Raw genomic sequence first — 67,886 nt, forward strand, 5'->3', positions numbered from 1 at the left:
CCGAGCGAGCGCGGGCTTCCTAACCCGTGGATTTTAGTAGGGGCAGAGAGCTGCTAGTGCGAGTGCGCCCCCCGCCCATGTTGCGCCCGGTGCGGCCGGCACCCCTGGCACCCCCCACGCTACGCCACTGATTCCACCTTTCCTCCAAGGAGCTCAAGGTGGTATACATAGTTCTCCTTATCCTCACAACAACCCTGTGAGGTATGTTAGGCTGAGAGAGAGGGGGGGGGACTGGCCCACTACTAAACTTCATAGCTGAGTTGGGGGTTGAAGTCTGGTCTCCAAGGAATCTCACAGGCAACTAGCCACACACTTTCCTGGTGGCTCTGAAGTTCCTGCCCTGCTCACCATCTCCTCTACTTCTATGGTCCTGCAATAATTGGAGGGGTGGGGTCTGGAGGCACCTGCACCACCCAGGAAGCAGGTATGGGGACCTTCCGTCCTGGGACAGAGATGTCCAGATCCGCAGGCTCATTGGCAGTGTGGATCTGCTGGAAGGTCCAGCTTCCTTTGCTCCTCGTCCAAGGAGACCTCAAGCTCTAGGTCTGAATCCAGACAATGGCTTTTTATTCATGTAAAGGTAAAGGGACCCCTGACCATTAGGTCCAGTCATGACAGACTCTGGGGTTGCGGCGCTCATCTCGCTTTATGGGCCGAGGGAGCCGGCGTACAGCTTCTGGGTCATGTGGCCAGCATGACTGAGCCGCTTCTGGCGAACCAGAGCAGCACACAGAAATGCTGTTTACCTTCCCGCTGGAGCGGTACCTATTTATCTACTTGCACTTTGACATGCTTTCAAACTGCTAGGTTGGCAGGAGCAGGGACCGAGCCATGGGAGCTCACCCCGTTGTGGGGATTTGAACCGCCGACCTTCTGATCAGCAAGTCCTAGGCTCTGTGGTTTAACCCACAGCGCCACCTGCGTCCCCTTTTATTCATGTACCAAAAGCAAATCCTGCAGGACCACAGTCCATTACACTTCTTTAGATCCACTGTTCTGTTGTCAGTGATAACAACAGGACAAGCCAAGTAAAAAATAAACCATCTTCAAGGAGGGGACTCCCAGCAAGCAGTCTTGGAGGCCCAAGCCAAAGAAGTGACAAAGCATATGTCAAAAACAGAACAACTGCTATTGGTTTTAATAAATTCATTTGTATTCTAGTACCAAAATCCTATCATCGGGACACAGGATTTATTGTCGGGGTTGCCACCTCTTGCATCATACTGACAGGCTTATGCAGCATATTTTTAACCATCTTTTATCAAACGCGGCTTGCAAAAGGTAAATTTTAAAGAATCCTAAAACATTTCAGGGTGGAAGTCATTCATTTTAGCCCAGTTCACGATCTGCATGAAATGACCCATGAAAGATTGTACATGTATTTGTCACTATTCCTTGCCTCTTCCAAAAATGGAAACTTTCTGTTCCCAACACATGTTTTTACTTATTTATCTGCTGTATTTATTTACTGCCCAATAAAAATATTCTAGTTACTACTATGTTACTAATGATATGTCTAGGGGGCATAGCTTGGCTGTTCATGGGCCACTCTGTTCTCTCCACTTTGTGCTAAGATAACAAGAAGAGCTCTGCTGGATTGGACCAAGGCCCAGCTAGTCCAGCATCCTGTTTGCACAGTGGCCAAGCTAGCCCCTATAGGAACTCTGAAAGCAATAGCTCTCTTCCCACCTGGGATTCCCATCAGCTGTTATTCAAAGGCACACTGTCTCTAGATCTGGATAGTTCAGTTGGTAGAGCAGGAGACTCTTAATTCCAGGGTCATGGGTTCGAGCCCCATGTTGGGTGAAAGATTCCTGCATTGCAGAGGGTTGGACTAGATGAGACCCCCATGGCCTCTTCCAACTCTACAATTCACTGATTCTACCAGTGGAGGTACAAAAAGGCCATTGTAGGTAGTAGTAATTGATAACCTTGGCCTCCAAGATGCTCTGCAGAGCAATTTCTCAATTAACATTGAAATGTGTTTTATGTTTCCTGCAGAGATGGGGAACGTGTGGCTTTCTAGGTATTCATGGGCTCTAGCTAGCATGGCCAATGGCTGGGAATGATGGGAGTTGTAGTCCTGCAACATCTGGAGGGACAACAGTTTCCTATCTCTGGTTTTTTGGGAAGATGGCCACACTATGTTCAAGGGACCTTTCGCTAAGTGCATTGTACCCTAACTGCCTTGGCTTTTTTTATATATAGCAGAGCCCCAGGTCTCCTCAATCATCCAGCCTGACCTGATCCCAATTAATGAAAAGATCAGGCTGATGTGCAATATAAATGGATTTAGACCCAAAAGAATCCAGGTGAAATGGTACCGGAGAAACCCACACAGGATGGTGTCGGCAGCAGACCATTCAAAGGAAGATGCAGCCCTTTGTGAAGCTGGAGAAGATGTTACCGGTATGGCCAAGCAGCCGTTGGAAGCCAATGGCAGATTTTACAGCATCTCCTCCTGCCTGAGCTACATGCCGACGATAAAGGACGATAGGGCGGAATTTGAATGCAACATCCAGCACAGCACACTCAAAAATCCAATACGGAGGACCACAATTATTCATGTTACTGGTAAGATTAATAGCGGTTATCAAAGGAAGCAGCAGACAGGTTATGTATTCCAATAGTGCAGGGGTGGCAAGCCTCTCCTGCCAGGCTGGCCACATCCTTATCTCCAAAAATTGACAGGTGGGTGGGGACGTCTGCCTGTCAATCAACTGACCTCGTGCTTTGAATTCCCTATTGATTAGTGACTTGAAATTCAGCAAGGTCATTCCCTCCTGCTGGGTTTCAAGACACATCCTTTCAGACCAGAGAGGGAGCAGGGATGTCTTAATCCAATGCCCATTACCTGATTTGTTTCTCGCCCCCCACCAAACTTCAGTTCTCTGAAGCTGTCATCTGCCCAGACACAACCACAACTTCCATTTCCAAGCTGGGTGGAGGCTAGTTTGAGGGCGAGTACATCAAACAGAAGTGTTTCTCAGAAAGGCACTGTATACCTACAGATTTCAGGTAACATCATGTGTAAATGTAAAGGTAAGGGTAAAGGGACCCCTGACCATTAGGTCCAGTTGTGGCTGACTTTGGGGTTGCAGCGCTCATCTCACTTTATTGGCTGAGGGAGCTGGCGTACAGCTTCTGGGTCATGTGGCCAGCATGACTAAGCCACTTCTGGCGAACCAGAGCAGTGCACGGAAACGCCGTATACCTTCCCGCCGGAGCGGTACCTATTTATCTACTTGCACTTTGATGTGCTTTTGAACTGCTAGGTTGGCAGGAGCAGGGACCGAGCAACAGGAGCTCACCCCGTCGCAGGGATTTGAACTGCCGACCTTCTGATTGGCAAGTCCTAGGCTCTGTGGTTTAACCCACAGCGCCACTTGGCTTCAAATGCTAGCAGTGGGATTGAGCTGGAGGTGGAGCAAGTGGTAAAATTTTCACAGCCTCCGATTGTGTTACCTGTGGGTGACTTGGAATAATAGAGACAAGGTACATCATTTACCACAAAAACAAGAGAAGCCCACAGTAGCCAAATAGATACCTATAATACAGGTTCTTTTGTTCTGTCACTTTTCCTGTAGAGCTAGTGTAATGTCTCAAAGCTGTGTATGGAATATCTTTCCCTTCCACACAAACACACACATAGAATCATAGAATAGAATCATAGAATCATAGAGTTGGAAGAGACCACAAGGGCCATCGAGTCCAACCCCCTGCCAAGCAGGAAACACCATCAGAACACTCCTGACATATGGTTGTCAAGCCTCTGCTTAAAGACCTCCAAAGAAGGAGACTCCACCACACTCCTTGGCAGCAAATTCCACTGTCAAACAGCTCTTACTGTCAGGAAGTTCTTCCTAATGTTTAGGTGAAATCTTCTTTCTTGTAGTTTGGAACCATTGCTCCGTGTCCGCTTCTCTGGAGCAGCAGAAAAGAACCTTTCTCCCTCCTCTATGTGACATCCTTTTATATATTTGAACACGGCTATCATATCACCCCTTAACCTCCTCTTCTCCAGGCTAAACATGCCCAGCTCCCTTAGCCGTTCCTCATAAGGCATCGTTTCCAGGCCTTTGACCATTTTGGTTGCCCTCCTCTGGACACGTTCCAGTTTGTCAGTGTCCTTCTTGAACACACAGACTTTTGATCTCTATTTGGCAGCTCGACCAGCAAGTCATTACATCTTCAGCTCGCCCCAGGTTCCCATACAGGGGGATAAGCTTATTCTGATCTGTGTTGTGGAGAAATTTTACCCAAAGGACATCACTCTGGATTGGTTTCGAAATGGACAGCCTGTTGAAGAAGTGACACAGTTTGGGCCTTTCCCTTGTGAAAGTGATTTCTATAGTATATGGAGCCAGACTGAGTTTATCCTGACCAGAGATGATGAAGGAGCAATTTATACCTGTCGGATCAGGCACAGCAGCTTTGGAAATGTCGAAGAACTCTCCTATGAAATAAATTTGCAAGGTACAATGCCTCTGTGGTTGGAGCAGATTTGATTTCTCATTTATTATTGCCTTGAATGCATATTGTCAGGGAACTGCCATCGGCTCAGGCGCAAGGGGGGCAAAGGCGGATGGATTACAGAGAGCCCCCAAAGATGGTGGGAAGCAGCACTTCCTCAGCGGAGGAAGGAAGCCACGCCTCTAGTGGGGAGGAGATGCAGGGCTCGGAGGAGGCAAGGCGGTGCCAGGACACCTTGCCTGAGCAAAGTGGGGAGGAGGGAGGTCCCCCTTTACCCAAGCCTTCCCTGAGCAGTAGGCTTTTGCGCAGAGAGGGGGGGGGGTCAAGAGACTACTCTGCTGGGGAAGATTTAATGACTGCCCACTCTCAGATTCTGCTAGTGAATGAGCAAGACTAAAGGCTCTCTGCATTGTAAAGGTTTTTAGCACCAATAATAAAGCTTTAGAACACACCAGTGAGGCATCTTGCCTGATTGCTCTCGAGCAACCACCTGATAGCCATAACACATATATTCTAGGGACATACGCTTTCAACATTTTTTTCTACAGCAACGAGGACTAGAAAATTACATTTAATTAAAACCAACCAACCAGCAATTTCAACCAAGATGCATTACATCTTTCTCCCAAATGGCCTTGGCAAAACAGGGTGCATCGCTTGCCACTATATCTTAAGGGGAACAACTCACTTTGTTATTTCATGTCCCTGCAGGAACGCCCCCAGAAGTCCTCTGGATCACTCCAGACCCTCCGGTTCCTGTTGCAGGAGAGGAGCTGAGGCTAAGCTGCCGAATCAATAACTTCTCCCCTAGCGTGATCAGGGTGAATTGGTTCCAAGATGGGAAGCCACTGCATGTGGGAATCTGCCACTCAGTCTCCGTAGTTGGCGCCAATGGCTTGCACTCCATGTGGAGCCTTCTGAGAGTGACACCTGCACAGGGGGCGGGGAATACTGTGTTTACGTGCAAGGTGGAACACGACGCGCTGAGCGGATGTGTGGAAAGAGCGTACACTTTGCAGATGCCTGGTGAGTCCTGAGTTGATAAGATCCTTGAACAAACATCAAGGAAGCCGGAATAATGCACAGAGGGAGTCTGGAAGAGAGCTTTGGGGCAGTGATGTGAATAGAAAGTCGCGAGGTAGGAGCTGAAATGAGACCCGGCCTGCATTCCAACATCCTTTCCCCGCAAGATGAAAGGCAGCTTGCTTTGGCTCTTGGCCTGAGGTCGTCATCTGTAAAAATACCCCATAGGGTGGCAGAGGGATTAAATTTTGCTTACAGAGGGCTTTGAAGATGTTCGCTTCTAATTATTAATATTATTGCGAAGCTATTACAATGTAGCCTTTGGCTGCTCCCTGCAAGTAGCCAGGTGCAGTTTTTGAGGGATGAGACCCCACCACAAAACCCCCACTTAGATGCTTACTAGATTTGTTCCTGTGGTGGACTTGTAGTTGCTAGCAGGAGAAGTATTATGCAATTGTTTTCACCCACCCTCTATTTTTGCATTGCTAATGCTAACTACTGCAATACAGTGGTACCTCGGGTTAAGTACTTAATTCATTCTGGAGGTCCGTTCTTAACCTGAAACTGTTCTTAACCTGAAGCACCACTTTAGCTAATGGGGCCTCCTGCTGCTGCCGAGTCGCTGGAGCACGATTTCTGTTCTCATCCTGAAGCAAAGTTCTTAACCTGAAGCACTATTTCTGGGTTAGCGGAGTCTGTAACTGAAGTGTATGTAACCTGAAGTGTATGTAACCCGAGGTATCACTGTATCTAGCAGCCCCATGCAGGCAATCAATACTTTTTACATCCTTGGCAAAGAAACATTTGAGGAGAAGACTCCCATATGTTTCCCTTTTAAAAGTTTATGGGTGAAGGAAAATGCCCGCTAGTTTTCCATACGTACTCACAGGTTCAGTCCTAATAGGGAAATGATGCAGTTTTATTTTAGATCTTGGTTGACAAAGCAAACTAAGTGCCAGTGAGTAGTGAAAGATCGGTTTAGTGCCAATTTCTGTTATCAGGAAAACCAAATGTTAAGTATTTCCCACGCTGCAAGCATGTTGTAACCATCATCAAAGTAACTCTGCATGCAGAAAAACAACAAAGTTGGGAAGAAGGTTAAAGTGGAAGCTGCTCCCTGAAATATTAGTTTTCTGTGTGCAGGGAGGGGCAGGGTTTGGGCTGGGTTTTTTTGGTCAGGGCAGCTCTATTTGTAGCCTAATGTTGGAAAATCCAGTAAAAGTTTTATTACATGGTTCTGTTTCTTAACCCTTTCACATACTAACTAGCATTGTTAGATTTGACTGCAAATCTCCCACATTTTGTTCAATGTTGTGATGTGAATATTGGCAATGTCCTTTGAATATAATTTGGGTCAACAGACGCAAGGTTTAGGAGGGAAACAATGTTTTGAGAGATGGTGGCTCAAGAGCCCTTGATGCTAATTTATTGGATACAGAATTGCCAAGTGGCTTGCTCTTGTGCTATTAACAGAAAGCATGATATGGAGAGAAAAAAGAGCAAAGCCAGAAAGTGATGTTTTTCAAGCATGGAGAAAATCATTCATTACTATTGGGTGGGCTAATCAATCTGCTGATAAACAATCTACACTAGTTGGTTCAGAATCTGGCAGCCTTAATTGTATGTTAGAATAGTAATTCCATTTGTTTTCTTTATTGGATGAAGGTTGAACCGTTTTCATGAAAAAGAAGCGAAAACTGCATTGAAGCAAACCAAAGGGAGATTAGCAAAGAAACTATGAGTGGACTGGATTTCAAGGCATGAACAGAAGGATAAAAGCAGAAAAAGGAAATAATATGCCGTCTGCAAGCACTAGATGTCGCTTTTCACCATCAACTGTTTGGACAGATAATTCCAGATATTTGTGGTTTAGTTTATTACATGTGAAATCTCACACTCTGGTGACTCTCCTTCTCCAAGAATTCAGGAGTGACTAAGCTTTCTAGTTTAGATCACCATTGCCTTTAATTTTTTTAGTTATGTGCCACATTTCTCTTTGCAAGAGGAAAAAACCCAATCCCACAAGATAGTTCATGACCAAGATAACTAGCAAACAGTCATTTAGAAATTATCAAAAAATATTCCCCAGAGAACATAGGAGAGTGTCCTGTTAGCTCAGTGGTAGTGCCTGTCCATTAGGGTGTGTTGAGTTTTTCCAAAAACGAGGGTTGCTAAAAAGTTGTAACACGACTTGGGAATTAAAAAGATATTTTGGTTAAATTAATATCATTTAGTTTTGAATGTAGGTCATTTTTTGTGTAAAATTGCATAAAAATTATTAAAGATGATTGCCAAGTACTTCCAGTTATATTATACATTTTCGTTGTTGGCATTTGTCTGGAAGAGTGTTCCATTGGGGGTGAAACCGTTGAAGTTATACAGTGCCTATTGTAGCTGTAGAGACCAATATGGGAGAGACAATTTAGTATATTACCTGACATTTTCAGAAGGCAAAATCAAAATTCTTCATCAAACATAGACTTACGAAGCTAGATGTTGTCCAATCAGAAAAACAATGGCAGATTTGAATTCCACATGCCCCAAAATGTTTTTTTAAGATGCCTCACTGAAGAAATTTGCAAAAATTAAGTTTCAGCCCCTAAAATGACATGCCTTGCTGCCCATTCTCACAGCCCCAGGAAGCAATATAATTCTGAATGCCATTTGCTGGGAAGCAGCTTCTACTTGTGGGCTTCTTGTAGACATTGGATGTCCACAGTGAGAACAGGAGGCTGGACCAGATGGGACATGGGCCTGATCCAGCAGAGCTTTTCTTATGTCCTTAATCTTTGCCTGCTGATGATCCCAAGTTCAGTGCCTAGTTATCCTCTCTTAAAAGGACCCAAGACTTGCAACCCTAACCACATTGGCCTGGGAGTAAGCCCCCTTGAATTGATAGGATTTACTTCTAAGCAGACATGGTTAGGGATGGGGGTGGCGCTGTGGGTTAAACCACAGAGCCTAGGACTTGCCGATCAGAAGGTCAGCGGTTCGAATCCCCATGACGGGGTGAGCTCCCGTTGCTCGGTCCCTGCTCCTGCCAACCTAGCAGTTCGAAAGCACGTCAAAGTGCAAGTAGATAAATAGGTACCGCTCTGGCGGGAAGGTAAACGGCGTTTCCGTGTGCTGCTCTGGTTCGCCAGAAGCGGCTTAGTCATGCCGGCCACATGACCCAGAAGCTGTACGTCAGCTCCCTCGGCCAATCAAGTGAGATGAGCGCCACAACCCCAGAGTCAGCCATAACTGGACCTAATGGTCAGGGGTCCCTTTACCTTTACCTTTAGACATGGTTAGGAATGTGTTGTTCAGTAGTAAGTCATGGCAAAGATCTCCTGACTGAGATAAGACAACTCATCTAATTGTTAAGTTCCTTCAATACTGTTACTTTCCTTTTCCATTTGTGGTTCCATAAAGAATGGGGTTTTAGCAGGTGACATTTCTTAAACACTTGCAGCCGTGAGTAATATGTCAAGGTGCAAATGCTAAAATTCTCACCTTGATGCAGTTATTGAAGATATAGAGCCCTACGTCTAAAAGGATATTTGTCCATTCGGCATTGAAGGTCCCAGCCGTGCTGAGAGATAGGTCGGCTTTTATAATGGGCCTATTAAAGATTCCAGTGACTTCAGTTGTCAATCAGCTGATTACAAATCAGCCTTGTGAGGAATGACAATAAAGCTGTTGCAGGAAGGAATATATTTATGAGCAAGATTGGAATGGCGAAAGCAGTAGGGAGTGAGGCATGCGTGTTGAGGTTGCTGGTTTGAAGTGTGTGTATTTTGGAAGCAGGAACTGCTGTTTCAACTGAGCTGATCTTGTCATAATAATATTAATAAAAACATAGTGGTGAAGGGTTTTTCTTTTGTTTTTAAAACTGGCATTCCAAATGGAAATTTCCATGCAGAAATATGTTTGTTGTGAAAGGGATTATTTACATGCCCTAAAAGAGGAAGAGAAAGAGTTAGATACTAGTTTTATGATGTGAAAATCCCTATCAATATTAGTATCATAATTTAAATACCTCTGATGTGCCTCCATCCCCCCCCCCCGGAAAAATAATTCACATTTCCTTTTTTTAAAAATTGAATTGACTTCTTTTATGTTAGTACAAGTGGCTGTTTTAGTCAGCTAGCCTTCATCTGCCCCAGCTGCAACAAAACATGTCTCTCTCTTATCAGTCTTTACAGCCACAGCAGATGCTGTAATCTTCCAACAGTTTGACTCCACCCTCAAAGGTGTACTCCTCCATTGTCTCCCAAGACAGATGGATGCCAACCAGCTGGAAGAGAAAACAAGGACTGGAGTTGGGGTTGCTTTGCATCTCCCCTCCACCAAATGTCTGAGCCTCCTTCTGTGCCTTTAACAGCAGCTTTATCTGAAAAAAATGAGCAGGCAAAGCTTTTCATGGCCAGGAGACGAGAATGACCAACCAACTTCTGAAGATCTGAACCATTTCGAAAGAATGGCAAAGACTGGCCTGGATAGCAAAATGCTACCTGAGCACAGCTGAAGACTCTTATTTATAAAAGTATTTCTGATTCATAAAGCTTTTCTTTTTGGATGAACAATAAGAGCACCTTTGAGAGCTGCATGACAGGCAGATTTTTAATAGGTTCAGTTGTTCTGTGCAGAGAAAGATACATATGTTGATTTTTTTCCTTGTTATGGGCTGAATAAGAGCCAAACATACAACATTCCTGATTTCTGTCCACCCTTGTAGCCACCCTTTGAGTCATTTCTGATTTGCCAACATCCTTCTTAGAGTCTGGTGAATACAGTTCACAGGATATGGTCTTGCACCTGGGCTGACCAAATTAGCCCCTTGTCTCCCAGGTTCCGTCAAAATCTCAGTAATTCACTGGGCACACCTGCTAGATCACAGCCTCACCCAGTGCACATCCAGTATAATAAGCAATTATGCTTAGGAAGATGCTCTCCAATTTTGGGTCCTCCCCCCACCCAGAATTGCTTTTACTTCTGATTGCTTTATACTTGAATCTATTAGCTATTCTGCCTGTCCAGTATCTCCAATTCTCTTTATTGGCAATTATCTATGAAGGAGATAGCTTGTTTTCTGTCTAATACAGCTCCCCTGTCTTCCAGGCATGATGTAGGGTTTATTTCATCAGTGTCTGGAAAGATGTTCTATGATGTGTTGAGGACACTGTGAGATTGAAAGGTGAGATCAGGTTATTTTGTTTTTCTCATTTCCCCCCTCACAAACACATAAGCAAAGGCAGAAGGGGAGACTCGGCTGATAATTATCCTCTTGTCTCTCATCTTTCAGCGCTTTGATCTCTTTTTTCAAGTTGATTATGAAGAATGGGATGGAAATGCTGCCTTCTGCCCTTTGCCCAACGTCCCTGCAGTGAGGGATTCTCTTGCTTAGACTCTTAAAAGGAATCGTCTCATCTCCCTTCATGTCGACAGTTTTCTCCCTATTCAGTGAGAGGGGAAGCAGTGCTGCCTGGAAGTTGCAGGAACCCACTTTGTGAGACTTGCTGATACCAGGAGGTTGCTGAAAGCCGCAACTTCTTTGGCACTCTAATTGCATTTTGGAGTTTGCGACCAGCTTTTTAAGGAGAAGGATATTTGCTCAGTGGTAGAGCATCTGTCTTGCAAATAGGAGGTCCCAGCATCTACAAATAGGATGGGGAGAATCTCATCTGAAATCTTAGGCAGACACCGTCACACAGTGTGGGCAATACAGAGCTAGTTGGATAGTCCTACCTGGGCAGTTATCTTTCCACAAGGGTAGACATTGATGCTGAAATCGCCTGAGCTCTGCAAGTGCAGCTTTCTTCCGATTGAAGTGCAGAGTGTTTGAGGACCGGGACATTCACAGGTAAACCAAAATGCTTGTTTACAAAACTATTGTACTACCAACCTTACTGTATGCTTGGGATATGTGGGCCACTTATAAAGGCCATCTCCAACTCCTTGAAAGATTCCATCAATGGTGTCTCCGAAATTTTTTACACATCACTTGGGAAGACAGGAGAACTAATGCTAGTGTACTGGAAGAAGCAAATATGACCAGTGTCAAAGTAATGATTCTTCAACATCAACTTTGTTGGACAGGTCATGTTGTGCAGATGCCTGATTATCATCTTCCAAAGCTGCTACTCTATTCCAAACTTAAAAATGGAAAGCGTAATGCTGGTGGTTAACCAAAGAGGTTCAAAGACTCTGTCAAGGCAAATCTAAAGAAATGTAGTATAAACACTGACAACTGGGAAACACTGGCCTGTGAGTGTTCCAATTGGAGAACAGCATTTACCAAAGGTGTCATGAGTTTTGAAGACACTTGAACTCAGGGCGAAAGGAAGAAATGCGCTAAGAGGAAGGCACGCTTGGCAAACCCTCACCATGATCAGCTCCCACCCGGAAACCTACGTCCCCACTGTGGAAGGATGTGTGGATCCAGAACTGGCCTCCACAGTCACTTACGGACTCATTGTTAAAACTGTGTTTATGGAAGACACTCTTATTCAGCTACTAGTGATTGCCAAAGAAGAAGAAGATGGATAGTCTGACTGCATTTAAGGCAGCTCCTTATGTTCCTAAAATATCCCTTCAAAACTTTGAACCCTCGTCTAAAACATACTCTACCTAGCAACCCAAGTTTCATTTCCACGACCTCACAGCTACATTCTCCCCATGTCATTGGTGCCAGTGGCCCTGAATCCTCTTTAGCACTATACGCTGGGCTATTTAGGAGACATCGACAACCTTGCATGGGGCAGGCAATTCACTCTATTCCTTGCCTGCCCATCACACATTCAGCTGCCTCAATTCCTAATGGTCAAATCGCCCACGACCAGGATCCTTCCACTTGCCTCTTGATTCCACACTGACAAAGGAACAGCAACTTCAACTTTAGCTGAGGGCATCATGCTGGTTTAGGGGTTCCTGACTGATCTCCAACAGAGGAGAATGCCCACAGCTTCAGGGGCAATGCCTGGTGGGAGGTTGGTGCTGCAATTGCCTCCTTCTGCCTGATTCTGGACTCAGGCATGATGCCCTCCCTGTCTCTGGTAACATGTGAGAAATGGGAGAGGCAGCTCAGGATAAAGCAGCACCTTATGTCAAGCCAGACTATTGGCATTTTCTAATTCAACTAGTAAGAGCTTCCCAAGATATCAGAAATACATGTTTCTGAACTCTGCTTCCTGATAATTATTTTTATGTATTTATTTGCTTTTCTTACATTCATACCACACCTTTCTTTCATGATTCACACGTGTAGCTTCCAAGTGGTCTCCCATCTAGGGATTGACCAGTCATGGTCCTGCTTAGCTTTGGCAAAGTGGTGGCCTCATGTGCCTTCAGACCATAACCTAGAATCTTTAGTTGGAGATGCAAGAGATTGAACCTGGAATATTATGCATGCAGAGCACATGCTCCACCAATCAACTGTGCCCTTAATACAAGATTCCAGAGTTTGGAGGTGGGGGAACTTTGGCTATAGTCAAGTTTGTGCATCTCAGGAGGAAAACATAGCTGCTGTCCCTGCCCTCGGAACTAGAGGCTAGGTTTTGTCCATGGGTCCTGCATTCATTTCCCTCCACACCCTTTGCACACTCCCAAGCCTCTTGCAAGGCACTTTCCCCAGCGCAAGCATCGTAGTGCCAATGGCTGCTATATTGCCGTGGGGCAGAAAAAGGATTGACACAGAGCTTCGTCAACTCAAGAAGGTGAAGCATCCACCCCCCTCGAGTTTGCACCTGGAACAGTCCTATATTCTGCTGCCGCTGCTCGGAAGGGCATAAGTTAATCAATAGACAAAACCCAAATACCCATTTACCAAAGAAATTCTAACCCGGATATTATGTTCAACAGTTCATCCAACCCTTTACCACAGGAAGCCTGTTTGTAGGTCACCTCTATCAGCGGTTTATGTGTAACTTTGCTTTCAGATGACTCCCCCTCACCCCTTAAGCCTCTGTTTCTTTCAAAAGCGACCTCCCTTTGTTCTCTGTAATCTCATTGGCCTTCTGGCACAGGAGCCTTAATTCTAAACTTTTCCATTCCTTACTTCATGCTGGGTGTGATGCAAAACCATTCTCAAAGAAAGGAATGTTTTAAATAGCTAGTGTCTTCATAGGGTACTCATGTTGGGAGCAATAATCTTCATATCTGTTTTGTGGCAGTAAAGACCATCTGTGATACGCTTTGCAAGCCATGAATTTTTGATGCTCCAGTACATCCAGGAAGGATGTTCAGCATTTCAAGGCAGGGCTAAATATCTCAAGAAGAGGAACCAACAGCTAATGTCACACAGTGGCTAAGAGACTGAGCTATGAATCTGAAAGCCTTTGGTTTGACTCTTAACTCTGCCAGAAACTGACTACGTGATCTTGATCAAATCATCCTCTCTCAGTCTCCCATCTTTCATATGGGGAATAAGGATACTGACTTACCTGCTTATCTACATACAGCTTAGGTCCAAGCTATTTGGAAGACCATATTCCCTCATACGAACCTGCCTGGATTCTGAGATCTTCAGAAGAGGCCCTTCTCTCAGTTCTCTCACCTCCCTCACAGGCACACTTGGTGGGGACATGGGAAAGGGCCTTCTCGGTGGCTACTCCCAGACTTTGGAACTCTCTCCCTTGAGAAGCTAGACAGGCTCCCTCCTTGCTATCTTTCTGCTGGCAGGTGAAGACCTTCTTGTTCCAACAGACGTTTGGGAAATGACAGTTTTTAAGAAAGCTGTGCTGTTTTTGTTACGATTGCTTGTATCTTTTAAATAGATCATAGACAGATGACAGGTAGATAGAGTTTTAATTCTATTTTAATTCTATTAATGTTTAATTGCTTTTCACTGATTCCACCCCCCTTTGAGCCTGTCAGGGAAAAAGGCAGGGTATAAATAAAGATATAATAAAAATAATATGATATTTGTGGGATGTAAACACAGGAGCAGTCAATGACAACATTCCTAGAGTGTACATGTTAGAACATGGGGAGGGATGTCTGTCTAGCAAGCAGATAAACTTCCTGGGGACGGACTTCCTCTGCATGTGACCAGAGGTGGGTGTGGCCTCACCTGTGCAGGTAAATGATAAAAGCACAGGGCAGGCAACCATATCTCTCTCTCTCATCTTCATCTTCTGAAGGAGCAACATGCCCTCTTGGCTCTCAGCCAAGAGAGGACAGTACTATCTTCCTATAAGATAGATTCTAAGTGTATGTAAACTTATTAAGCTGTCTGCCTTCTGGGATCACATTGTGAACAGAACGTGAGTAAACTCTTTTATACTTTTATAAAGACTGTGTCGTGTCTTGTATTTTAAGAGGGAACAAAGGGGAAATTACCAGAGTAATTATTATAGAGGTTCTAGCGAACCTGTGCAAGCGTTACCGTTGCGAACTTAAAGGGGAATGTCTATAAACTCTGCTGATATTTTGGGAACTTGTTAGCACAAGTTGGATAAGGATATAATTAGTCAATATATCCTCTCCTGCACCTCAGAACATTCCCACAATATTGATATCTGTCTGTCTCGGGAGACAATGGAGGGGTGTGCCTTTGGGTGTGAAGTCAAACTGTTGGAAGGTTACAGCACCTGCTGTGGCTGTAGAGACTGATGCAAGAGAGACATGTTTTGTTGCAGCTGGGGCAGATGAAGGTGGTCTTGTTGTGTTACAGCCAATGCACCATGGCTTTTCTTCTCTCTGTGCTCCTCCCATCTGTCATTCCTCCTCTGGTCACTGCTATGGATTTAATAATAATAATAATAATAATAATAATAATAATAGGATTCCTTTGAGCACTTGAAAGCACTATACAAGTGCTAAGAAAGCGAAAGTATTATCCTGATTTGAGGCAACTTTGAAATGTATATTTCTACTTCTGAGCTTTTGAATGGTGAGAGGGCTAAATATTGAGTAGGCAAAGGGCTGTAGCTTAGTGGTAGAGCAAATGCTTTGCTTGCAAAAAGGTTCCAAGTGCAGTCCCTGGCCAGTGGTGGACTTAGGGCTCTCAAATTCCAGTGATGCCCTATGCAATGCTAAAATTCAGCAACCCCACCTCTTGTGCTCCATTCTAAAGCATTGTTTTGGCACCCTCTGCAGTGTGGCGTCCAGTGAGAACGCACCAGTTGTGCCACCCTAAAACTTCCTCTGCCCTGGCATTGTCAGGCTGGGCTAGGGGAGACTAATGCCTGAAAGAAACAAAAAATAAAATAAATAAAATAAATACTATGTTACTTATCTACTTATTTTGTTATTACTTTGTTTGCACCGGACTTCCTTCCACCTCTTACGTGGGTCCATGGAATTCTATGGTATATGCCTTTCGAATTGTATCTAATATTTTATTCACCATCTTTTCTACTGTTTCTACTACTAGTTGTCTTTACAAGAGTCATGCCTGCCTGAAACTTCGGACGACCCTGGCAAGTCAGCTTGGTGGGCCAATGTTCTTACTGAGTACAAGTCAGCTTCCTATATTTTTGTGTGTTTCAAAAGGAAGGTTCTGTATTTTCCAGGGACACTTCCTCTGTTATTGGTCTAGGTCAGGCACCCCCAAACTCGGCCCTCCAGATGTTTTGGGACTACAATTCCAATCATCCCTAGTTAACAATGGTCAAGGATGATGGGAATTGTAGTCCCAAAACATCTGGAGGGCCAAGTTGGGGGACCAGCTGTACGCCAGCTCCCTCGGCCAATAAAGCGAGATGAGCACCACAACCCCAGATTTGGTCACGACTGGACCTAATGGTCAGGGGTCCCTTTACCTTTACCTTTAAGCTACTGAAGGTAAGGGGACCCTTTATATGTCCAGCTGTCCTTTGTCAACAACTAATTGTCGCTGTTTTTTGTGTACCTCTGTATATAGAAATGAGCAAACCAGTGATATTTTAGGGAGCAGGCTAGCAGGCGGGGCCCATTACTTACATCATAGGAGCCTACACAACACAAAACACTGTTGCTGTATATAGGTTTTATTTTATTTGTTTTTTATATTATATTTGGGAAATGTACATCCAGCATTTTTTCCTTAATTTTTTTGGGGGGGCCTCAAGAGAGTGGGTGGGGCCGTAAGCTATAGCTTATTTAGCTTATATGTAAATCCGGCACTGGGCGGGGGGGCAAAGCCAGGGGAAAGGGGAGGGGACCAGATAGTGGTGCCATTAGCTAATTTTAGACTCTGCGCTCAGTTGTCTTGTGAGGATGTCTCAATAGATGGTAATGTGTATGACTTCACTTGCTTTAAGATGTGATAAGCCAGGCCTTCTGCACATTTGTTGTGGAGCCTGAAACTTCTGCCCCAAAGTCCTGCCCGGACAGCACTACACTCTGACAGTGGGTCAGAGAATGGGCCCTGAACAGCCGGAGCAAAATGAAACCGGGGGCGGGGGCGGGGGGGGGAGAGAGAGAGAGAAAGTGCTTTCAAAAGTGCAGGAATACATGTTTCAGAATTGCCATGCACAGAATTTGAGTGATCAATTATCTCCACTTGTTTGTTTTTTAAAAAGGACCAAGCATACAGCCTCCTGCTGGCACATGGGTCTAGGGGCACAGAGTCAAGCCACATACTAGGAGATCTGCAGGACAAGCCTGTAAAAGCAACCTGAGTTGTTGATTTTTTTTCAAGCAGCTGCAATGTGGAGGCATTTGAGGGCAGCCCCATCATCACAAGGATTGGCCCCTGAGCCGTTTAAGGCTTTATAGGTCAAAGCAGCACTTTGAAACGCATTGGCAGCCAATGCAGTTGGACCAAGATTGTCAGTATATATTAGTTCATTCACATCATCAGGCAGAAGGTGACTTCTTTCAGAATATAAGAATTTTTTTATTTTATTTTTAAATTACCAAGAACTAACCTTGTACTGTTAGGAAGTAGCCTGCAGTGTTTGTTCCAGGAAACACAACACCAAGCTGGTCAGTGTAAGAACTACTACTTAACTTTTAAGGGTTGGCAGTGGAGTTTGCTTTTTTCCTCTCCCACCCCTGTCCCTTTTTCCTTTTGTGCTGTGTCTTTTAGATTGTAAGGCTACGGACAGGCACTGTCTTATTGTAAGCCACCCTGGGAGTCTTTCTTTCTTTCTTTGGCTGAAGAACAGGGCACATACGCTCTAAATGAATAAATAAAGGTTGGGTCAAAAGGTAAGGTTTCCAATTAGAAAACGACATTCCATGGACGCGGAAGGAACCGCACCTCTCCCCAAGGGGGTGACTGCTCACAGGACATATTCGCCTTCAGAGACTAGAAAATGGCAGGGTCAGATGCAACAACGAAAGCCTCTGACAGGTTAAACTCTGTTCAGAGAACTGGAGAGGAGAAATAACAAATCCGTGCATAGGAGCCAACTTCTTGGAGTCGAGGTCCCTTCGCTGCCGCCCCTAAAATATTTGAGGGGGCTTACCTACCCCCCCACTTTATTCAACTTGACACCCCTGAATCCGCGGGTCTGGCTGTTCACTTTCCTCCTTTCCTGCCTCCCCACTACTACAACTTTTGTCCTGGCGCCACAGCAGCCAAGGGGAAGTTCCGTGGTCCACCACGTGCAGCGAAACTTTGGAGCTGGCGCTCCTTGCGCGAAGGACGCGCAGCGCGCTCGGCGGATGCCGGCTCCAAAGCTGCGCTCCTTTGCGCTCCACGTGGCGATGAGCCGCTTGCTCGCTTCTCCTCGGTCTCCGGCTGGAGCGGAGTGGCCGAGGGGGCAGCCCCGAGGAGGCGGTCCCTTGAAGGAGGAGGAGCAGGCGGTCACGGCCGCGGCTCCCTCTCCTGGCTCTCTGGAGGCGCCGATGGAGCGGGAGGTGGGAGTCGGTCGGGCTGGCGGACGGCGAGCCCCGTGCTCCCTGCCGCCGCCCCTAGGTAAGAGCCCTGCCTCCTTCGCCCTCCTCCCTCCCCCGGGATAAAGCGGCAGCCCGGGCGCCGCGGCCGGTCTCTCCCAAGCCGGTCCGGTCGGGTTATTATGGCAGCGCTTGGAGCCCTAGTGAAGAAAGTGTGGAGTATCCGCCGCTACCTGGTGCTGCTCTGCACCCCGCTGGTGCTGCTGCCTGTCCTCTTCAGCCTGCCCCCCAAGGTAACCCTTTGCCCCCACCCCGCCCCCCGTAAAAGCCACCCTGCAAGGGGGCTTCCTCCTCCTCTCCACCCCCCCACTTCCTTCTTTGCCCTAGTCAAATGTGGCTGTACCCCCACTCCTGCTTCTAGAGTAGCCACCAGACCATTTCATCTTGCGCTGTCCCCCTTTTTTGCAAGGAGCCTTTCCTTCCTTTCAACAGCTGTGCAGCAGACAGAGCTTCAACAGGCGGTGAGTTCCCTGTTGCTTCACCTGTTGACTTTCTGTCTGTTGACATTGTCACAAAGTCGGCGGAGGTGTCTTATCATGAAGAGGGGGGACAGCATTGTGTCACCCACGATCCTTAGCGCCACCTGAGTCTCCAACTCAATTAACACCCCTCCCTTTCTTAGTCCCTTCTCTCATCAAGAACCCTCCCCATCTTCTGTTTTTGGAAAGGCTGCACTCCCCTTTAGAAAACCAGTTTCCTGCAGAAAGTACTCAAATAATTCCTTCATTCAGCCACAGTCATCAGACTATTGGGAATAGCTCCTTGCCCTCTGCCCTAACTCCTCTTACCTCCCTGATCCCTGTCATGATAATACTACAATTTCTGCTCTCGCTATTCTCTGCTTCCCTAATATCTATCCTGCCAGCCCAAATAACTTCCAGCAGCAGCTCTTTGCACTCCCCAATATTCCCATCATATATTTCACAAGAGCAATTCCTTGGCTTCTGCTCCCTGCACTTTGACTACTTGTAGGGAACTGTGGCTCCTAATGAAACTCAAGTTAAGGAAGAGCATAAGAAGCTGCCTTAGACCAAGTCAAACCCACTGGTCCATCTAGTTCAATATGAATGGTAGTGCTCTCCAAGGTTTCAGATAGGGAACCTCTCCCAGCCCTACCTGGTGATGCTGGGGATTGAACCCAGCACCTTCTGCATTCAAGGCAGATGCTCTACTGCTGACCTATAGTCAGTCCTCCAAAGGTTGCCACACTGATGGTTGTTCTGGTCCATCATCTCTTTGTCATCTCCTACTTAATGTTGCTTCCAACCAAGGAACCACATGTTCATTGTCCTTAAGGGAACTCAGGTTACCTCCAGACTGTTAATATTTTGGGGGTGGGTGGGATTGAAGCTCCTATCAGAAATGTATGTGTGTGCAAGTAAAGTGGATTAAACTGCTCTGCTGACTGCATGCAACAAACCCACCTTTTTTATAAAAAAAAAAAATGGACTTTTTGCTATTGAGAAAGTGGTGGGGGAAAGTGTGGGATGGCCGAATGATTAATGGGAAGACGCATAAACATTGCACAAGCAAGCCTGAATGAATGCTTACTGTGTAACTTCCCCTCAAATTGGGATGAATGCTTGAGAATGACCAGAGACAGTCTAACCTCTGCTTAAGCTTTGTGCAAGTAAATTGGGAGGTATGATCAATAAATATAAAACTCAGTACATAACAGGTTGTCTGCAGGAGACAATGAACTAAACCCAAACCCCTTTCTCAGTTTTGGAGAGTATTTCTCCAAGAAATCGGCTGGTCTGCTGTCCGTAGAAAAATCCATCCCTGTCCCACCCAACTCTCTACCCCTTCCCTTTACCTTATCAATTACCTTTTCCTACTTGCCCCCTTTAAGGAATATCCCCTCCTCCAAATGAAATGATCATCCTCTTAAAAAATTCCCTTTCGCCTTTACTCTGTTGCCACTTTGTAACCCTAGGACCAACTCCCCAGATTAACATCATGTCACTTTTAAATGTCACCTTGACCATATACAGCTCAAGTGATCCAGTGCTTCCCCCAAAGCCAATCTTTCTCCCCTGCCCCAACTAAATAGTTGCCTCATCTTATACTTTTTCAGAAGTCTTTTATTATCACAGACTGTTGAGTCTACAATACAGGATCAGCACCCAATTTAAGGAAGTGCAGGCAGTTCCCCAGCACAGGGCGCCCAGCCGATGGGGTGCAAAATTGAGAAAATCCAGCATGGAGAAGATCCATTGAGGGTTGTCAGGGCACCGTACTACCAAAGATTACCAAAGTCCACCCTTGTAATTACTGTCATTACAAAGTCCCCGCAATTACTGTTGCAGTGCATTTTTTGATGGTAACATGATCCATCTGTCATTCTCCGGGGCAGACAACAGGATTCGCCCCCAGATGTTGCTGGCCTAGAACTCCCACCGTTCCTAACCACTGGGCATGTTGAATGAGAATTGGAGCCCAACAACATGGGGTCCCCATCTCTGCCACAGAAAAGTAACACCTAGCCCAGGTTACTGGAGAATACTCCATTCTGTAACAGAAAATCCTCACAAAGCATATTTAGCTTACTTTGCTTCAAGAGCTGCCCTTTGTTCATTGTCACCAACATCACAGGGAAATAATTCCCTGAAGAAACTCCTAGACCTTGTCCACTGCTGCCCCGTTGAATGCCCTTTCCAAGCAGTTTTTCTTTTTTTCAGTTCTCCAAGCTACACAGATCAATAAAAGGCATCACATCACTCATTCTTTGCTTCTGTTTCTCAGTCCTGCTTCCAAAATGCTTCCTCTCACAGCTTATACAGAAGGTGCTCTTTCACAGATGCTCCAGGGGGCCTGATCAACAAAGGATGAACAGTGCAATGTTATGCATGTTTACTTGGAAGGAGGATGCACTGTGGGGTTTACACCCAGGCAAGTGTGCAGCCTGAGAATCATGTGTCTTCTTTGGAGTGGAGATACATAAGGCAAGGCTGATGGGCAACTTTCTAAGCAATTCCCTGTGGCTTTTCCTGCCGCAGGGGGACTTTAATTACAGACTTACGATTTAAGCTGTCTGTGTAACACCTGTAAATGGTTCGAATTAATGTAGTAGTATGGAAACCATAACTTTAATAAAGAATAAATTGAGGTGGGTGTGGGGAATGGTGCAGATTTTTCCTCATATGCTTAGAATGGTCCACCTCCCCTTTTTCTCCTTGCCAAGCTTGGACTGGGCTTTCAGAGCTGCATTCATTGGAATGGAAGGGATCTGCAACTGGGACACACAGTTCTCATTCTCCAGCGGTACATGCCTTTTCTTTCTGGTCTCGTCCACAGCTTCTGCCCCTAAGGCTTAAATCTCTGCCAGATTATTGTCTGTTTTGCTCTTGGACAGTCTATGCTGCTGAGCATGGATTTCGCCACCTCTGTTTTCCAAGCTCTTATGCGTCTCCCACAGTGCCTTTATTTGCATCTTTGCCATTCCTGAAGACATACAGGACTGTTATTCCACGGCATATTGATACCGCTCTCAGCTGCATCCCCACCCATCAAATAGGGCAAGCTATCATAGAAAATTCCCCCCTCCGCATCAAGAATTGAGTAGGTTCTCTCAGCTCACAGCTTAAACCAGGAGCAATCTGCTTCATCCCTCCCCACCAACCTCCAGACGTTGCTCTGGTTTGTTTGGCAGAGCCCTACAGATTCACTGGAAATGATTACAATATCATCCAGGTCACATGGGGAATGGGAAGGTGGCATTTCTGAGACAACTGTTAAGTGAAGCTTTCGGCAGCCTTGTTTTCCTGACAGACTTTCTCTAACTTGACACAAATCTGTCAAACCAAAATGGGTTGAAAACAAGCAAAGGGGCATGTACGTATATGATTTGGCCCACCATATTGCACTGTCTTTCGAGCTCCTTCCACCACTTCCCAAAGCTAGGAAAAGTTGGGCAGGTCAGACTTAGCTGGGATTTGAACCTGGCCCATCTGCCTCCAAGCCCCATGTTGGATCCAGTGCATGGCATCTTTGCCAGTCTATGAAACCTGTTTACCACATGTGGGAGGTGTGGTTCCAGACAAGAGTTTTAATGTTGCAAACAAGCCTTTCAAATATTGCAAACAGGTCATTGGTAACAGGTGTCCCCCGCCCCCTTAAAATTCATTGGTTTTTCAGCAGGAAGAGTAAATGCAGATTAAATGGAGGTGGAAAATGCATATTGGTGTTGATGCTGCCATGTGCAGGCTGTAAAAACCTTGCATGCATGAGTAACGCTGATCCCACAATAAACACCTGTATGGAAATACCCATAGTTGCTCAAAGTATATTCTGTTCTTAAGGACTAAGCTACACATGATGTTGAATGCATATTTGCTTCTCAAATGTGTGTGTGTGTGTTTTAAGGCAATTAGCTTGAGGGTGGAGGACAGGAAAAACTGTTAATTTATGGGATCAGAGCAGGCATGGAGAGCAATTGCAACTCTTTTCTACCTTAGTAGATTGGCACTAATGGGGGATTTCCCCCAAAGGAAATACCTGCTTCAGAAGAGTGATTTTCGCAAGGGAGGAAATGATAAAATCCCCCCTGCAACCCACTCCCCCATCCCAACTGATGCAATATGCATGTTCCCAAAAGTACATATTAGATGCAAACACATCTGTTTAACAGCGCTTGCCATTAGCTTAACTAGAAAGGGGCTGTTGGAAGGGGAATGTTCTAGGAGGGCTGTTCTCACCTCTGGACTTTGTTCAACCTCTTTGGTTGTGGATTTGTTAACTTTCTAGCTTCGTTGTAAAGAATATGGGCATTCGAAAATAAATAAATAAATAAATTAGTATGTGTTTGTTTCTTGAGTATGTTGCTTGGACACGTTTCCCTATCAAAGCCCTTTTTTCCAAAAAGAGATGTTAGGTCCAATGCATTTCTCCGCAACCACATTCCCAGGATGCTATGATTCCTATGAGTGTTTCATTGGTCTACATGGCTCTTTACAAAGCAACGTTGACAAAAGTCCCTGCCCCAAGGAGCTTACAGTCTGTGTCAGGACTGGCCCAACTGCAGAGGCAAGCAGGGTGCTGGAGTTAAAAAGATGCTTGCCCCAGTACTGTGAATGGCTCAGAAAGAAAGCTGTGGTCTGGTTTTAGGGTATGTTCACATTACAACATACTCTGCATCCAGTAGGCTCCCACTGTTAGTTTTGAAACTGAATTCAGATACCGTTAGCCAATCCATACTGATCCTGTAGTTTCTTGACAAAAATGGCTACTTGATGCACTTATTATTATTATTATTATTATTATTATTATTATTATTATTATTAAAAGGTGAAAGATTTATACGATCTGAGGTGAAACCAGAGTATTATTATTATTATTTTGCAAACCAGCTTCAATCCAACTAGAAAACTAGAAGCAGAGCAAAGGGTAGGTTCACATTACCACAACAGGTACTGAGCATGATCAGATGAGTGCACATGCGCACATGACAGCTTAATGAATTAGGACTTCACGGGGAATGTCACAGGGGCAGGGAAACCAAAAATGTCTTGCAGGTTGGGTGAAGACACCCCCACCAACCCCCTTTAACGTGAACAGCACAGTGAAAATGTGGCTTGAAACGCAGCGGGTGGTGGTGATGAACGACCTTGCTGTGTTTTAACCTGCTGAGATGAATGTACTCTTAGACAACAAGATGCACAGTGGCAGCTTAGCAGCTTGATAGATGGGCAATATTCCATGCATTCCAGAAGAGGTAAGAGAGAACCTTCCACTGTCTGCCAGCTGTCCAGAGCGTGGGCAGATTTGCAAATGGGAGAAAGCAATCCATCAGTCAATCAATTTGAATAATAATAATAATAATAATAATAATAATAATTTATTTGTACCCCAACCATCTGGCTGGGTTTCCCCAGCTACACTGGGCAGCTTCCAACAAAGATTAAAAATACATTAAAAATGTCACACATTAAAAACTTATCTGAACAGGGCTGCCTTCAGATGTCCTCTGAATGTCAGATCGTTGTTGATCTCTTTGACATCTGATGGGAGGGCATTCCACAGGGCAGGCACCACCACCGAGAAGGCCCTCTGCCTGGTTCCCTGTAGCTTTGCTTCTCGCAATGAGGGAACCGCCAGATGCTCCTTCAGGTATACTGGGCCGATGCAGAATGGGGGGCAGAAAACGGAAACCAAAACAATCAGACTTGTGGAACACGCTGTCTATGAGGAAGGGCTACAAAGACTTGAGGCTTTTTAGTGTGGAGAATGGGGGAGATGTGATAGAAGATGTGAATGTGGAGAATGGGGGAGATGTGATAGAAGCATGGGGAGATGTGATAGAAGCTTACACAAGTATGCGTGATGTGGGGAAAAAATGAATGGAGATAAGCAGTTCTCCATCTCTTGCAATGCTAGAATTTGGGGACTTCCAGTAAAAGGGGCAGGTAAAAGGAAGTGCTTTACACAATGTGTGATTAATTTAAGGCATTTGCTGCCATCCGCAAGATGTGATGACTATCTTAGATGTCTTTAAAATGGGACCCTTTTATTCATGGAGGATAAGTTTCATCAATGTCTGCCACAACATTTAAACCACTCTCAAGACAAATGGCTTCTCTAAAAGAATCCTGGGAATTGTCGCTCTGTGAGGGGATTCTTTGAGGGGAAAGTCATTGTGCTGAATGTGTTTTAAAGCCACCCAGAATGGCTGAGGCTGAGGCAACCCAGGCAGATGGGTTGTGCTGTGGTCTGAATCACTGAGCCTCTTGGGCTTGCCGATCAGAAGGTCAGCAGTTCGAATCCGCTCTGTCCCACCTTCTGCCAACCTAGCAATTCCAAAGCATACCAGTGCAAGTAGATAAATAGGTATCGGTGTGGCGCGAAGCTAAACAGCGTTTTCAGTTGCGCCAGAAGCGGTTTAGTCATGCTGGCCACATGTCCCGGAAAAGCTGTCTGCAGACAAACGCCAGCTCCCTTGGCCTGAAGCAAGATGAGAGCTGCACCCCATAGTTGCCTTTGACTGGACTTAACCATCCAGGGGTCCTTTACCTATATAAAATGATGCTGCTGATGATGATGCTGTATGCCCCTAAATGCAGCATCCAGGTTTCAGAGGCATTTGGTCTCTAAATTACCAGAAGGGCTACTGTTGCATTCCCCATTGCAAATGGGCTTCCCAGAGGCGTTTCCCCTGGGAAAGAGGGTGTTCAGCTAGACATACCTTTAGTTCTCAAGCTTTATTTATAAAGGGCAGGTATTTTTAGCACCTCAATCTACTTGTGATCATTTTATGCGCTGTTGAATGTTCTGTTGCTCAGCATGCAGTAAGTCAAAAGGGAAGGATTTAATTCACCCAAGGTGCAAAAAAAATATCTTTAGTTCTGACAGGAGAGATGGGAAGGAGGCACAGAGGAGAGAACGGGGGTGTACTTGAAACAAACAGGCCTGTGGTCATTTCCCATGTAGCATATCTACTCAGGACAGCTACTTCGGTGCTGTCCTTCTGTAGACACAGAACTTTATTCTTCATCTCACTGAATCCTCAACACTGGAATAAGATGGCTTTGTGAAATTTCATTTGCTACCGCAGCATGTAGGATGGAAGGGCTCCTTTAGGGTTTTATTGTTCGTAATTTCCTTTTGTTGCTGCTCTTGAGGTAATTTAGGTAATTCAAAGTGCTTATGTACAGTTTCATTTATCTCAAAGAGTAGAAATAGGATTACATAATGGATATTTTAATTCCTTTTGGGGGCTTGTAAATATCTCATTGTATTAGTTTGCTACACGTACATTAGCTGAATAAACAGCTTTATTAGATTCTAATGCTTTTTGAACTTGTAAGCCCAAATGTTGAGGTGTGAGCTGTCTTATAACTGCAGAATATTCTCATCAAACAGAGCTCAGCTTTCAGATGAATAATAGGTATTGTATTCCTCATGCTGTACTTGGATTTTGGCACATTTTATGCTGAATCTCAGAGGTGTTTTGTTCTGTTCTGGTTTTCTGCACTGCAGTAGACCCATGCAATTGTGACTGCCAAGCTGAGCGCAACCCATAGGACATCTATGGGGGCACTAGGACAGGAGATGGGAGCTTGTGGCCCTCTCAGTGTTGTTGAGCTACATCTCCCACCATCGCTGGTTGTCCGACACCATCCCACATCATCACTCATGCTAGCTGGGGGCTGATGAGAGTTGGAGTCCAACAAAGCTGGGAGGGCTACAGGTTCCAAACCCTGCCCTAGAAGCTTACCAATCCTCCTGTTTCACTTCCTACTCGAGCCTGCAAAACATTCAGGCTACCATAGATAGTTGGTTGGTTGCGTTTGGCTTGGTGGATCAAAGGTTGTGCAGGCTGGGTTACAACAGGGTCCTTTATGTTGCATATTTGTGTACGGGGGGTTGGATGGGGGTAGTATCTCTGGTGGGGGACACATTGTGCTCCTTCTGGGGCAGTTTGTCCACCTTTGGTCCCCACCCTGCACTCATCTCTCACCTGTGGCTCCTAGAAGCTCCTTGATTTTGGAGCAGAAGGCGTCAGCAAGCCCTTCTGCTCCAAGGCACAAATGATTGCGGGAGGAGCAGGCAGGGCAGCAGCAGCAGAAGAAGAAGGTTGGAAAAGCAATGTTTTTGGTAAGGGAGCACAGGGGATGTTCTTAATGAGGTGTGCAAAAGGAGTTTGCCGCTCCACCATCAAATGGGACTCTGTGTCAGTGATACCCAGTTCTGAAGCAAGCAGCAGTGATGTAGGTCTTTCTGCTCAAGAGGAGGCTCTTAGCAATAATTGAGTTCAGGGAATCCTTTGAGGCCAAGAAAGAAAATGATATATGAGCTGTGACCTCGATTATCATATGGCTGTTTCTTTAGATGAGCAGGCCCTACTGTTCTATATATCTATCATTATTTGGAAAGGCAGGGGATTCATTCATTTTATTTAGAGTATTTGTAGAGTCAAAAAGGCTCTCAGAGTGGCTTACATAGGTAAAGGTAAAGGGACCCCTGACCCTTAGGTCCAGTCGTGGCTGACTATGGGGTTGTGGTGCTCATCTTCCTTTATTGGCTGAGGGAGCCAGCGTACAGCTTCCGGGTCATGTGGCCAGCATGACTAAGCCACTTCTGGAGAACCAGAGTAGCGCACAGAAACGCGTTTACCTTCCTGCCGGAGCGGTACCTATTTATCTACTTGCACTTTAATGTGCTCTCGAACTGCTAGGTTGGCAGGAGCAGGGACTGAGCAATGGGAGCTCACCCCGTCGCGGGGATTCGAACCACCGACCTTCTGATCGGCAAGTCCTAGGCTCTGTGGTTTAACCCACAGCGCCACCCGCGTCCCTTTTAGTAGCTATTAGAAATAAAAGGAGTCATGCTTCACAGCTAGCTTCCGCGTTATTTATACTCTGCATGAGTCTGGTGCTCACAATGCACAGTTGTGAGTCCAGTGCACTGGGACCTGTTTTCCAGGATTGGATGGTCTCTGAAAGTGCTCCAGTCACCTAGTCCAGTCAGGGCAGAACCAGTTATTGAGCCCAGTCGCTGCACATTGGTTGAAAGGTGTACTGACAAAACTGGCTCCTTAGCCTCCCCAGTCAGTGGAGCACATGGCTGTGCCTTACATGTTGCAGCTTTTATTTCAACCATGATTGACTGGCTCTTTAACACTTTGATTAAAAAGTACTAAGGTGTGCATCCTTTTTGTTCCTATGACAGTTTGGCCACAGAGGGAATTTTACCATAGCAAAATATGAGAAGGGGAGAGGGGAAATACTATGGGTATTAATCATTTGTGGAATATTAAAACAAGGCATTGCACAGCAGCTGATAATATTTTATTAATATTAATAAAGGAAGTAGTGAATTTAATCATTATGTTAAGCCTGTAAATTCTTTATAAATCCAATATATATAAGGGGAAAATTCAGAATACCTATTCTTGTCTATGTGATAGAAAGGAAGGATGTGCATTACTGAAGAAAAAATAGACAGAATAACACAGTCTTTTTACTCTTCTGTTCCCATTAATCACCCATTCTTAACCAATTTAATGTCTAGAAATTAGTTGGCTTGTTTTCCTGTTAAGTGATTATTGTTATTATTAAACTTAAAAATTATGATCGTAGTGAACTACATTTGAATGACACTTTGACAACTAGATTTATAAATGTAAAAAGAATGTTCAGTTCCTGCAATGATGGAGAACAGAATTTAAAGATTGCAAGGATATTCATCTACAAATAAAAATGTGCACATTTTCACCTTCAAACTAAGAGAGGATTTCGTAGAAAATGGAGACAGAAGCCATTAGGCAGGAATTCTGTGCTTAATTGTGTGGGTTAGGTGAGTTCATATGTCTCCTGGCAACCATTCTTCTGATTGCATGAATTGCCTGGGAGATACAATATTGATGGCACCCATCTGTCTTGAGAGACAATGAAGGAGTGTGCCTTTGGGGGTGAAATCAAACTACTGGAAGGCAGCAGTGCCTGCAGTGGCTGTAGAGACTGATATGGGAGAGACATGTTTTGTTGCTGCTGGGGCAGATGAAAGCGTCCGGTTGTGCTGATGTAGATGCACCATGGCATTATATTATATATATATATATATATATATATATATATATATTGGGGGTGTATATTTCTCAAAAGGGACGCGGGTGGCGCTGTGGTCTAAACCACAGAGCCTAGGGCTTGCCGATCAGAAGGTCGGCGGTTCGAATCCCCACAACGGGGTGAGCCCCTGTTGTTCGGTCCCTGCTCCTGCCAACCTAGCAGTTCAAAAGCACATCAAAGTGCAAGTAGATAAATAGGTACTGCTCCAGGGGGAAGGTAAACGGCATTTCCGTGTGCTGCTCTGGTTCGTCAGAAGCGGCTTAGTCATGCTGGCCACAGGACCTGGAAGCTGTCTGCGGACAAACACCGGCTCCCTCGGCCTATAGAGCGAGATGAGAGCGCTACCCCAGAGTCATCCGCGACTGCACCTAACGGTCAGGGGTACCTTTACCTTTATATCCCTCAAAACTTTGCTTAAATCAAATAAATTATTTGGAGAGCACTAACAATTTGATTTATGGATGTTTATTTTTTGTATTCTTCTGTGGACAGGATAATTTTTTATTATGAGGGATGATTCCCCCCCCCCCACACACATTGTTTGTTTTAATGGATCAATATTGCATACTGTATTTTGTATATCAAGGCTCCTATAAATTGTTTTGTCAGGGAGAAGCAATACATGAATCAAATAAAGAATAGAACTGAAATTATCTGGCCTTTAAAGCTGATGGCTTTTCATGGATGTAACTTTGAATGAAGACAGATTTCTTCATTTTGTCTCAGTTGCTAGTGAGGACCAACTGAATCCCATTTGTTTCAGTGGCATTTATACAGGAAACCACCAGGTGGATTGTGTGATTTGGACCTCTCTTCCTCCTCCTCCTCCTCCTCCTGCTCCTCTAGACAGTCTTCCAGATAAGCAGGCATCACCCAATAACCAACATCGACTCTATAGGCCTTGCTTTCACTAGAGGTTCAAATATGTAGGAGGAAATCTCTGGTATTGCTCTATAGAAGGAAAATATGGGTTGTATCTAATGTAAGTCATACTCAGAGTAGACCATCGAAATTAATGGGCATGACTAACTTAATTGGATGCCACCTTATAATAATCTGGTCTTCTTCCTTCTCTGTCATAAAAAAGGTTATTGTGCAACTGAGGAAAAATCCTCTGTTTCTGGCAATCATTACATAGTTGGAAAATTAACCAAATCACAAGTCTCATAAGAAAGTGTGTATTAGGGACAAACAAAAATTGATACGAACTTTAATCGAGTGGGATAATTATTTTCCAGAAATCATGTGGTCTAATTCAGAGGCCTTGGTTGAAGGTGACTGCTGGCTGCCATGAGGTTGCAGAGCAGGGGTGGGGAATCTGCAGCTATGCAGATGTTGTTGGACTACAATTTCCATCATCCTTGACCATTGGCCATGCTGGCTGGGGGCTGATGGGATTTGTAGTCCAACAGTGCCTGGAGGTCCACTGGTTAGCTTCTCCCCCTGCTTTAGAGAAGCAGATGGGAAACTTGTTGGGAGAGAAATCCTATATTGCAGTTCAGTTTCCCAATACTGAGCAGCAGATTCACATGATTGGGTCTACATTTACTGGTCCATTGATCTGGAAGTGGTCAGAAGGGTGCTGCAACACTCATCTGGCCAAAGGTGGTCAAGAAAAGATGCTGTCTACATCTCTCCTTCATTTCCTTAGGGACGGGTGCACTTTGACCAAGACCACCACATGGACACAGAGACAGTGTGGACTTTGCTTTTCCAGTGCTTTACCTTGGAAATGAAAGGCTGGAAATTTGATTGCTCCATTAGATTTGTTTCTAGGAATCCAAAGTTGGACTAGGAAAGGTGAATGAATGACTAAGCCATTGGTCAGATATTTGGCTCGGCACAAATCTATTGTTTGAATTGCCTGGGTTGATGTATATCTGCAGCCAGGCCTTAAAAATGTATAAAGGTGAGGGTTTCATCATACCCTCCAACATTTCTCCAATGAAAATTATCCATAATGATAATTTTACTATTTATACCCCACACATCTTACTGGGTTGTCCCAACCACTCTGGGCAGATTCCAACACATATAAAAACATAATAAAACATTAAACATTAAAACACTATACAGGATTGCCTTCAGATAGCTTGGGGGTCGAATAACACCACACCCTCCAGCATTTTTCCAGTGAAAATAGGGACATCCTAAAGAAAAGCAGGGCATTCCAGGATCAAATCAGAAACCAGGACTGCTTCTCTAAATCAGGGACATCCCTGGAAAATAGGGACACTTGGAGGGTCTGTTTCATGGAGGTTGCTTCTGCATTTGAATGCAGAAATAATTTCAGTTGACTTTGTTGCAGTATACGTGGCTTGATTTGAAACTGATTTCTTGAATTTGAAAAGTGGGACCATGTGTGGTTTTCATAACGTTTTCCATTAGGGTTTTTTCCCCCTTTTCTTTTCCCCAAAGCATCATGTGTCTTCATGGACAGCTTCCTTCTCTGTGACCTTTTCAGATTGCTCACATCAGAATGAGGGCATCTTCCTGGTAATGCTGTCTGAGCACGGTGTTTTTGATGGCGTGAATGAACATGGAGAGGCAGTTTCAGTGGCTGCCCTACAATGGTGGTACTCTCTTGTCATTTATATGCAGACCTCTCACTAGAAACTGTTTATAACATTGTCTCTTACTTCTTATCATTTGATTTCTTTGCAGGAAGGAAAATGCCTCTACGTAATTCTGTTGATGGCCGTATACTGGTGCACCGAAGCTCTGCCCTTGTCTGTGACCGCTCTACTACCCATAATTCTCTTCCCCTTCCTCAGTGTCCTCCCAGCCAGCAAAGTTTGCCCGCAGTATTTTTTAGAAACCAACTTCCTCTTCTTGAGTGGCTTGATCATGGCGGCTGCCATTGAAGAGTGGAATCTGCATCGTAGGATTGCACTGAGAATCCTTATGTTGGTGGGAGTCCAGCCAGCCAGGTAACCAATGAAATAAATGAGCTTGTGCTCAACTTTGGGGCCATCCAGATGCCCTTTTCATTGTCCATTCATGTTCATTTGTCCTCATGGTGCTGTTGGAGTGGTCGCATGGCACCCCACAAAATACTGTCTGCGTCTGCAAAGGTGTTGGGGCAGTCACACTACTTTATTTCCATTCAGTGCACATCCTGTAACTTCCTGCTGAAACTGCATATTTTTTATACCACGAATTCTGGTTTATTTTTATTTACTTCTGCTGCACTATAGCTTCTCTGAACAGCAATAACGCGGTAGCACTGGGGAAACACCGTAGACCAAATTAAAGCAGAATAAATCCACCACGAATCACTAGGATTGGGCCTGCCCAAATTGGTGTTTTATTGTGGGTGTCCTGCAGCATGTTCTTGACACAATAATCAAGGCTTTTCCTGAAATGGAGTTTTAATGAGAGAGTTAGCTGGAGTGACAATTTAATGGTTAGCAATCGAAGGCTGTCCTGAAGAACTGCAGCTGCCAAGAGGCTGTGTGTTGGATTGCTTCTGCCCTTGGGGAATGCGAAAGAGACTGGCATTCCAATGGAAACTGAAAGGCCTTTTGCACAGGTTTGAGAGTTATACCTTGCCTTTCTTGTGCTGTGTCCAAGCATAGGGGAAGGAACTGTTAGAATTCCTGTTCCATGATTGCAGTCATGGGATTTTTGTCTTTCACATGACGGTATATGTTTTGTTTGTTTTTAAAATATTTTTTATTAGGAATTTCAACAAAACATTTTATCAGAAAACATATCATCCTTAATCCCCCCCTATTTTCCCCCCTCCCTCCTCCCCATAAAGTAACCCCCCTCCCCCCCGACTTCCCTCAGCTCCTCTCTCTGGTTTATCAACAAATGTTATTCTCTGCATGTTACAAAATTGTATAGATCCTTAATTTATCTGACTAGCTATTGTCAATAAAAAGTTTGTGATTGTTTATTCAAAACCTACCAAGGAGTCCAGTTCACTCACATGACGGTATATGTTTTGACTCCTCAGAGTGGGAAGTGACAGAGACAGGTTGTTTGTGTTACTGTGTTCTGTGAAGTGGGACTATTTGTCCTTTGTTCCTTTTCTCTTTGCTGTCTGATGTTAGAGAGAGAGGGAGCCATGTTGCAGTGCTCTGTGTGTGTTTATATGTAAATAAAGTAGATTAGCCAAAATGCTGAGTTGCTGAGGTCTGTCACGCAAGGTGCGCAAATTCTGCGGATCCCTAAGTGTGCTGGTGTCGGTTGGCATCAGTCGCTGTGATGTTTGGGCTGAAGAAAGCTTTTGAAGCTCCTGAACGACTGACCAGGAGGGAGAGAACATGCCAGTTGGGCATGTGGCTCTGCCAGGATCCTACTTGAGTGTAGGCTGAACTCCTGACAGGAACATGGATTTTAGCATTAGGGTAAATTCCAAATGAAGTGACTTCCCTTGGCCTCCATGAGGTTTTTCTAGGTGGGGTCCACTGGACAGGAGTAGGTCAGTTGGGTAGAGCCAACCTCCAAGCAATGACACCACAGTCACTTACTGGGATGGTGTAAGGGTGGAGCAAAGAGGCTGTAAGGTTAGGAAGTCACAGGTGGACCTACACCATCCCGACCTCTCTAGTGCCCTGCCCCACTTGCACACTATTCAGGTAAGCAGGAGCAACATTGCTGCCAGTAGGTTGGCTCCACGATCCCATCCTGGAGACCAGCTCTGCTGCAGGTCGTTGTGGGAGTGCAGTCAAAAGGCACCCAAAGCTGCTCTCTTCTGGAATCACCCAAAGTTCAGGGATTTGGAGGTTTCAAGAATGGACAGGTGTTCTAAAAGATGGTCAGACTGAATGTCTCCCTTCAGGATCTCATATGGGGAGAGGCTCAGTTGAAGAGCTTACTGAGTTCAGAGCTCCAAAACCACTTATCAAAAGAGCAGGATACTCAAAGAATGACGATTTCCATGTTTATGAAAGAAAAGCAGCCGTCTATTTTCTGCTTAACAGAAAAGGGGGTCTGCTAGACTTTAGGTGGGGTTTGAAAGGGCTCCTCATAGTTATTCGATAAATGATACTGTGGTACGTTGATTAATTTAGGAATTTGCTTGTTTGCTTAGTAGCTTACTAGCTGACCTCCCAGACAAAATGTAGCCTTTCGAGCCATGGGAGGAAACAAAATGGCAGCCAAGTAGTGCTCTCAATCAGCAGCCAAGTTGCAATCAACTATTAAAACTGACCTGCCATGCTTAAGGTTGCCATATTTCAAACAGTGAAAATCCGGAAAGAAAAGTTGTTGAGCTTTTCCTTGGCGGGGGCAGGAAGGGCAAACTTGTAGGGCTTGCTTTTTTTTAGAAACTTCTCAAAAATAAATGAAGTTTATGAGCTATTTTTCAGGAAAGTCGAATGCAGTATTCTAGATATGCCTGGGAAATTCCAGACGTATGGCAACCCTAGCCTTGCAAGGTTGGACTGAAGGTGTACAGACACACCTTGGAAGTCGAATAGAATCCGTTCCGGAAGTCCGTTCGACTTCCAAGGCGCGACTTCCAATTCGCCGAAGAGCATCCTGCAGCCAATTGGAAGCCACAGAAGCCAGATGTTCAGCTTCCGAAAATCACTCAAAACCCAGAAACGTTCGAGTTTACAGGCATTCGGCTTCTGAGGTTCCACTGTATATATAAACTCTTTAGCACTCTCTAAATGCACTATGACCATATGCAGGAGCAGGAGGGTTACTTTGACTGGCCTGTGGGGAAATAAATACACCAAAGCTAATCCAGATAGCTTAAGCAATCTGGATAGCTCAAGCGACCTGTGCCTCTTGCACCAACCTGCTTTGTTTCTATGGTGTTAGATCTGTCCCCCTCCAGCAGCCCAGTCACCTGCTCCCATGGAATTTGCTGATGAATTTGTTCTGGTGGATCCAGATATTTTTCATGATGGCAGTGCTTCTGTCAAAGGCCTGGGTTAGTGAAAGCATAGTCTTAAAGGTTGGAGTATGGGCCGGGCGGGCATGCTTTAAAGAAAAAAATCATTCCAAAAGTTCCAAACTTTTTAAACTGCTGAATAGAGAGGAAACATAACTATTTCAGCACTGTGTAATCAGATTAACATTTATCCCAGTTGTACAGGATTGGACTTCTTACAGAATATAACTGAGACAGCTTTGTTCTGATTAATCGTATGAGGCCTCTCTCTCTCTCTCTCTCTCTCTCTCTCTCTCTCTCTCTCTCTCTCTCTCTCTCTCTCTCTCCAGGCTTATTTTAGGAATGATGCTAACAACTTCCTTCCTGTCCATGTGGCTGAGTAACACAGCCTCCACCGCTATGATGCTACCCATTGCAATGGCTGTTCTGAAGAGCCTCTTTGGAGACAAGGAAACATCAAGGGACCTCAAGAGGGAAAATGAGGAAAGCCAAGGTCGGTCCGGTCGGCTCATTTGGGTGTTGCTAATAAAACATGGCATTTTTGACAAATGTAAAGTCATCTGTTACTGAGGTGTGTTCCAACGGCATCCATAGGACATTCCACTTGTAAATGCACACGTTGCTGGGGGGGAAAATATGCATTTCCCCTATTGCTCAGAACGGCAACTTTGAGTTGCTGGAGAAATAAGGTTCCTTCCCCTTGCCATCTGCTTCCCTGTACACCAATAAAGGATACAGTGGTACCTCGGGTTAAGTACTTAATTCGTTCTGGAGGTCTGTTCTTAACCTGAAACTGTTCTTAACCTGAAGCACCACTTTAGCTAATGGGGCCTCCTGCTGCTGCCGGGCCGCCGGAGCACGATTTCTGTTCTCATCCTGAAGCAAAGTTCTTAACCTGAAGCACTATTTCTGGGTTAGCAGAGTCTGTAACCTGAAGCGTATGTAACCTGAAGCGTACGTAACCTGAGGTACCACTGTATATATTGTGATAGTCTGTGCCCTGTAGATGGTATTTGCATAAATGTCACATGCTCCTATTGGATGGTGCTAGTGACATCACTCTTTTACATCACACCAATAACTCCACCTTGGTTGCACCATTTTATAAACTTCCTTTATAAATTTATAGCGGTCTAGTGCCTCCGCTTCCATATTGTGGCAGGGCAGGGCAGTTAACATGCCATGGCTAGTAAGAGCATATCCGTTTCTGTAAGAGTGCTGGTATGGATCCTTTCTCCTATTTTCCAATGTGTCTATCTGTCAGGGAATGGCCTGAAGCAAAGGATTGGGGAATGCATTCTCAGGCAGATCAGCTTCTCTTGGAAGAGGAGCTGGAGGGGGAAGATTTGCCTCCCTTGTTTCCAGCGGTCTCAGAAGCAGAGAGAGAAACAGATACAGAACAGATTAGACAGGAGTTACCTAGCTATGAGATAATGACAAGAGAAACAGAAGGGAGGGGACAGATAGCAGACGCCATTAGAGAGTGTGGGGGAACCTCCCTCCCCACGAACTAGGAGATCCGAATGTATTAGAGAACAAAGGATACAGAGAGGAGGAGGGACTTTCCATTGGTGTCTAGGATGTTGCGCAAGACAGAAGGGGGAAGAATTAGAGTAGCCAACTGCTCTCCTTGTGGAGGGATGTGGATTTTTGCTTGCAACCTGATGCCTGAATAAAAAGGACTATAAAAGATAAACTGCTCATTAATTCTAATCTGTGAAGTTACTGAAGGGGGAAGCAGACTCCCCACGCACGACACTGTCCCTCCTTTCCTTTCCTTTCCAGGCCCATCTCTGTCCACAGTTTCCTTTACTGAGGCATGAATTGACCCATGCCCTCTCCCACAATAGACGTGAAGGCAGGTGGACTTATCTCTTATATTGGCGCTGTAGCGCTTGGATCAGAGATAGGAGATCCCTCTAAGTGTTCCACACCTGACGTCATATGGCATCAGGTGATAGGAAGGAGTGTGCAGTTTAGCCAAAACAGGCACATGGGTCAAATTATGCCTGCATGGCAAGTTCTCCATCATACCAACTTGACCACCACCTAAATGCGAATGGTTTCAGTCTGAAGGGGGAAAGGAGGCACGCTATGTGTGTGCACCTGAATTCTTTCTTTTCCTTTTAATCCCTCCCCTTTTTTCGTGGTTGTCATGGATCCGAGACACATTTGCGTTGCTTCATTAAGAAATGTCAGTGTTGCTGAATCACTGAAGTGACAATGCAGAAGTCACTGATCCACTGAACAGTATTAAAACCTGATACAACAGAGCAAATGAGTTCACAGACTTTGACCGCTGGGTGCGTTCCTTGTAATGTTCTATCCGTCTTAATGTGGGGAAATGGGTAAGAGGAGGGCAGAATTTCCAAATGGAAATTTTTCCATTCAGAACAGTAAGCAGCCCAGTGCTTAATGATCCCCATCCCCGGCTTCTGCTGAAAAAACAATAATATAATAAAGTTTTAAAGGAGGCAAGATCAGACATTTCATCAAGCAAGCGAAACATTTTATCAGTAAATAAAACTAGCTGATTTTTCTGGAATCAAGAGAAAAAACAAACTCCAAAGTAATCTTTTAATTAATTAGGAATCACGAAAAATCAAATTACAGCACTTTACTGAAAGCGGCTCTGATTTTATGATGCTGATTTGTTTATTTTGTTTTAAATGTTGATTGTTGATTTTATTGTTTGCCACCCTGGGACTTTTGCGTGAACAGTGAACAACAAATACTTCAAATAAATAAACTTCCCAGGATTTCCAACCTCATCACTTTTTAGGGAGTTATTCCTTTGTAGCAGAAATGCACACTTTATGTAACTTATAAAAAATGCAGTTAGATGGATGTGTTGCTCCGTTAGAAAGAAATCCAAAGTGTCACAAAGCAATGACATTTACAGAATGGTAGACATTAACTGGATAGCTATAGATGTATATAATGTTTTGGTACATTGCTCAGGTACTGCTTTCTCAGTTTGATAAGGGAACAGGGTGAGTCGGCGAGTTGGATGCACCAGCAATTCCTTTCAGCAGCTTATTCTTCTACTCTGAGCCACAACATAGAAATATTTGGGCTGATTTATCACTCCGCTGCCTTTGGCTATGAAACCTTTCTGTAGGCTTAACTTGTGTTTATGTTAAGACAGCTTTAAGCTGGTAGATCTTTCCGTGCTTCCTGGAAGTGCAGAAATATAAAGCACACTAAACTCTACCCTTCACTGGACCAACTAATCGTTTAATTAATTGTGAAATCTTGGAAACTCCAGCTGATCAGTGCAGAATGAGAGACTCAAGAGTGACCCACATGTATGCAAAGCTACGGCACCAAATGGGTGATTTGGATGCATAAATTAGCCTTTTCGAAGGAGGTGTCAGCAAGATGCCTTGAAATTGTACTTTTACCAACCCTGCCAATTGGAAGCAAGTCCTACTGCTGCATATTCTGGTTGTTGGCAGACATACCCATTCCTCACTTTTTATTCTGCTGTTGTAACTCAACTATGCTGGGATATTTAACTGTTATGATTTAGGAATAGTAGCACCACCTTCTGCCATTATGACTCTGGAAATGTTTCTCTGTATTTTTAAAAGCTCTTTGGGTATTATTCTTTTTCAGCCTCTGTACATCAGAATAAACTTCACACAGTGCCAACTGAGATGCAGCTTCTAGCAAATGTTGATGAGTAAGTTTACACAAAGATTTGCATTGGAGAGGAGGACAGTGATCACCAAAGTATTCTTCCTCTGTTTCATGAGTATGAACTAAGGCTGTTTACCTGGGAGTAAAGCCCCATTTAACGTCTTCCTGCTTATGTCACTTGCTGCATTCCACCTGTGCTCCAAGGAAGCTATAGAGTTGCTTTAGCATTACACTAAATTGTAACTATATTGAGTTTATGTCAAGGGACTAAGTTCAATATTGGCTGCACTCAGACCTACCATAATTGGAGGCCTTGAAATCTGACCTGCCAGTAAAAACTGCTAGGCCAGGGACAGAGCCTTTTCAACAATTGCCGCAAGTCTTTGGAAGTACACTTGGTCTGGTCTCTGAGAGATATTTGAAGGCATTTTTGCTCCAGTCCACATTTGGTTAATGTGTTGGGCTTCGGGAGGGGGGGGGAGGAGAGAATGAGCCACTGCTGGCTTTACATTAATGGCTGATATTGTAAATCGTTATATTTATGGATTGTGGTTTTGATGTTTCTATGTGTTTCAAAACTTCTTCTTTTTTTGCAAACCACCTTCAGAAGGTTGTGTGCCCTGAAAGGTGGGTTTGGATATTATTTTAATAAGGAATAGCACAATTACATGGTGTCTACTTGAAAGTAAGACCCACTAAAGTCAGGGGCACTTATTCTAAGGTTACCAGACGTCCCTGTTTCTCGGGGAACAGTCCCCGGATTTACAAATCAGTCCCCATACAAAATCCATTGAAGTTGAAAAGTGTCCACGGATTCATTGAAAAAAATCTAGTAACCTTAATTTATTCCCTCATAACTGGGTTTAGGATTGCAGCTTGATTAATAAATAAAACTATGGTTTAGTGCTGCATGAATGGGTTTTAGACTTGTGCCTGCCCCCTCCCATCTCCCATCTTCTGGCGTGGCTGTGAGGAGGAAAATGAACACAATTGTTTTCAACTAGCTGTTTTAACTATGGCTTGTCTGAACAAGTAAAGCTCATGCAGTAGATTATAGTCCTGGCTTGTTTGGATATAGTATAACTCATATAACCCCAGTTCCTGGTTCAGACGTAACTCAAACTTTGGTTAGTTGAAAACAGAAGCAAGTGTTTTTGATGTTGTTGCCATGCCGGAAGAGAGGGGAAGTGGGGAGCAAACATGTCAATGTAACACTAGACTATTATTTAGAGTCATGTCCAAATGAGGCCATTGTCTACTGTGGCAATGATTCTTCTAGCTCTCAAGGTGAGGCCCTTACTAGCCATGCTGCTTTTAAGTATAAATGATCCTGGAAACTCAGCAAACTAAGCATGTGGTCTGCCTCCAAGTTTTGACCCCTCCCCAAGTCCATCCTACTTTAGGATGCACAGATTACCTTTCACAGATGGATCCAAGAGAGAATCTGGGTAGATGCAGCTCATTCTGCAGAGGAGAGAGAAACTGTACCTGCTGTAGATCCTGTTCCATCAACTGAAGACCAATGAGTCCCCTTGCCAAATTATTTGGCAGATGGGGGGGGGGGAATCAATCAGATACAGAAGCAAAAACAAACAAATGAGCCCTAAGTTATATGAGAAATGACAAATGTCATGAGTTGCCTTTTGTAATGTTTTAAAGAAAAGACTTGACAGAGGAGAAGGAAGTCACAATTGAAGTTTCCTCAGACATACAGAAGGAGGAAGAGCACAAGAAGAATGTCTGGAAAGGCTTCCTCATTTCGATCCCTTATGCAGCCAGTATTGGTGGAACAGCGACGTTGACGGGAACTGCCCCAAATCTCATTCTTTCAGGACAACTCAAAAGGTATGGAGGGAAAGGGCTTGTGTGGAAACTGAACGTGCTGGTGTTGACAATGGATGTACATGGGGATTTCCCAAGGCTATGGAGCCAAGAACTGCACATGACTCTGAACTAGTAAAAATGTGACTCCTAGGCAAGGACAAAGAAGGAGGAGATCTTTGTGACTATAGTTTTCCCTTTCATACAACACAGACAGATTATCTTCTGCACCCCCTTTGGGAGTCCGTGAGCTGCAGAAAGTGACAGTGGCAGCCTCGTGATGTGGTCTTGAATCACATCCGAGATGTTTGTATGACATGCTGGCCTTGGTTGCATATTTCAGATTCTTTCTTCAGTTTATCCAAATGGGTTTCTTCACCTTACATTAATCAGGTTTTCTCCTTCTCAAAGCTTTTTTCCAGGGTGTGACGTTGTGAATTTTGGCTCTTGGTTTGTGTTTGCCTTTCCCTTAATGCTGCTGTTCCTTCTTTTCGGATGGCTCTGGATCTCATTCCTTTACGGATGCATTAGCTTGAGGTACTTTCATGTCTGATTTATTTGTATGGTTTAACATGGATTGAAATTGTGGTCAAGGTAACCAGTTTAGCTGGGTCCTTATTGGAAATCTGATGGTTTTATGAGGGACCTATCCTTCTTTTGACTTGGGAACACACCTGTTTTTCAGGTGTACATGTACTCTCTTGTTGCACAAGAAAAACTCTCTGTTCCTGTTTTCAAAATGCAAATAAATTTTTTAAAAGAAAAAGGAATAAAGAAAAACTAGATGACACAGTGCACTAATGGGGTCATTTCATCGGGGCAAGCATTTTGGCTTGGCAAATTGGGATGTGTCTTTTACAATCTTTCATTGACAGGTCCTTCTCTTTTGCTTTTAAAGTTGGGTGAGGCTCTACATGTTACATCTTAACATTTCTATTTTTGCACTTGAAAAATACAATTTGTGACTTTTTTGCTTGGCCACAAAACTCCAGTTTGAAGATATGCTTTTGAAGACACTGTGTTCAGAAACAAAGGAGTTATTTTTAAAGAAAAAATATCCAAGCAGCTCATACTATAAAAACACACTTCTAACGATAGCTGAATAATATAGAAACTTCATCACATGCACTAAGGCAGAGCTGATAATAAAATTACTTTCATTTTAATATACATGACTTAAGATAGTTAATTTATAAAGTTTAAATTTATTAAGCAAAGCAACCGTAGATAATAAAGATTATACAGTTCATAAAAAAGAGGGGAAATGTCATAATACCAACAGTCTATGGTTAAGGCAAAGAGTTTCTCTTAATATCATTTCAATTAGAATTCCAACAATAGTTAAATAATTCTAATCTCTCCTCAAATAAGTTATTGCATGCATATTTAACTCATTTCCTTACTCAGAGCTGTTAGACCAGCCTATTTTATGAAGCATTTTGACAGCAATGGTCCTTTCCTATTTTCCCAGTAGTTGACATAAGCACTTCAGCAAGGAAAACAGATAGAGGTTTATCAAATGAATTCTGGTGTGGAGAAAGCGGAAAGGCCTCCCTCTTAGTACTAGAACTTGGGCATCCAATAATATTGAATGTTGGAAGATGCAAGATGGATGAACGAAAGTACTTCTCCACACAGCACCATATAGTTAAACTATAGAATTTGCTCCCACAGGAGGTAGAGATGGCTACCAGTTTGGTTGGTTTTAAAAGAGGATTAGACAATTTCATGGAAGATAAGGCTGTCCTCCACCTGCACTGTCAGAGGTTGCATGCCTCTGAATACCACTTGCTGAGAATCATGGATGAGGAGAGCATTGTTGCCCTCAGGTCCTGCTGGCAGGCCTCCCATGGGTTGTCCTCTGTGAGAAGGGAATTCTGGATTAGATGGGCCAATAGCTTCAGTGCTGGGTGGTCTATACAGTTCTCCCACACAGGGTGCTGAGCCGAGGGGGTGCAAAATTGAGATGATCCATAATTGAGAAGATCCATTTGGGGGTGCTAAATTTCAGCTCCATACATGGTGCCATATTACGAAAGACTACCCAAGTCTGGCCCTGAGTAGCTTGATCCAGTAGGGCTCTTTTTATGTTCTTGTGGGATATTTTGGAGGTCTTCATGAGCACCATGCCTTTGAGGCCCACCCTTTCCCCTTGTGAATTCATATCAGATGCATTCTCTCACAAGACCATTGCAGAGGTGTCCTGACCACTGAGTTGGTGATCTCATTGCCCCAGAAATTTCTCAGCCTTGTCACAAATGACCTTAAGGCGGTGTATATTGGTACAGATTTGTTGAGGTCCACAGAGTTTTGCTAATTTGTTGTAATGAGAGCAGGGTTCAAAGAATAAGATTTTTTTTAAAAGAGGTGTTCTGTTGATAATTCTACTAGTTACTGAATTCCTGGGATATTTCGACCTGACTGTTTTGCACTTGCACCATTCAGGGATTTGTGCATTTCATTGCATGGTATGGGACTTGTGTTCTGTATTTTTCCAGGAATGATGCTTTTTACTGTAGCTGTTACGTAGGTTAAGATATAAAGTCCGTAGCTGGAAATTTGGCCAAGAACAGGTTACATTTGACAGGGATTAAACTTCAGTGATTTCATAAAACAATGTGTTAATCAGTAATTGAGCAGTAACATGGTTTTATTGTAAATCTTTTGCTAATCTGGGTACTTACAACTTGCTTTCCAACTTTGCCATATTCCTTCACTTGCAGTATTTAAAACAAGAGGCATTGCTACAATTTGTTTGGGGGTTATTTTTTTGGTGGTGGCACAGAGATTATGAGCCATTTCTGTTTATTGTGCACTTTACGCTGTTATTGTTAAAATGTATTTCCGACATCCCATAGCCTTTTAAGCCTGCAGTGCTATAGTAATTCCAACAAATATATGGCTCATTGAAGTGCCATTATTTTTTCCATCACCAAGATGAATAGCACCTTCAGAGGTACAATTTAATTCAGAAAATCAATGCAGGAGAATATACTGCTGTTGCATTCAGGTTCTGCTGACAGGCTTCCTATAGGTAGCTGGTTGGCCACAGGATGTTGAACTAGATGGGTCTTTGGTCTCATCCAGCAGGGCTTTTCTTATAATCTTATGAACGTGTAATAATTGCATTATTTCAAAGTGTATCACTATTAGTAATTTATATAATACTTTTATTGGTATGTAAATATATATATAGTCCATCTTGCTGATCCACTCAGCAGGATATATAAGTAACTGTCCCCATTTATTTACACATGGCAAACTGTGGTCAAAAGAGAGAGATTTTCCCAAGACTATCCATATAGTTTTACTGATGAGTAGGGATTTGAATTCGGGCCTCATAAGTGAAATTCCAAAACTATGTGCTCTGGAGTATTGTGGCTCTCATTTCTGTTCTGTTTGTTGAATTGTTTTGAAAGGAATTGATGCTTAAGGCCTTTTTTTGAAAAAAAAGGAAAACGGGGTAAGAAAAAACCAAAACCATACATGGCAAATAGATTTCCCCCCACAAACTCACTTTTTGAAATCAAAGACTCAAAGTAGATGCCAGTTTGCCAAAAGAATCAAGCAAGTGACCCTTTCCTTCAGAATTCTGTTCATAGTCATATGTTTGACTGGTTCGCAAACATTGGGTACACTTTATGGGATTGATGGAATCAAACTAGCTTTGTAGGTTTAATGAAAATCTAAGCAGTGCCAGAAATGTATTAAGCAGCATGATACTGTTAACCTGAAAACAGTTCAAGATAAAATTGTCCTTCATATGGACTCCTAATTGTGTGAGGTGGGTGGAGGAGAAGGCAGGTCAAACTGCAGATGAGCACTGAAGTTGCCTACTAAAAAAGGCTGAGCCTCACAGAAGCACATTAGTATTTCAGCCTTTGAGCCTCAAAATTCCTTATGCTTTGTTTCATCATCAGTGGCACATTTTGCATAATTACTCGCTTGTTTTCTGGCTATTCTAATGCCTGAAAAATGGAGCCGTCCTATTTTTTGACGTCCTCTGAATCAGAAACCTAACAATGGCTATCTCTAGAGAGGGTGCATGGGGGGGGGGGGTTGAATTACTGCAGAAGACAGAATGAATTTGCCCTGATTTTTAAGACAAATCATTCCTATGAATGCATGCTCTGGTGGTTCTTCTCTGGCTGCGAGAGATGTGTCTTTTGCATAATGCCAAGAAGATGAAGTTACCTTTGATTACAGGATGAGAATTTGGGAACAGAGAATGGGTTATCGTGTTGTGCGAAACTGACCAATAAATAAAAATAGTTAACTGTCTTTCCTGGCAAATGGTCCTAAGGTAGTGTACAATTCTAGCTATTTGCTAGTTTAATTTTTGATTGCAGTTTCTTAGTTAGTGGTGGTACATTTAAGGATGAAACTGAAATCACATTAAGGGCATAAAACTGAAACCACAAAACAGAGAGTAAAAACTGGAACCTTCAAACAGCAGCAAGGAAATTATGCAGCCAAAAGCCCTCCTGAATGTAACGACCTTAAATCCATTTATAAGCTTTCTGCAAGATAGTTTGATTCAGTAATATTTATGAATGAGAGTGCCTGAGGTCGTGTGAACAAAGCATTTTTTCCCTCCCTTGCTGTTGAGCTGGAGAAAAAAGAAATCGGAGATCAGAGCTGATGCAGAAGCCAGAGCCAGGACAGTAATAAGGGATGATTATCGGAAGCTGGGACCAATAAAGTAAGTCACAATGAAAACAACACAAGACTCCATCAACTGTGTTTAAACCTGACTGTGGGGTGGAGAAATTGGTGTGTGTCTTTATGTGTGTGTGTGAAGGGTTAAGCACCCTCTTCTCCCATCTGCTAATTCTCTCCTACACACACACACACACACACACACACACACACACACACACAGGTTATTTCATCAAATTCAGATTTGGGAGCACACATTCACCAAGGTAGCATTTGGTTCCACTGTGTGTGATAATTAAAGATGTGTGTGATATTTCTTTTGTTTGTCTTGTAGTCTGGGGTCAGTTTCCTTAGTTCATGGATGGCTATTCCATGGCCCTCCAGGTATTTATGGATTCCAGTTCCCACCATTGCTCACCATTAGACATGCTGGTCGGGGCTGATAGGGGTTGCAATGCAACAATATCTGGAGGGCGAGAGGTTTCCCTGCCTTAGACAACCCCAAAGTTTTGTTTTTCTGCATTTTATTGGTTACCATAGGATAAGCATTTTTCTTGTTTGTTACAAACACCACAGCTTTCAACTACTTCCGCTGCAGCTGAAAGAAAGTTTAGCTCAGGCCATACCTCTGAAGCAAATCCTAAATTGCAGAGTCAACTGGAGACTTTACTGTTGATGATGGGCTGCTTAATTACTTCTGCTAAATTATTTATGCAAGGAACAAACTTATTCTCTAATTAGCCAGTCTAGTGCATTTGGAAGCATTTGTAGCATACTCACGAACAGTCCCAGAGACAAATGAAGCACTGAAGCCATGGCAGGAGTGAGCCAGCAGTAAATTACACCAACGAGTTGGAGTTAACTCTTTTTTAAAAGCAAAAACACGCTCTGAGGCCTAAGGAGCACAGCAACTCATCTCCAGCAGGTCTTGCTCCCTTGAAGCAGTTGCTGAAACTGAAGTTGCCCAACTCCCCACAGCTGCATAAGTCCCCTCTTATGCAGGGTTTTCTCCAAACAATCTGATACTGCACCTGCATGAAGCTAACTTTGCCTCCACTCTTTTTATGCCTCTTCTGGCTCTGGGAGACCAGTGGAGAGGAGAGCTGGTCACAGCAGGAGGGGGAGACACCCGTGCCTCTTCACCAGCCAGACTCATCTCTGCTTCTTGGCCTCCCTCCTCTCCAGCCTCCGCTTCTACCGCTGATTCTGGACTGCTTTCTGCCACCGACTCCCCCTGCTCACTAAGCACTGTTACCTCTTCAGCTTTCGACACCTCTTCCCAGTCTTCTCTCACTTCTCCCTCTGACCACTCATTGTTATTCCACCACCAATCCCTTGGATCTGAGCCTTCTTTCATGCTTCCTCCCACCATTCCTGTGCAGTCAATCAGTCCATGACAAGATGTCATGAATAATCATTTATGTAGTCTCTGTGAGAGATAGAAAAGTTGCATGCAGATTGCAAGGGGGAAATTAAGAGGATTTGGCTTTCTAAATCATTTAGTGTTTTGTTTTGTTTTGTTTTTGCATATCACATTAAAGCCGGCATTTTATTTTTATTTTTTTTATTATGAAATTTTTATTTAGATTTTCTGTCATACAACTGAAAAGAGAAAGAGAAATAATACACAACAGAAAAGAAACATTAAATCATTATACATTAAATCATTATACAATATCCCGAAAGAAAAAACATAAACAAAATAAAACAAACCCACCACCCTGTTTAGCTTCCCTCCACCACTACTCGTCTTGTCTAGAATCAATTTTATCCTTATCATTGCATTCTGATTTTTTAAAATTTACTCTATATACATATATTTCTCTTTGATAGATTATTGTTTTGATGCATTTACATTCTTAGTCTAAGCATATTAGCATGTATTTTTTAGAGCAGTATTTTGTCATATAATCATCAAAGCATTGCCATTCTTTTTTATTTTTTGATTTGACTGCTGTCGTATAGATGCTGTTAAATTAGCCAATTTTAAATATTTGTTTAATTTAAGAATCCATTCCTCCTTGGCAGGTAGCTCTTTAGCTTTCCATTTAGATGCTATTACCATCCTGGCTACGGTGGTCGCATATAAGAAAATTCTTTTTTTCAATTTTGGTACTTCTTTTCCTATTAGGCCCAGTAAGTAAACCTCTGGTTTTTACGTTAATGGGATTTAAAGCATTTTTTTCAACTCCTCATGTATTTCTCCCCAGAAGTACTTAATTGGGGTGCAGCTCCACCACATATGCATTGTTGTTCCAGCTTCCTTGTTGCATTTCCAACAGAGGCTGGATTTCAGTTTATAGATTTTTGCTAATTTGACTAGTGTTAAATACCACCTGTAGAACATTTTGATGAAATTTTCTTTTATTTTACTACAGGCGGTAAATCTTATATCTTCCTGCCAAAGTTTCTCCCATTGCTCTAAATATATTGTATGGCTGAAGTCTTGTGCCCATTTAATCATTGTCTCTTTCACTTCCTCGTCAGTCATGTCCAGATCTAGCAAAAGGTTATACATTTTAGATAGTAATTTTTTTAAAAAAAATTAATCTTTCATACATTAACGAATTCTCTTTAGCGAAGCCTTTCTTCAAGTCTGAATTAAAGACACTTCCAAGTTTTATATATTGCCATCTGTCAGAGACATAATGCCTTATTTCTTCATATGGTCTTATTCTTAATTTACCTTGATCTTCCATTATCAAATCTCTATATGTTGCCCATTCCTCGTTCATGTTTAGTTTTTTCATGGCATGGGCTTCTAGAGGTGAGAGCCACCATGGTATCATTGGCTCCAGTCTCGATTTGTACTTGTTCCAGACTTTAAATAATGTATTTCTAATTAAATGGCTGTTGAAATCTTTATGGGCTAAATCATTTAGTGTTAACCAGTCCTTTCTTTTTCAGATATAGTTGGTGCTAACCATTTCTTAAAAAGGCACTTTCATTAGCTGTTACTGTATTTGAGCACTCACAAAGAACGGAATGCTGTAGACGTAGTTAAGTCTCCTTGCTAGCATCAGTGAAATGGTTTGTTGCCACTGATGTGAACACTGTATACTGCTGACCAATCTGTCCTGTCAATCACGATAGTCTTGTGGCAGCTGAAAACCTGACAGATGTATTGTGTCTAAATCTTCATGGACTAGCGTTCATCTCTATGACAAGTTTTGTTGTTGTTTAGTCGTTTAGTTGTGTCCGACTCTTCGTGACCCCATGGACCAGGCACTCCTGTCTTCCACTGCCTCCCGCAGTTTGGTCAAACTCATGCTGGTAGCTTTGAGAACACTATCCAACCATCTCGTCCTCTGCCGTCCCCTTCTCCTTGTGCCCTCCATCTTTCCCAACATCAGGGTCTTTTCCAGGGAGTCTTCTCTTCTCAAGAGGTGGCCAAAGTATTGGAGCCTTAGCTTCACAATCTGTCCTTCCAGTGAGCACTCAGGGCTGATTTCCTTAAGAATCGATAGGTCTGATCTTCTTGCAGTCCATGGGACTCTCAAGAGTCTCATCCAGCACCATAATTCAAAAGCATCAATTCTTCAGCCTTCTTTATGGTCCAGCTCTCACTTCCATACATCACTACTGGGAAAACCTTAGCTTTAACTATACAGACCTTTGTTGACAAGGTGATTTCTCTGTTTTTTAAGATGCTGACAAGTTTACTGCTCCACAAAAGCTTATGCCTTAATAAAGTTGTCCTTGCTGGGGCTGATGGGAGCTGTAGCTGAACAACATTTGGGGGGCTATAGATTCCCCACACTTGCCCTAGACAATCTGAGTGTGGAGTACAAGCAGAGCATCCTCTCATCCCTGCCCTTTGAGAGCTGCTAAGCAGATCCTGCTTATAGTTCCATCAATTAATTATCCAGCCGTGGACCTTCAGAATAGGACCTTCTTACCAGTTGCCCCAACCCCTCTGGGAGGCGGCATGCTTGGCTACTATCATTGGCTACTTTTAGAAAAGTAACAAAAACTCATCTGATAGTCTTTGAGACTATTATCTGATAAAACTGCTGCAGGCTGATATTAGTTGTTGATTTTGTTCTTCTGCTTTATCAGTTACAAAGGTTGCATTCTCTCTTTCTCTCCCCCCCCCCTTGCAAACTGCTGTATTATTATTATTTTAAGCAGCACATAACTATTGCAAAATAAATAAATCGAGGGAACCTGAACATATCTGGCGGAAAAGCGCTTTTCACCGTTGGTGGATATTATGAAAGATTAGTGTCCACTGAAGCATTCATGTCACTATAAACCAGCAACCTGCGAAATATCATTGTAAGAATCAAAGGCCCTTTTTTCCATTCTAAGAGCACAGAAAGTCTATTAAACCAGCCATGGCCAATTTGATTAGCAACTCCAGATTTCTTCCAAATGGTTTATGTATCTCTTGTTCCTTAAATCTAATGTTTCGTTTTGTAATTTGGTTCCTAATCTTCTCAATATGTAAAACCAGGAAGAGAAGAGTACAATTTAATGATGCCCCATTATAAGGTAGCTTTCTCATCCTATTCCGTCCTCAACTTCCAAAAATCGCGATTTCAAATAATTGTTCCATGATTTTCTGTTTGTGGTTAGAAAGTCACACACACACACACACACACACACACACACACACACACAATTAAGGCAGCCAGGGAAGGGGGCAGGCTCTCTTCCTGCCACTCACTCTCTCTCTCTCTCTCTCTCTGTGTGTGTGTGTGTGTGTGTGTGTGAGTGTGAGTGTGTACAAATCCACCCACCCTTCTTTCCCTGCCAGGGACTCAAGGTGGCTTGCAGATAATGATGCTTTTTGCTTGAATGCCAAGGCAAAGGCCCCCTTTGACTGTGGCTGGATCGCTCAGTCGACAGAGCATGAGACTCTTAATCTCCAGATCGTAGGTTCAAGCCCCATATTGGGCAAAAAGCTTTCTGCCTTGCAGGGGGTTGGACCAGATGTCCCTCGTGGGGCATTCCAGCTCCTATGATTCCATGCGTACCACAGTGCAAAGTACAGAGGCCCCATGTGTACCAGCTGTACTTGGTGGAGCACCATTCTAATGAACAGGTGTAGATAAGGAGCAGGTCCTGTCCACGCCTTGCCACTGGTGTATTCATTCCACATGAGGGATAAGAGCCTGAAATGGGCTAAAGTCTGTGGTCATTGAATCTTGAAACCTCCCACAAATGATCACTCTTCTGCTTTCTATCACATTCATCATTGTAAAACACACACACCATACAGTCAAGTTGAGCAACCATGTGTTTCTTCTTATTGAATGATTTAGTTACAACATGGGAGGCCCAAGTTGTTAACTGGAATGCCTGCCGAGATACGTTGAAACACAAATATCTGCTCCTATGTATCTTTTACAATTCCCCTCTATGAACTTCAGTGCTAGAAAGTTTGCTGACACTTGGGTTATATTTTAATTTTGGAAATGTGTATCTAGCCCAAGGCCACTTCTGCATTTTGTTCTGAAACAATCAAAATTCCCCTTTGCTCTTTTCTGCGCAACATTGCTAGCCTTCCTCAGATTTCCACCTACTGGTCACAGTTGAGCTCATCCTCAAGCAAGACGGGGGGGGAAATGATGTCTTCATTACAATGACTCCCTGCATTTCCTTCCTCTACAGGTTTGCTGAACAGGCAGTATTTGTACTTTTCTGCTTATTCGCAATCCTGCTATTCTCCAGAGACCCTAAGTTCATCCCAGGCTGGGCGAGCTTGTTCACACCAGGGTAAGAAATTTATTTCTGTATATTTCTGTCAGGCCTTTGTTCTTCATCCTCCCTTCCACACAACACCCCCCCCCCACCAGCATTAACGTTTCATTTAAATGCTCATCTCAAGGGATTCTCTCAAATTTTCTTTTTTGCCTGGGGCAGACATAGTATTCCCAGTCCCCTAACCTTGGGAGATGGTTGTGGGGCCTCTTTGATCAGTAGTCAATCCATCAGTTATCAATAGTCAAATTGAAGCTGGTTAGCCTTCCTGAGAGACATGTGCTTTCTCTTGCTTCTCTCTTCAGGTTGCATTTTCAAGGCTTACAGTTAGTTTTCTAGTAGAACAGCTGCCTAGTTTAGGACTGTAACTCACAGATTTAAAAACAGATTTACAAATTGTGAGTGTATCTGAAGATAGATAGGGACAGAGAAAGCTGCTTCAGGCTGTGTCTACATTGTAATGTAGTCTGGCTCTGGTATGCTCCCACCTCTGTTTTTCTGAATTTGCATACACATCATATTACCCAGGATGCAGAGCTATCCTGTAGTTTCTTGAAAAATACTGCTGTCCCGTGCATTTCCCCACAAACCAACTTCAATCCAAATGGAGAACTCAAGGCCACATTCACATCACAGTTTAGCTGAGGTGTGTACATTTGGGAGCGCATGTGCAGATGACAGCAGAAACTGAACAGGTTATGTGCCTTGGGTGAAGACACCCCTGCTCTTTCTCTGGTGCGTACAGTCATGTGTAAATATGACTTGAAACACAGTGGGGGAATCAACCTCTAGAATGGTTTAAGCTACTAATGTGTACATACGACTTTTGCACAGAGTCAGACCATTGGTCCATCAAGCTCAGTATTGTCCACATTGACTTGCGGTGGCTCTCCAGGGTTTCAGACACAGAGAGTTGCATCCACACTTCCATCTGACCCACTGCTTCCTCCGGAGGAAACCTACGGTTTAGCACTGAATCGGAACCAATGGCAATTGGGCCTTCTGAGGATTGCTGTATGTTCCGATTTAGCACTAAAGAGCGAGTCTTCTGCGGGAAGGCAGTGGGCAAAGGCAACATCACTCCTCACCTAGAAAGCTTGGGACAAGTGGAAAGCTGTTAGGACCTGTGTTTTCTAGGCATGGGAGGAGTAGAATTGTGGACGAGCCCAGAGTAATTCTTAGCACTCCCTGGTGATTCCAGGAATTGAGTCTGGGATATCTGCATGCAAAGTCACTGACCTTGGTCTCCTTTGACAAATGTTTCTTCTCTTCCACCACTTATTCTTGAAATTCCCCCTCCCTCCCTGTTAGGTTTGTCACTGATGCTGTTACTGGAGTCACAATAGTGACAATATTGTTCTTCTTCCCATCAAAAAGGCCATCTCTTAAATGGTGGTTTGACTTGAAAGGTAAGCTTCTGGCTTTTGAAACCCTTTGACCCAGTTCTTCTGCTTTCTGTAGAATTGATTATAAAACTAGCCTTCAACAAGCACTAGGTACAGGGTCACTAGGTCACCATTTCCTGAATGACTCACTTATAGAGGAGCTTAAAGATCAATCATACAAGGAAGAGAGCAGAGGAATAAGACTCATCTGCTGGCTCCTGATGTCCCAATGGGTCCCAACCAAGCATTAAAATACTCATCCTCTTTTCTTTTTAGAAAAGGGACACAGATATTCATCCTTTTCTGGTGCTGATTGGGAGATTCTCTCCCTGCCTAACAGTCCAAGGTTCTCCAAACACCATCTACTGCCCCCCATCTATACGTCCCTGGTGGTATCTTTTCTGCCTGTGAAGTGCTTCATGGTACAAAATAAACCAATGTGCTCACAGACATCTGGAACATTGGTACACAGATGAAGATTATGTGACTTGCTTGCTGTTCAACAAAAGCACAGCATATGAGGACTTGAGGAATAGCTCTATGAAGGGTTAAGAGAGAAAAGTGGAAGCTATCTCTTGTTCAGCCTTCATGTGTTAATAAGGCCTCTCTTGTGAAATAGGGTACCTTGCTTTGCAAAAAAATCCTTTTATGACCTTTTATGGATGAGATCTGGGTTTTCCTTTACCATACATCTCACAATCTTTGAGCTGCGAGTAGAAAATTAACGTTGCAGTTAACTTAGATCCAAAGTGCAAATGAAAGGGGGAGGGGGATGTCCAAATATTGTTGGACTACAGCTCCCATCATCCCTAACCATTCCCCTTGCTGGCTGGATCTGATGGGAGTTGGAGTCCCACAACATCTGGTGGGCCACTGCTTCCCCCTCCCTGCCTTAGGCTGCGATCACAAAGTTTGCTAATATTTCTCTATGTTCACAAACCTCTTTGTCTAGCACCAAACACAGAGAACCAGCCCTTGCTGACTTGGAGAAAAGCCCAAGAAAGTGTACCATGGAATATAATCCTATTGCTTGGAGGAGGTTTTGCCATGGCAAAAGGATGTGAGGTATGCTTGTTAGAATGCAGCCTGTCAAAAAAAATATATGCACCACTTTCCTTCTTTTCTAAAGGGACTGGGTTGTTGTTGTTTTTTAGGGCACCTATCACGGACTGGCTGGATGCAGAGGGGTGGTGGGAGGCACTAGCCGGGGAACCCCCAAGGGAACCCCCAGGGGAAGAAGGCTCAAAGCCAGGGGATTGTTGGTGGGACAACAATGAGTGGTCAGAGGGAGAAGAGGGGGAGAGCAGACTGGGAGGAGGAGGTAACGGAAGCTGAAGAGGCAACAGGGTTTAGTGAGCAGGAAGAAGCTATGGCAGAGGGCAGTCCAGAATCTGAATCTGAAGCAGAGTCTGGAGAGGAGTGGGGTCAGGCTGCTGAAGAAGCCAGGGAGCCTCCCCCTCCTGCTGTGACCAGCTCCCCTCCACCCTAGTCTCCCAGAACACTGAGAGGAATGAAGAGGGCAGAGCAAAGAGAGATAAGGCGAAGGAGCCCCAGGTTCCTGGGGGAGGAGCTGGGGGAGGAATTTTCAAGAGCGGTGAGAACGCAGGGAGCTTCAGTCCTCGCAACTGTCTCCTTGGGGCAAGACCTTTGCTGTGTTGGTTTCTTTGAATTAAAGAGTTAGCTTCTCTGAAACTAGGTGTTTTATTGCCGAGCTGCTCCAGACTTTGGCTCCTGACAGCATCATGACACTTGATTACTGCAGAATAAGCTACATGCTACTTTGCATGCATGTTTGCATTCATGTGTGTGACTAATTCGGAGCATGACCAGCTCTCTTTTTTTAACCATTCTTACACACATACACAATGTTCTGGAAAATGGCCGCTTACTTGGAAATCTTGAGGAGTGATGGTTTGAGGGCTCATGGCTGCAGTGTGGCCCAGAGCCATTTTATGTCAATGGTCGTTAAAGGAATGCTTGCTTCTTCCCACCATGGCCATGGGTCAGCTGACTGGGGACCATTTCAAACGAGCCTATCAGGAGGCTGCCTGGAGGTGAGGTTGTGGCAGCGGAGCAGTGGACCTGAAATATGATTTGACCTGCATCATAGGGCTACACTCAACCTAGGGCCAGCTCAGCCCTCTCATCTGCCAGCTGGCGGGCTATTTGATGTCAGATACATACCCAATGCCTTCGCCAAAGTCTACTTAAAATGTTGTGGCCTACTTCAACCCAAGTGGAGGTTTCTTCCTGTGGTAAATGTTAGCTTTGGCGGGGATGATTTTTTAATCAAGACTAGAGCCAATCTGGTGCTCCCACCAGCCTGTTTGCACTGCACTGCTATTGACAGGAGATCAGATAAGCCCCACAGACGACTACTGCATTTAATGTAATGTGTAGTTCGGGCCTAAGGGCTAAAACAAGCAATACTTTCAGACGTGTAAGAGCCTTGGTGAGTTGATTTGCCTGCTCATTTTCACATGCTAAAGTGACCAAGTAGTGTTTTCACATTTTATCACCCTAGGAAACATTACGAAACCAGGGTTTTCCAGGATGTGGCTACAATCTTAGTATCCTCGCAAGGCCAAATTCACCACATAGCATTTGAGGAGAAAGTCATCTTGTGGTGAATGTTCAGCTTCAAAAATGGTCATGGGAGTTGGCTTTCATTTGCAGTAGATTTGTGTTTTAAGAGGACAAATGTCCCACAGCTCATACAAGCTGACAAAACTACTGCAGAGGAAGCTCTCTTATGCTGTGATAGTTTGACCATTGGTACCATACTGCCAGTGCTAAGGAAGATTTTGCCATGTATGGAGCATATATGTGGTAAAAGGTAAAGGTAAAGGTACCCCTGCCCGTACGGGCCAGTCGTGTCCGACTCTAGGGTTGTGCGCTCATCTCACTCTAGAGGCCGGGAGCCAGCGCTGTCCGGAGACACTTCCGGGTCACGTGGCCAGCGTGACGAAGCTGCTCTGGTGAGCCAGCACCAGCGCAGCACACGGAAATGCCATTTACCTTCCCGCTATAAAGCGGTACCTATTTATCTACTTGCACTTAAGAGTGCTTTCGAACTGCTAGGTGGGCAGGAGCTGGGACCGAACGACGGGAGCTCACCCTGCCGTGGGGATTTGAACCGCCGACCATGTCAATTGCAAGTGAAATGATCTGTTCCTGAGTTATCATCTCATGACAAGAGCTGAAAAACACAGGAAAGAATCAGCCACCATAGAATCACTTGTGCAAACTGTGATTGTTTTTATATGTTTGTTTTTAGTATGTTGTTGTTTTATTTTTTAATCATATTGCTTTAACAATGGTGTATTTGCTGCCCTGGGCTCCTTTAAGAGGATGGGTGGGCTTTAAATTTAACAAACACATAATTTTTCTACCCTGCTATAGGAGTCTGGCTTGTCTATCTGGATTGGAGGCCAGCTTGACCCCCTGGAGAACCTCCCTCCTGCTGTAGCTGTTATTCTCATTACGGCAGTGATTGCGTTATTCACAGAATTTGCAAGTAACACAGCCACAATCATAATCTTCCTGCCTGTCCTGGCAGAACTGGTAAGGGGCATATGCATACCTTTCAACCAAGGGGTTAAGTTAAAGGTATGAATGTGAATGAATGTTTATTATTACGGCCAAACAACCAAGCATACTAAGTTAAGGGTAGAGTGACCATTGCTGCTATTGAGAGAGAGAGGGGGAGAGAGAGAGAGAGAGAGAGAAATATATATAGGCAATTTATATATGCTGATTTATATGTATAGATGCAGATTTAGACATAAATTATTATAATGTAAATAGAAATTAATCTCACCATAGCGGGGAAGATTTGACCTGGGTGACCAGAATGCCTGTTCTGTCTGCTATCCAAGTGCTAATGGGCAACTTCAAGGCTCTTCCCAAATAGAGGACACCTTCGAGTAGAAGACTCTTTAAATAACTCTTTAGATATAAGGTATTCCTTAGCAAGTTGAACACATGGCTCACCCTAATCTTGGGTGGTAGGAGGAAGGTCGGCCTATATCATCATCATCATCATCATTACATCCCACTCGAAGATCTCAAGGCGGTGTACATTTGGTTTCTCTTCTGCATTCTGTCCCTCATTAACAACAACTCCATGTGGAGTAACTAGTGGGAGACTCAAAAGTACTTTTCAGCTTTACTTCTGAAAAATATTACTAGGCTGACAACTCAAGGCGGATGGCCAGCTTTTGAACCCACAGAGTCCACATGTACTATTCTCAGTGAACAGCATGCCCTTTTCTGACCTGCTTATTCTGCCTGAGGAAACTTCTGGACTCAGCTGAATAGGATTTTGTGTTATGATTGGGCTTCCTTCCACAATTCCCCATATTCAGATAGCCAGAAATAAGACTCCTTGTGCCTATTTCAAGAAGGTGCGCTCTCTCTCTCTCTCTCTCTCTCTCTCTCTGTGTGTGTGTGTGTGAGAGAGAGAGAGAGAGAGAGAGAGAGAGAGAGAGAACAAGTCTCCAGTGGCCTGTTTCACACAACACGATAAACCAAACTCTGGTTTACTGGGACCACACAAACATGCAGCTTGCTGGAGAGGAGCTCACAGCTTCTTTACTCCTCCCTAGCCTTTTATTACTCCCACACTGCAGACCTTAAGGTTCTTGAACTCTAGTTCCCATCAGCCTCAGCTATCATCACCAATAATCAGGGATGATGGGAGTTGTAGTCCAGCAACATTGAAAAAGATGCAGGCTCCTCATTCCTGGTCCAGCATGTTCTACCAGGATCATCTAGAGCAGGTGTTTGGAAACCTTTGACCTTCCAGATGAACTGCAACTACCATCAGCCCCAGCAATCATGACTAATGGGCAGGGTTGAGGGGAGCTGTAGTTCAGCAACATCTGGAGGGCCAAAGGTTTCCCATGCCAAATCTAGTGGAAGCTTTCAGAAGAAACTATGATCACACAAAAACTTATTTGCAGTCTTTTCAAGAATCTCATGCGATGCTTACAGTTCAGCTAATAAATCATAACGCACCCCCCTTTTGTTTGTTTTTTAAGGCCATTCGTCTGAAAGTGCATCCCCTCTACTTAATGATACCAGGAACCATAGGATGCTCATTTGCTTTCATGCTTCCGGTCTCTACACCCCCAAATTCAATTGCCTTTGCTTCTGGGCACTTACTGGTTAAAGATATGGTAAGTAATTTTACATAGTACTCACTAACAATAGCTTAATTATCTAGAGGAGGAGAAGGTCATGAAGGTGAGGAAAGGGTGTTCAGTTCTCTCCCCCTGCCAAACTTCCCCAAAACAGCCCCTCTCAGGAGCTGCTATTTGTATTTTGGGGGAAGCTCACCTTGGTTCCAATGGAGGCATCCCTTGAGATGCAAACAGCAGCTTCAGTCGGGTTCTGGTTTCCCTTTGGCTGCTATTTACATAACAAAAAGGCATGCACCTTACTTGCATTCACACAAGTGATGGCATATCTAATGTGGCATGCCCTATCCAACTATTTGTGCCCAGGAGGATGGACATCAACAAAACATCAAACTGTTTATTCCTGCTACAGTCACAGTAAATTATTGTTGAGTCTTCCAGCAGTAAGTTAGCACCAAATTATGTCTGGTCAACTGTAGAAGCACACTTTCACAAGGTCTTCATTCTTTTCCAAAATGTGGGCAGAATATTACCAAATTTGTTTGTTTGTTTGCTTTTGCAGGAATTGCTTAGCTGTGGGTGGGTGGCATTAGCAAGATCAGTGGCCTGACAACCATTTTGAAAATGGAGCTGAGAGGAACTGAGAAGGGGCAAATTCTGTGGCTTAGTTCACTATCCACTTCCTCTCAACTTTGTTTACAAAATGGCAGCCAGGCTACCAATCTCTCAGCTCAATCTACTGTGAGGGCAGTGCCTTGGATTTTAAAGCACAACAGACCAGGGGCTATGGTCCACCAGCTCTTCCCAAATTTGCCCCTGAACTTTGGGAGAATTTCTTCTCGCACCCTGGAAAAAAAGAACAAAACAAAACAAAACCCTGAATGTTTCGCTGTGACAAACATGCAGTGCAGGCCTAAGTAGGAGCCTACTTAGCAAACATTGGCAGCAACGTGCCAATGTTCATATGTGTCTAAGACCAAGGGTACTTTCAGATTGGGGTTTAACATTGCAAATGGTTAGGTGAGATATTGCCAACATGACCCTGTCAACAGGCTTGGTAAATAACTAAACAAATAACCCATAATGGATTTCACCTGGAAAGAGTAATTCCAGTTTTTTTTGGGGGGGGAGGTGGGGTGAGACTCAGGCTGGCATTTTGATGCCAATGACATCATTTGGACACTGCAATAAACTTACATGCATGAGGAGCACCGATGCCACAATAAACACCCGCCTGGAAGCACCCATAGCAGTTTTCAGTACTACAGAAGAAATTGGGAATTAGGTGTGAACGAAATTTTCAGTTTTTAAGGTTCAGTAAGGTTTGCTCACAAATGTGAGGGCTGACAATGGAAAAGTTAATCCTAGTGTTTGTTGGCAAGCTTCTATATTTATTCTGTTCAAAGAACATAATTCCAGCAGAGAACTAACAAGTAATTGCAGTCTCACCCCTGGCTCCTGTCACTCTTCATTTGTTTTCAAGTTTCCAGGGCTTAAGGGTATGAACTAACCAAAGCCTTGTTTAAAAAGAGATGGAAAACAGGAATTTACCAATTATTCCAAATGAATTTTTTCCAAGCAGATCACCAGCAGATATTGCAGAAGAACTTACATCTTCTCACTTACTCTCACCTAAAATGCGTATTACACTCATATTCTCATTGGTTACATTTCTGTCCTGTTATCAGATTTTGAAACAGCATGGAATTCCAGCACTAGAATTTTCTTGACTTCTCTGATTGGGTATGAGTTATTTGTCCAAACATGCTTAGAACAATTTCACTGATGGTTTTCATTTAGGAAGAGGCCTAGACGAAGAAAGGTTGGAAGAAATTGCAACATACTACCTTAGGAGAGATAGAATGCACATTTATAATTTAGTTAAACAGTCAAAGACAGGTAGGGAGGATCTGTCAAAATCTCCTTTGCAGCTTTACCAGCTTCCCTTTGAAGCAGGCTCTCTTTCTTAAAGAGGATGGGATTTGTAAACCCCAATGCATTGTTCTCCATTATACAAAACCATTCACCCAGAAGGCAGGTTTAGCTCTAATGAATTTACAGGAGGGTAGAGGCTTGTTCAGGGACACGGGTGGCGCTGTGGGTTAAACCACAGAGCCTAGGACTTGCCGATCAGAAGGTCGGCGGTTCGAATCCCCACGACGGGGTGAGCTCCCGTCGCTCGGTCGCTGCTCCTGCCAACCTAGCAGTTTGAAAGCACGTCAAAGTGCAAGTAGATAAATAGGTACCGCTCTGGCGGGAAGGTAAACGGCGTTTCCATGCGCTGCTCTGGTTCACCAGAAGCGGCTTAGTCATGCTGGCCACATGACCCGGAAACTGTTTGCCGGCTCCCTTGGCCAATAAAGCGAGATGAGCGCCGCAACCCCAGAGTTGGTCACGACTGGACCTAATGGTCAGGAGTCCCTTTACCTTTACCTTTAGAGGCTTGTTCAGAGAAACTTATTGACAGTTCAACAATGGAACCGATTACTTAGAAGGCTTGTGATTCTCTCTTCCCAGAGGGGAGGCTGTCTTTGGATAGCCACTTTGGAAAGCTTTGCATTTTCTGCATCACACAGCAAACGGTTGGGCTCTATGATGTCACAGATCATCATGATCTCTAAATCTGTTCCACCCCTCGTGGGCTTCTTCCACAGGCAAGGACGGGTCTGCTTATGAATCTGATGGGAGTTTTGTTTCTGAGTCTGGCTATCAACACTTGGGCCACGAGCATCTTTCAGCTGGGCAGCTTCCCTGACTGGGCCAACATCCATTCAGAAAACACGACCCTGCTGGTGGATGTGCAGAACGTCACTCTAAACTCAATGAGTAAATTATGAACAGGACAACCTTGTTGCGGGAGGAGCGCTCCCCCTTCAAATTTGGGCACTGAATTAGATCCACAGCAAGTACAAGAACGCACAGGTGATGGCGTCCTTGATGCCCCTCCTTATACAGGACTGCCATGTTCCTTTTATGTTTGTTTTTATAAATATTCGTGAGTACTCACTGGATAATTATTTTGTGCCTTGGAAGAGTCTCTCCACTTTCATGCCAAAAACCTCCCATCAGGCAGTTCTTAGGTAGGTTTAGACCTTAGTGCGGCATTGAATTCCACCCTTTGAGTGTGAATCCTAGGACACTGTGTGTAAATAAACTGCAAGCCCTCTGCAAATAGCTGCAGCGGATTCTGTGAAAAACTGCCAAGTCAGGAACACTATTAATACACATATTATACCCAATCAGATCATATCCATTATTCAAACGTCATGTCTTGTTAGACCTTGTACAACCATGATACTAAAAACTGTCTATAGTGGTCTGTAGCCCAGATACTCACACAATAATAAAATAATAATAATAATTTTTATTTATATCCCGCCCTCCCCAGCTGAAGCCGGGTTCAGGGCGGCTAAAAACAATAAAACAGTACGAAAGTACAACACAAACAACACTCTAAAATCATTCATTATAAAATTAATTAAATTTAAGCCACTGGCCACCATTGGGCCAGAGCTCCATGAAGATTGCCGAGGGAGGGAGTCAGGCTGTGCCCTGGCCAAAGGCCTGGTGGAACAGCTCTTCTTGGAGGCCCTGTGGAAAGATATCAAGTCCTGCAGGGCCCTAGTCTCTTGTGACAGAGTGTTCCACCATGTCGGAGCCACAGCCGAAAAAGCCCTGGCTCTAGTTGAGGCCAGCCTAACTTCTCTGTGGCCTGGGACCTTCAAGATGTTTTTATTTGAAGACCGTAAGTTTCTCTGTGGGGCATACCAGGAGAGGCCCCATAGCCAATGGAATATTGGAAGATGCCTTATATGGACCAAAGAATGAATGACAAGAATAAATTAGTAATGAAATTCACATATAAGGATACAAAACAATATGAAACTATGTTTCAATGGAATAAATAACCAATGTAAAACCTGAATATAAGCAGAAGCAATAAACCACCCAGATATCAGTGATAAACAATCCCAAATGCATATGTTGTAGAATACTACATAATCCAAATACTATATAGCAGTAGAACTACAGGTGAATGATGAAAATTCACTGGGATGAAGGCTGATGTTTTAACCATGGCCGTAGCAGATCCTTCCCCGGTACTGTGATCCAAGCTTATAAGCTTGCCTCATTTTAAAGTGGTACATATGTCTAGACCTATCTGTATTCATTCTACAGCTTACAAAAAATGAAGTAAGAACAGTGGGAATGACTACTCCAGAGAAGTATATTGGTGACAACACAGGTGCTAGCCAGTAGGTGCTCTCCATAAGTAGCTTTGCCTATGTTCAGAACCAAACCAAACCAAATATACAAACTTGGCTTTTCAGAGGTCATTCTGGGACAGAAAGACGTGTGTTCACACGGCCCATTGGAGGGCACTTCTATACTGACACCGCCGCTCTTAAATGTTACATCTGTCTTCATCCTGAGTGGGCTTAATCTCTCACTCTAAGGCAGCTCTAGCAGCCACAAACAAATGGGAAGGGTTGTGACCTACCTCACAGGGTTGTTGTGAGGATGAGTGATATAATGGTGGTAGAAGTCTGAAGGGTTGTAGAAGTGATAAATACAAGTCACTCAGAGGCTGATGCTGACTTGAGAATTGTGGATAAGTGATGCGAATGTGCACCCTTAGCTGTGTGAAATATGTCTCTCTGTACTGGTCTTAACTATGCAAACCTTAAAAGTCTAAACTGTGGAGACTGGCATGCCAACCAGAGATGTGCTAATTTAGTGGACATTTCCAGAGGATTATTATTGTTGGGATTTAAGGGGGGGGAGGGGTTGATTCTTTGATTTCTTTTTATATAAAACTGATTATTTGGGTACTTTCAATGAAAGTGTTTGTAAATGGACAGTGATTCTAATCACCTCTGTAATGCAAATTCTACCTTTTGACGCTGTGTGTGTGTTTGTAAGAAATGGACTTATTGTTAATGAAATATCACTGCTGAAAGCATGTTTTGAAAGATACGACACTGGAAATTGCGTTGGGGCTGGGGAAGAGGCTTAAAAGCAAATTCTTGATGTGATGCCGAAGGAAAGATTCAGTGGCTTTGTAATTCTGCTGCCTTGCCTTATTCAGGATCTGTTCCTGGACCACAGCTGGTGAATACAGCCATTAGATCTACATCTCTCTCTCTCTCTCTCTCTCTCCTTCTCTTTAATCACAGTTGCTGCTGCTTTGAAAACCGCATTAAAATTGCAACATGGATACAAGTGTAAGCAGAGGTCAAGCCAAAAGCACAAAAAATGCATCATCAACTAAGATCACTCTTTGCTGCCCAAGCCTCACCATTATGAGAATTGAAAATGCAATGCATTCATCAGCCTCTTTCTTGCACTATTAATCTCTGCACTTCTTAGTCTTAGGGAAAGTGTGGCACTTATGTCTCCTGCTGCACATTGTCATGGGTTCGTGAGCATTACAGGAGACAGTGCTCCAAAAGAAATGTATCCCAATGGAAAATTTAGGATGTAATCCTATGCAGACTAGGTAAAGGTAAAGGGACCCCTGACCGTTAAGTCCAGTCACGGACAACTCTGGGGTTGCGGTGCTCATCTCGCTTTACTGGCTGAGAGAGCTGGCATTTGTCCGCAGACAGCTTCCAGGTCATGTGGCCAGCGTGACTAAGCTGCTTCTGGCGAACCAGAACCTTCCCGCTGGAGCAGTACCTATTTATCTACTTGCACTTTGACGTGCTTTCGAACTGCTAGGTTGGCAGGAGCAGGGAACAAGCAACGGGAGCTCACCCCGCCACGGGGATTCGAACCGCCGACCTTCTGATTGGCAAGCCCTAGGCTCAGACTACTTGGGCATAAATCATGCTGACCTTCTGAATAAATATGCATGGGATTGAGTAGATAGTTGGCCAAGCCATTGAAACCATTGTATTAAAGTGTATAGTGGCATTGATAGCTTTTAGGGCAACTTCGCAAGGATCCATATCTATTTTGGGTTGCAATGGCAGCAGGTCCATTGGGGGCCTCAGTCTATTTTTAGCCAGCCAGCCTAGGTCCTTACTTAGAACCAGATCAGGGAGCAGCACTGCCTGGCAGCTTTCCCCTCCACCTTTGACTTATTGTTTCCCTTTGTAGAAAGCAGCAGAGAGAAGGAGGATGGGGACAAAATGAGAAAGAGTTGGCTCTGCCTCTTATTTGTTCTGGCTACACCTGTGGTTTGGGCTCCATGTCTTCCACCCCACTAGCCCCAGTGTCTACCAGATGCCACTATTAGCTTTCTACCTTTGTGTGACCAGCCCTGCCGCTATGCCCTGGGCAGCAGAAATTTAAGCAGGCATAATTTTCCAGGAATAGGTTATATGATAGGACATAATCCACTTTTTGAATTACAGTGGTACCTCGGGTTACATACGCTTCAGGTTACAGACGCTTCAGGTTACAGACTCCACTAATCCAGAAATAGTGCTTCAGGTTAAGAACTTTGCTTCAGGATGAGAACAGAAATCGTGCTCCGGCGGTGTGGCGCCAGCAGGAGGCCCCATTAGCTAAAGTGGTGCTTCAGGTTAAGAACAGTTTCAGGTTAAGTACGGACCTCCGGAACGAATTAAGTACTTAACCTGAGGTACCACTGTACAGGTATCAGGCTGCAATTAAAAGCACAGGGGCAAGACCAGAAAATCTATAAACTTTCTTTCTGTCTTGTCCCGTCTCCTCCAGGATTCTTGTATGTCCTTCAACAGTGGCCAGTGCCTGCTACTGCTACTTCATTTTAACTCTCAGTTGGGAATATTCTCTTTCTTCCTTTTCTAATGGTTGTTTAGTCATTCCAAACCCTCAATTGCCCAAGCACCTGGTAATAGTGCACAGCTGCAGAGGCAGCTATATCCAGGAAGAGGGTATTGTAAGTAGTATGATTATAGCCCTCCTAAATCTTATACTTTAGTTATTATCAAAATCCAATAATTGTCATGCAGACAACACAAAGGTATGATTCAACACACAGACACCTCCTGTTTAGCAGATTTAATATATCCGCCCCAATCCTAGGTGATAATCTAAAGTGGTTATAGGGATAAGGCATTTGAGTTGTAATGGAAATGCCAGTTTGCCATTATCATTGTTTTGACCCCGGAGCACACATGAAGAATTACGACTTGGTTTTATGCTGGGGGTGACTAACCCCTAGCGTAGGGAGCTGATTTGTCCACCCACCCCAAATTTTCTGCCACCACCAAGGCCATGCCAATTTTGGTGGGGGGGGGGAAGCACCTTCTCCCCAGCCATCAGATTGTTCATTTGATAAGTGAAAAGGGGGGAATAAGGAAATAACCCCTCTTAGATCTGTCTGAATTAGCTGAAGAGGCAGACATCTTCATGTGTGCATGCAGAAGAAGAAGAAGCAGAAGAAGAAGAAGAAGAAGAGTTTGGATTTGATATTCTGCTTTCTCACTCCCCTTCAGGAGTCTCAAAGCAGCTAACATTCTCCTTTCCCTTCCTCCCCCACAACAAACACTCTGTGAGGTGAGTGGGGCTGAGAGACTTCAGAGAAGTGTGACTAGCCCAAGGTCACCCAGCAGCTGCATGTGGAGGAGCGGAGACGCGAACCTGGTTCACCAGATTATGAGTCCACTGCTCTTAACCACTGCACCACACTGGCAGAAATGCAAAGTGGTCACAACCACAGCCGACATGCATCTCCAGGGGTTGGCCAAGAGGATATGCATCCCTTGGGCCAAGAAAGGTTAGCCCTCCCTGTTTTATAAAGTGCCCGTCAGTGTTCATTATGCAATTACCCAGATAATTCAGGGCCCTCTGCCACACCACCATGTGCCTATCTACACGTGACATAAGAAAAGCCACAACATACTCTGCCCCTAGCAGCCCTCTTAGCTCTTCTTGGGGTCTTCTCATCAGAAGAGAAACTCCATGAGCCTCATGCCATTGTTCCAGATGGAGTCAATGCTCTGGCTGCTGTGCAAAGGATCAGGAGGTTCTGCCCTGACTGGGAACAGATTGAGCAGGAACATTATAGTAGCTGTGACTGACATCCATAATGGGAAGACGCAAAGCTTATTTGACAGGCTCCTCTGCTTTTTGTAAAGCCTCCCAGCTGGATCCTCTTTTGCAAAGGTTCTCAAAGCAAAGGATGCAGTGGCAAGCAGAGCTAGATGATGAGGATGTCTGTGTATTGCCCAGATGAGCTTCTGTTGTCCCAGTTTGGCAGAGGATATTAAAGCAAGTAGTCACACCTGAGAAGCTTTTTAAGGAGGCTGCACTACCAGAACTTGGATGGTAGTGCCCTGTTAAGATGTTTGCGAATGCCCCTGGAATAGAGAGTGAAGTACGCCGGGATAGTGATTGTTAAAATGTACTATTTTTAGGCTCCTGTTCAGATGGAACCTTGAATGGTTGGAAGCCAGTCGAGCTGGCTGGATGCTGATGGCTCCTTCACACATTAATCTGTACACAGAATGAATGTCTAACAGCTGCATTGGATTTGCACAATACAGTGGTACCTCATGTTACAGATGCTTCAGGTTACAGACTCCACTAACCCAGAAATATTTCCTCGGGTTAAGAACTTTGCTTCAGGATGAGAACACAAATCATGCAGCGGCAGCACAGCGGCAGCAGGAGGCCCCATTAGCTAAAGTGGTACCTCAGGTTAAGGACAGTTTCAGGTTAAGAACGGACCTCCAGAATGAAATAAGTTCTTAACCCGAGGTACCACTGTAGTTCCTCATTTGGTCTATGCCAGTTGCCTGTCCACCAGGTGGTTTAAGGGGGAGAAGTATAACCCGTTTAGGCTTGCCAGTCCTGAGCATGCTGAAGTGGTGCATCTGATACATGATAAATTATTTCCCCAGAAGTTCCTTTGCAGGTCTTCTCTCTAAATTCTGCCGTTTTTAGCTTTGCCCATATTCAACCGGCAGCACTGCAGTGGAATAACAACATCTGGCCACAGGGAGTCAGAGTTGCTTCACACAGATGGAAATTAAACTCTTGGCAACAAATGTTTCATTCACATGCATTAGCCTTTCCAGAAAATCAGGATTTTGTGTTAAATCACCAAGGGCTTGTGCAAAGAATGGAAGAAGCATTTTAAAAGATACCTGCTTTCCCCCTCTGCCTTTTTGTGAAGGGCCCCATGGGGGTTCCTGATTAACATCTACAATTCCCCCCCCCAATAGTCTTCTGTGCAAACTTTTCCATTAGTCATCAGCCAGAGAGGGTGAATAAATGAGTTCATTGGAAGAAAGGGCACAGGCACTGAATAAATCTACTCCAAGTCACATTTATCATACACAACTAATACCTTTTAGGGAAATGGTCTAGGTAAACATTAATCTCAATAAAGGATAGAACCTGGATCCAATGGTAGGGTATGGGGGGCAGGAATGTTCCACAATCAGCAGTGATTGACTATATCACAAGCTTGACTTGTGGTATACTTAGCTGACAGGTTACAAGCAGGGATCGATGAATCTCCATTTCACCCCCCCCCCCATTTTTTGACTCTGAACTTAGTCTGCCACATTTTCACATCATTTCAGTTTTTTTCTTTTTAAAAAGTCTGCACAAAAAATGCTTTTTCATATTTCTTGTTCCTCATTTGCATTTTTTTGTATGCGGTTTGAATATATGCCATTTTGTACACTATTTTCATTCATATATATATATATATATATATTTGCTTTCGTAGATTTTCACGGGTACAGGAATGCAGGTTTTGGTGTCCTCGGGTGTCTTCCCGTGTAAAAGTTGGGGTGTCTAGGCGACGTTTCGACGAGGTCTCACTCGTCATCTTCAGGCTGGTGCTTTCGGCTTCTTGTTACTGGAACAGAGCAGGATCTCAGTGTTTGAGTTCCTATAAATACTGTAGAGGGGGTGTGGTGTATAGCCTCCAATGTTCTGGGCAGAGAGGAAGTTCCCAGGCTGGTGTGCCTTTTCTTCTTTTGTTCCTTAATTACTTGAGAGATATCTTGAGTGATTTCTTGAGTGATATCCTGAGTACCACTTAGGTGGGTCATTAGGTGTGGATTAGTTGTTAAAGTCTTTGTGTCTTGACCTCTTGAACTTTGTGAAGAGTTTTCCTGAGAAGATGGCTGTACTGTACTTAGTTGTGCTCTGGCTTGGCTTCGTGTATAGGGGCGAGCTGTGGTTTTGTGGCTTGTGTCAGCCAGATCTGTGTAGGGATTGCAGGGGGGTGCAGCATCCGGAGGTGCCACCATGGATTGGCTACTGGATGGTGTCTGTAATTCATCTGTGGAGAGGGTCTGGGTTTGGGTCTGGTGTGGTTGATTGGTGTTGGCGTTCTGTGTGCCTCTGGATCTGGTGTCAGTTTTTGTGGGGAGGGCTAATTTCCAGATGTCTGGCAAGCGGGATGTGTCGTCACGCTTGTTCATGTTGTGAGGGTGTTTCTCTATCTCGATGGCTTCCATGATTATTCTCTTGTGGTGATGTTCCGTGTTAAAGAGCAATTTGGAATCTGCAAAATTAATTTCGTGTCCTGTTTCTTTCATGTGTTGGAAAAGAGAGGAAGTTTTTTCTTCTTTTTTGACGGCATTCTTGTGTTCTGCGATACGTGCATTTATTCGTCTGTTTGTTTGTCCAATGTACGTGGCTGGGCAGACTTTGCAGGGTATTTCATAGATCCCTTGGTTTTCCAACTGGATTTTATCCTTGGGGTTTCTGAGGATATTGGCTATTTTTTGGTTGGTGCAAAAGGCTGTTTTGATATTGTGTTTATGGAGGATTTTGCTAATTTTATCTGTAGTGCCCTTGATATAAGGAAGGAGGGCCATGCCATTGTTTTCTTCTGTGTCTTGGTTTTTGGGGGGTGTTT

At 44.0% G+C, this 67,886-nt stretch overlaps 1 protein-coding gene and 1 gene segment (V, D, J or C); both read left to right on the top strand.

Annotated features, from left to right (window-relative positions):
* Positions 1 to 7,957, top strand: part of LOC309344317 (immunoglobulin heavy constant mu-like) — a 12,377-nt gene extending 4,420 nt beyond the window's left edge. The window contains exons 4-8 of the C gene segment in view: positions 1,162 to 1,281; positions 2,209 to 2,574; positions 4,168 to 4,476; positions 5,185 to 5,499; positions 7,162 to 7,957.
* Positions 7,958 to 18,234: 10,277 nt separating this feature from the next.
* Positions 18,235 to 60,079, top strand: SLC13A3 (solute carrier family 13 member 3). 2 transcript variants are annotated; one of them, XM_081867731.1, is made up of 13 exons: positions 18,235 to 18,536; positions 31,533 to 31,798; positions 35,049 to 35,212; positions 38,338 to 38,404; positions 40,021 to 40,206; positions 40,594 to 40,719; positions 44,792 to 44,884; positions 50,458 to 50,562; positions 51,859 to 51,956; positions 52,885 to 52,997; positions 55,335 to 55,496; positions 56,975 to 57,112; positions 59,728 to 60,079. In XM_081867731.1, the coding sequence occupies exons 1-13, from the start codon at positions 18,426 to 18,428 to the stop codon at positions 59,908 to 59,910; spliced, it is 1,812 nt and encodes a 603-aa protein (XP_081723857.1). In that variant the 5' UTR covers positions 18,235 to 18,425; the 3' UTR covers positions 59,911 to 60,079. The 2 variants fall into 2 exon arrangements, with proteins under 2 accessions (XP_081723857.1, XP_081723858.1); XM_081867732.1 differs by lacking the exon at positions 18,235 to 18,536 and adding an exon at positions 31,428 to 31,441.
* The last annotated feature ends 7,807 nt before the right edge of the window (positions 60,080 to 67,886 follow it).

The sequence above is a fragment of the Podarcis erhardii genome (genome assembly GCF_964252035.2).
Source record: "Podarcis erhardii genome assembly, chromosome: 6".
NCBI classification, from domain to species: domain Eukaryota; kingdom Metazoa; phylum Chordata; class Lepidosauria; order Squamata; family Lacertidae; genus Podarcis; species Podarcis erhardii.

Excerpts from the sequence above, each read along its gene's own strand:
- SLC13A3 (XM_081867731.1), top strand. The coding sequence starts at position 18,426 with ATGGCAGCGCTTGGAGCCCTAGTGAAGAAAGTGTGGAGTATCCGCCGC. Across the intron at positions 40,207-40,593 it reads CTTTCAGGACAACTCAAAAG|CTTTTTTCCAGGGTGTGACG; the intron begins GTATGGAGGGAA and ends TCCTTCTCAAAG. Across the intron at positions 51,957-52,884 it reads ATGGTGGTTTGACTTGAAAG|CACCAAACACAGAGAACCAG; the intron begins GTAAGCTTCTGG and ends CTCTTTGTCTAG.